Raw genomic sequence first — 72,089 nt, 5'->3', positions numbered from 1 at the left:
CACTGACTGCTAAGCCCGAGCTCCTTCCACTGAGCCACGCCGCTTCTCACTACAAGTCGCTAACTTCATTCCCTTAGATCGGTGGAAAACATCCGCCAGTTCTCTAAAAACATCGCTTCTGCTAGCGGTAGCCGACTTCAATTCTTCCATCTCTCCCCACCCCACCGCCATAGCATTCTATCATATCTAGCTAGAAAATATTCAAAGGCTTTATCTAATTACCAGGTCACAGAGCTGTTCTCTATATAAAATGACCTCCCGCTATCTGATCCGACCTCCCTAGATTCCGGTCGGTATGTAATTATAGTAAGTCACATTTGCCGGAGGACCTTTTCCCCAGAAATCCTCTTTCGACAGAAAGCGATCTCCACGGTCGCCACCATGATTTTTCGAGCTCTCCGCCCTGGCCTTCCCGCCTGCGTCCGGAGCTGAAAGAAGAGAAGGGCGAGAAGGCTTCTGGGTCAGTCAGCAGGGCTCAGTCGGAGAGACGCGAAGCGGCGAGGCTCAGTGGAAAGAGCCCCGGCTTGGGAGTCGGAGGTCGTGGGTTCGAATCCCGGCTCTGCCACCTGTCAGCTGGGTGACCGTGGGCAAGTCACTTCGCTTCTCTGGGCCTCAGTGACCGCATCTGTAGAATGGGGATTAACTGTGAGCCTCACGTGGGACAACCTGATGACCCCGTATCTCCCCCAGCGCTTAGAACAGTGCTCTGCACAGAGTGAGCGCTTAACAAATACCAACGTCATTATTATTATACAAGGGAAGCGGATTAGACACAGTCCCTGTCCCACCTGGGGCTCGCGGTCTTCATTCCCATTTTACAGATGAGGTAAGGGAGGCACAGAGAATTTAAGTGACTTGTCCAAGGCCACACAGTAGTAGCAGAGGCGGGATTAGAACCCAGTTCCTTCTGACGATCAGGCCCGTGCTCAATCCAACAGGCCACACTGCTTCAATAGCGCGAGCTCCGTGTGGACACGGATTGCGTCTGGTCTCTATCGCACTCCCCCGGGTGCTGGGTACGGAGCTTTGCACCGAGTGAGCCGTCGATTAATACGACTGATTGATTGATTGATCGAGTGATTGTTCCGTTATTTTTTTCTCCGGTTCTGAAACTTTCCTATTGCCCTGAGACTTCAAAATCACAGATCAGCCTACCTATCTGCCCTACCGACAAGTAATCTTTTTTGAGATTGCATTACTGAAATTTACCTGGGTCGTGGGGAGTTGATTCTTCCAGAGTCCCGAGAATTTTAAGGACGTAGCTCCGTGTGCCTTTCGACCCGCCCGACTCGAAAGCACAACATTTGTCTGGTGCATAAAAGTCGGCAAGTTCGTTATTCTGATCTTATTTGTAAAAGACACGTGGTAACAACGAGACCCGACCCTGTCGACCCAGCAAAGTGCTCTTCCGGGTGTGTAAAGACATCTCACGGTGTCCCGCATTTGAATAGACTTGACCGTGCAGAAAATAATGCAGGATATACTAGTTTACCGGAATAACAGACAGGTAATTGCAATGATATTCGCATTAACCTTTGTCCTTTCGGAAAACACAAAGAAATAGTATAAATGGTTTGTAGACAAACCCATCCGTAAGACTGTTTGCCTGTGAAAGCTGTTGAACCATTTATTTGATCCATATCACACACTTTGGAGCCTTTGAATCAAAAGCATAATAGACCCTAAGGTGTATGTAATCTGGAGAGAGGCACGATCTTGCATTCAAATGATTTTTTTTTTTAATATATGTTTTGGACCCGTATTTGAAAGGCGTCTTATGAAATTTCAATTTGATTTCGCTATGACATTTTCACTTAGAACTTAGGAAATGCTAACCTGCCTAATGAATATTTAGACTCCTGGAGACAGTTCTGCTTGTGCAGACCTGCATAAAATTGAAACCTCACAACAAGAAAACTATTATTTAAAAACACCTTTCTGCTTTATTTCTCTCTTTATTCCACCCAAATAACGACACTCTAGGAGCTGGCAATTCCGCCCTAACATGAAGACAGTAATGACTAGTAGAAGATGAGGTTAGGAAGTAGTAGCTAGCAGGGCGTTACGGCGTTCCTTCATTCGTTCAAAAGTATTTATTGAGCGCTTACTCTGCGCAGAGCACTGGACCGAGCCCTCGGAATGGACAATTCGGCAACAGATAGAGACCGTCCCCGCGCACCGACGGGCTCACGGTCTAAACGACGGAGAGGTAGCGTGGCCTGGTGGAGAAGGCCCGGGCCTGGGAGTCGGAGGACGTGGGTTCTAATCCCGGCTCTGTCGCTCGCTTGCTGCGTGACCTTGGGCAAGTCACTTCACTGGCCTCAGTTTCCTCATCCGTAAAATGGGGATCAAACACCTACTCTGCCTCCCACTTGGACTCGGAGGCAAAAACTGCACGTGAGCTGCTTGTATTCTATCTATTCCACCGCTAGATGCGATGTTTGGCACATAATAAGCACTTAACAGACACCGCTATTATTATTAATACAGTCATAAACCGTGAGAGTCAAGTCCTATTTCTCTCTCTGCCCTTTCTAGTAATAATGCGCTGGGAGATTTTTTTAAGTAATATAAGCTTGAGATAAAAACTGTAAAGTTCAATTATCTTCTGAGCAATGAAACATTAGGAAGGGAAAATGGATATATTTGAATAAGTGATAAGAGAAAAAATATGACAATATAATGGCACGGCAGTAGCAAAATTAATTTACCTCTGATATAAGAGGGCAACATTTGCAACACTGATTATTACCGAGTTTGGGTTCAGCACAGCGAATAGTAAATCTTCACCGCAGATGTCGGGTAAATTATGGATTCCTATGAGTTATGAAAAATTATTGTCATAATTTTTCAGCTTCTGAGGAAATATGGATTTTTTTCCATCACTTAAGCCATTTTGAATGTTTCTTTGAAATATAGGATGGCTCGCACTTAATATTTAATTTTTACAAAAATATTTTCCAATTGAAATTTGATATGATTTCCGACTTCCACTTGCAGAGAAAAACGACTTTCAAAATAAGCGTGTGCGATGGAGCCAATTTCCGAACAAAGGAAAAATCTGCCCCGGGAGAGGGTTCTAAGGGCGGAGAGAGGGAGGCGATCAGTTATTTCATCAGCTGGGGCAGATAATAATAATGTCGGTATTTGTTAAGCGCTTACTGTGTGCAGAGCACAGTTCTAAGCGTGCTAAGCGTTGTCTTAATCCCCATTTTCCAGATGAGGTCAGTGAGGCACCGAGAAGTGAAGTGACTTGCCCACAGTCACCCAGCTGCCAAGTGGCAGAGCCGGGGATTCGAACGCACGACCTCTGACTCCCGAGCCCGGGCTCTTTCCACTGAGCCCCGCTGTTTCTCCAGATCTTCTTCTTACTCCCTCCCTTCTTCTCCTTCCTTCTCAAGCAAGCCGGGGCCGACATAGGAGCGGGACAGGGGCGAGAATACATCCACAGGGACGAGGAGAGAGTAGGATCGAGCCTCGCCATCGCTCCATCGCTCCGTCCCCGTCGAAAAGCTGGAGATATAGGCCTCAGTCCTGACTTCGGTAAATACAATCGATCGACCGGTGGATTGTTTGAAGGCTGACTCTGCCGCCGGCCTTCCGCGTGGCCTTGGGCAGGTCGGAACCACTCTGGGCTTCAGTTTCCTAGTCGGTAAAATAGGGTTGAAATACCTCTTCTCCCTTCTTCTGAGGCTGCGTCTATAATATATCTCTCTCAATCCCGGGTCCGCCCCTTGTCAGCTGTGTGACTTTGGTCAAGTCACTCAACCTCTCTGGGCCTCAGTGACCTCATCTGTAAAATGGGGATGAAGACCGAGAGCCCCACGTGGGACAATCTGATCGCCTTGTATCTCCCCAAGCGCTTAGAACGGTGCTTGGCACATAGTGAGCGCTTAACAAATACCAACATTATTATTATTATTATTGATAAATACCGCAATAAAACAAGGTACACGAGTCAGCTCATTGCTTTTTAAGCTCTTATTTAGTTAGGTGCAACTATGTCACTGATTTAGTGTTTTATTAACGTAATTGCAAATTATATGCCTACATTATAGAATGTGCTCAACCTTCTATCAGTTATCAATCACAATTTCATTATTATAAATGGATAGGATGCCATGTCCAGGCATTATAAACTTTTTTGCCCATGAAAAGTGTGGATATACATATATATGTATACATATGCATGGCTACACGTAGATAGACATATAGATTACATATATATACATATTTAACATCATATTTTGGAGGGTTGAAAGTAATATATGAAATATATGCAAAATTTCCTTTGAAAACCTAAAAGCTGGCCTGGCCAATGGAAAATGCTTAAAAAAAGATTGCCGTATGCTGAAGAAATGAATCTTTAGGAAAGGAACAAAATGTCAGAAAAGAAATACAATTTGTTAAACCAAGAAACTGGGGTTAGGAGACAGAGAAGATAGGTTAAAAAGGTTGGAATTTTTATACATAGACCAATTTCCTTGAAAATTAATTCCTTTATTAGGATTATGTCATTTGGAAAGAAAAAAGAACATTTTATGATAATGATAATAAAACATGGCGTGCTGTACCTTTTCAGACTAAAAAATGCAAGAAAAGGAGGCACGTTGGAACCTGGAAAAATGATACTGAAAAAAGCAAAAAAAAAAAAAAAAGAAAATTCAGCAATTCGCTACCTCTAAAATGTTAAAAAGAATTAATATTTAAAGTGCTGGTTGAAAAATGTTAATGATGTTTAACGCTCATCCCACTTCTGGGGGCTTGGCAAGGATAGGAATTCCTTGCAAAAAGTTCAATCTCCTATTAGAGCAAATCCAGAAAATCTCTCTGAGATTGGGGTCCCCTGTGGAGGCCCTCAAGTCCTGGACGTCCCTTTGCTTCCCCCTCACCACCCTCCATCCCCCTCAAACACAGAGCACCTAGTCAGTGCTTAACAAACACCATGAAAAAAACAAAACAAAACAGCAGAGTATGATTGAGTCTCCCACCTAGATCAGTGGGAGACAGGAGACAGTTCAACTGAAAACTGGGATAAAAACCGGGATGAAACAGGACAAGTGGCCAGGTTACTCGTGGCCACGTGTACTTAGGCATCTGCCTGAGTGGCAGAGAAGTCTCCAACCCTTCTAGAGATTTGCATCTCCCCATTCCTCATCTGTAAAATGGAGATTTAATGTGATTCTCACATGGGACAACCTGATGACCCTGTATCTATCCTAGCGCTTAGAACAGTGCTCTGCCCATGGTAAGCGCTTAGCAAATACCCACATCATTATCATTATTATCCCTAGAAGCCGGGATTTGGGGTGAAATGATCCACAACTCCACGCTCTATTTCCCAAGGAGCTGTCCTATAACTCCTCTAGACTGTAAGATCGTTGTGGGCGGGGAACGCGTCTGCCAACTCTGTAGTATCATACTCTCCCAAGCGCTTAGTACAATGCTCTGCACATACTAAGTGCTCGGGGAATGTGTCTCTTTTATTGTCATATTGCACTCTCCCCAGCGCTTAGTTCGATGCTCTGCACACAGTAAGTGCTAAAGAAATATGATCGAATGAATGAATGAAGTGCTCAGTAAATACCACTGATGATGACGATATAACCAAAGAGGGATGGAAGAAATATGCCCGAAGCCTATTAACTTGCATCTACCCAGCATTTAGTTTAGTGGCTGGTCCATAGTAAGTCCTTAACAAACCCCATAAGAAAAACAACAACAACCCAAAACCTTTTTTTTAAAATTTTATCCCTGAAACTCCAAACCACTCGAACTTCCTTGAAATTACATAAAAAGTCATGGGCCAATCAAAAAGGAAGTTAATCCTAAAAATCCTAAGCCTAAAAATCAATCACCAATCGATCATTTATTCAGTGGCATTTATTCGGCATTTACTCTGTGTAGAGCACTGCTCGACGAAGTCGGGGAAGTACAGTGGAATTAGGAGACGCGCTCCCCGCTTTCAAGAAGCTGACGATCTAATAGGGGAAGCAAACACTAAAATAAATTTAAGGGAAGGGGAAGCAACATCCTAGTGTTGGGGGGCCTTTATGGTGTTCCTCGTGGAGTTTTTGTTCCACGTTTCTGAGAGCGAATGAACGTTTCTGGCTCAAGAATGAGTATTTCCTCCTGCCGACCATTTCCCAGACTGGTGCTGATCGCCGTGTCAGAGGAGGCCACTAATCTCCTCACCTTAACCAAAGGGAAGATGCTCCGGGACAGACAGCTGTAGAGGAGCGGTGGGCGGAGAGATTCATAAAGGGCAGGAAGGTAATCCGGAGGGGAAGAGGGAGCGTAACCTGCTTGGAGATTCCAAAAGCTCCCCACTATCCACATCACACGAGAACATCCTCACCATCCCAGGGACGGGATTTAGACCGTTTAAGACCCACGCGCAGATGAGGATCTCCACGGGAGACGCTGCCTAATCTCAGAGACGGGCATTTTTACAGTCCTGTGGACGGATGTGCTATTGCGTATCCCACCGTTCCTAACCCAAAGTGGATGATGCTTTAAGAAGCGTCAGAGATGCCGAACGACAGCTCTCGCCAGCTTATCGGCACGAGGAAAGCACTCCTAACTAGCGAGCCACGTTTGGAAAGGTTTTTCTGGCATTACCCGTTACGCGACTCTCGATGCTATTTAAATAATCCTAATTATTTTTCCAATAAAGGTTAATAGCAGAGCCATTAAAGAGGGCTACGCTGGGCTGGAACATATTGAGCACTCTCCAGACCGGAGAATATTCCATTTTTTTATTCGATTCCACAACAGGCTCACGTGTGAAAATATGTCACCTTCTCCGTCGTCATCGCCGTCGCCCTCTCCGTCATTCTCGCAGATCTTCAACAGCTTCTTCTTGGGCTTGTCATCCAAACGTTATCGTCTGGTCAGCTCCTTCCCGTGGAGGATCGTAGAGGAAATGGAGTCTCTGCCCTTCCCGAGATGTATTATTACAGAATCACAGTAGCCTAGACCTCTGAGGGGTCAAACTGTCTGTTTGGTTGTTTTTCCTTAGAGTCTCCCATACCGAAGATTCCACAACATCCTCAGCACCGCGCTTCTAGTCAAGACATTCGTTCTCGTGCCTCACGTCCATTAAATCCCTCTCGTCTGATTCTCTCTGGCTACGGAAAGCAACCTATCAGATTCCTCCTCATAAAAACCCATCCCATATACTTGTAGACAGTTATTAAGTCACCTTTTACTCTTCTCTTCTTCGGGCTAAATAACCCCAAATGCCTTTAACCTTTCCTATTACAGTCTATTTTTCATGGCTTAAATCATTTTTGTGGCTTCGCTCTGACCCTCTCCGGTTTCTTCGCGTCCTTTCTGAAAACGCGGGGACCGAAATGGAACTGAGAAGAAAAGGAGAATGCAGAGTACTGTGTAGGAATTCCTTCCTTGCTTTTACAGGTCGTGCATATATATGTCTCTCCCTCCCGCCTGAAGGAGATGCTGCTCGTCTGGGGACGCCATCCGTGCGTTGGAGGAGAGGTCTGTGGGCACAGAAATCCTGCAGCTTCCATCCTCCAGCCCTTTCCCCTTTCGGGTAAACACCGCACCTCCCCCGTGTGTTATTCAGACACCCTGGGCCTGCCAAAGGACCCCGCCGTCTCTTCTGCCGTCCACTTTCGGGGGACGCCAAGTCAGGGTTGGATGGGGTAGGAGGGAATGGCAGCGCGGTGTGGAGGAAGGACGTCGATCCGGCTCGTCCGAGGTCACGCGGCGGACACGTAATAGAGCCGGGATCAGAAAATCCAGGTCCCCCGGCTCCCAGGCCCGTGCTCTTTCCGCTAGTCCGCGCTGCTCGTTTCTTAGTCGTATTTTCCTAAGAACTTCGGCACTCAATAAATACCAAATACTGTCGACTCAGTAGGTCAGGGGAGAGGAATTGAGAGGAGGCTATCTTTCCGTGACCTCCTTCAGGGCACCCTCACCTGTCAATCCGTGGTATTTATCGAGGACTAACTGTAGGCCGAAGACCATGCTGAGCGCTTAGGGGAGTCCGATAGAGTAGGGAGATACGATGCTACGAGTTCTACTACTATTAGGGATAACAATAATGGTATTTGGGAAGCGTTTACTGTGGGCCGAGCGCTCTAGTAAGCACCGGGGTAGATCGAGGATAATCAGGTTGTCCACGGTCTCTGTCTCCCATGGGGTTCACAGTTCAATTGGGAGATAGCCCAGGTGGGATTACGATGCCTACCGTTCCTACCGCTATCCTTCCGCGACTACTATTTCTTCTACTTCGACTAGTGCTTCTAAACCCGGGACTAACCGCTTCTACGGCTACGACGACTGGCTTCTGTTGGCTTCCAGGCCGTCCGCCGCCTGGCCCCTTCCCACCTCACCTCCCTCCTCTCCATCTCCGGCCCTGCCCGCACACTCCGCTCCTCTGGTGCCGCTCGCCTTCTCACGGGGCCTCGTCGTCGCCCGGCCCGCCGTCGACCCCCGGCCCGCGACCTCCCTCTCTCTGGCCCGGAACGCCCTCCCTCCTCAAGTCCGCCCAACGGTCACTCTCCCCCCCCTTCGCAGCCCTACCGAAGGCTCACCTCCTCCAGGAGGTCTTCTCGTACTGAATCCCCCTTTTCCTCTGCTCCTCCTCCCCTCTCCCTCACCCCGACTCGCTCCCTTCACTCTACTCCCCTCCCCGCGCTACTTGTGCATATATGTACTTATCTATGATTCTATTTATTTATATTCATGATGCGTATATATCTATAATCCTACTTATTTATACTGATGCCCGTTCACTTGTTTTGATGCCTGTCTCCCCCCTCCAGACTGTGAGCCCTCTGTGGACGGGGATTGTCTCTATCTGTTGCCGAACTGTACTTCCCAAGGGCTTAGCACAGTGCTCTGCACACAGTAAGCGCTCAATAAATACGATTGAATGAGTGAACGAGTGATGACTACTACTAAGTCTAGTACTTGATTGAGACTGTGAGCCCCATGTGGGACAGGGACTGTGCCCACCTCGATTTGCTTGTAATAATAACAATAATAATGACGGCATTTGTTAAGCGCTTGCTACGTGCCAAGCACCGTTCAGAGTGCTAGAGCACTGTATCCACCCCATCGCTCAGTACGGTGCCTGGCACAAAGTAAGCACTTAACAAATAGCCTGATTATCATTACTACTACGACTAGTGTGAATATTACTACGACTAGTTACTATAACGACGACTACTATAACTACTATAGTAGCGTGGCTCAGTGGAAAGAGTCCGGGTTCGGGAGTCAGAGATCATGGGTTCGAATCCTGGCTCCGCCACTTGTCAGCTGTGTGACTGTGGGCAAGTCACTTCACTTTTCTGTGCCTCAGTTACCTCATCTGTAAAATGGGGATTAACTGTGAGCCTCACGTGGGACAACCCGATTACCCTGCATCTACCCAAGCGCTTAGAAAAGTGCTCTGCACATAGTAAGCCCTTAACAAATACCAACATTATTATTACTGTTACTTGATTGAGGCTGTGAGCCCCATGTGGGACGGGGACTGTGCCCACCTCGAATTGCTCGTAATAATAATAATGATAATGATGGCATTTGTTAAGCGCTTGCTACGTGCCAAGCACCGTTCAGAGTGCTAGAGCACTGTATCCACCCCATCGCTCAGTACGGTGCCTGGCACACAGTAAGCACTTAACAAATAGCCTGATTATCATTACTACTACGACTAGTGTGAATATTACTACGACTAGAATTACTATAATGACGACTACTATAAATATAACTATATAACTACAACTATTATTTTTACCAAGAGTTTGCTTTTGGGATGGAGCCTCTAAATAGAGTCTCTTGACCAAGCTCTAAAAGGAATCCGACGTGGGGGACGCGACGCGTGTCCTGCAGGAGAGGTGGTCCCCACTCCACGGAACCAACCGGCCGAGCTCGGTTTACTCCCCGATGCCTCAGATTAGTAGACACGGGTTTCCTCCCGCCCGAAAGAGCGAAGGTCCGAGACGGAAAGCCTTAGCGGCGGGACGGTTTGAAATTTCCCAAACATTTCGGGGTTGGTTTTATTCTGCAAATTTTTTTCGTTCTTTAAATAGCTAACTAAATAAATAAAACTAACAGGAAGGGGGAGGCTGGGAAACGGTTCATTTGGCTACCCCGAGCCGTGCCTGGGTTTCTGGGGCCCTCGGGTTCAGCGGCAGCTGAGCCAGGCTGGGCCGACGGCAAGGATCCCGTCCAAGAAGTGGCTGGCTGCGAGAGGCGATTCACGTTCCCTCGTCACCTGAGCCAAGTTGTCGAAGGAAGAGACATTATAGAGGCCCTGTAATTCTTCTCCTCGGGTTTGCCATGGAAGCTGTTTCAACAGTTTTCAGAAGAACAAAGGATAATGAAACTGAGTTAGGAGAAGGGGATGTTTTCTGAGCTCAGCTGTGGAACACTTATTAGCACACACAAATAAGCCCATTCGGGGGAATTCTAGAGACCCCCAGTGTAAGAGGCCTGGAAACCGGGCCTATCTGCCCGTACCTCCGTCCTATCAACGATCGAACGGAAAGGCAGTCTCGCGTCCCACGTGAGGAACCACCGTTCCGGCGGGCCTCTTTCCTCGCACCAGGGGCCGGGGCGGCCCCGGGGGAGGAGGGAGCCGTCCGAACCGATTCACCGAATTCGGCTCCAGTTCCCCCTTCCGGCATGGGCAGAGGGAAGAGGGGATTTCGGTGGAATCCGCTCTGAGGGAGCCCGGGGAGCGGCAGGGAGGAATCGTTACAAGCGGGTTTGGTGGCGCCTGGCTTAGCGGGGTCAGGTCGGTGGAGATTTTGGCAGCCTGGGATTATTTGCGAATAGTCCTTCCAGGAGAGGCTATCTCTTTGGGTTTTACTAAATGACGCCTAACTAAAGAGGCTAGAGTGGTGGAGAAGAACATCTATCAATTCTCGCCGCATCCGGGAGATACTGGCTACTGGTAACCTTGTTTTAATGGAGAAACGCGGCGTGCCCCAAGGTATCGGAGGATCCGGTGGCGGAACGAGGAGCGGCGAAACTCATGTGGTGCTAACTGCTAGGCTAGTGTCCAGGAAGAGTCAAAACAGTTTCCAAAAATGCCTAATTTACTCCTGGGGAGTGACTTAGCCAACTGAAGAAACTGGCATAACGAGTAATTAAATATTGACTTATGCTCTTCCCTGCGGTCGTGTTTAGAACAGCTGCTTGAACTCCTCTTTCCCGATTCTTTCGGGCCGCCGGGTGCCATTTCGACGCACTTATCCTAGTGGCTCGAGAGGGAAAAATAGCTTCCATAGGTGGCTACTTACCGGAGATAATGGTTTTTCTACAGTATGTGGAGTGAGGACTGCGGCAAGTAAACGGATCCTCCCTCGCTCACTTTCACCGGGTTGTCGGAAATAGCCCTGGTCTTTCTCCCCGGCCCACCCTCTCCGGCCCCGTCTCCGAATATGTGACTTCATTCGATTCGTTCACTCACTAGCATTTATTGAGCGCTTGCTATGTGCGGGGCACTCTACTGAGCGCTTGGAATGTACGATTCGGCAACAGATAGAGACGATCCCTGCCCGACGCCGGGCTTACGGAGTATTTATTGAGCGCTTACTATGTGTAGAGCACTGTACTTGGCGCTTGGAAGGTACAGTCCGACACCTCGATCCACCCGTTGGCTCCGCACGTAAGGGGACCGGACTGTGGTTAGAGCAAAATGTAAATTGAGAAAAATGTCTTCGTGACAAGAGCCGAGGAGGTCCGAGCAGTCTTCTGGATAATGTACTCTACCTTTAAAGCGGCTCCACCCGAAGAATCGACATCAACGTCAACGGGATTTATTGAGCACTTACTGCGTGCAGAGCACTGTACTAAGCACTTGGGAGAGTCCGATACATTAGAGGGGTAGCAGACACATTCCCCGCCCACAACGAGCTTAGAATCGAGAGGGGGAGACAAGCACGAATACGATTTAGAGTACATATTTTAAAGCTCCGACTAGAAGCGCTGTGGGATTGAGGGTGGGGCAAATAGCAAATGCTCAAATTTGGTGTCTCGACTGTCCTTTATAAAGAAGTTTTAACCATACTCTATTTGCTCATTTGATCGGCACTCTGACTTCAGGCTTTCCGTCGGGGTTCTTTCTTCTTCTTTTTCTTTCGGCCGTTTCGACCCGGGCGGACGTTCTCGACCCTGGCCTTATCCGTCGGTGGGTCTCCGACAATTCTCGCGCACTTTCCGTACGCCGAGTACCGTGCCGAGCACGCGGGAGAGTACAATGGAGCCGACAGTAAATTACATATTCTATGCCCGTTTTTTCCTGGAACGGAGAAACAAAAGAGGAAATTTCATAATAAATGAGGTGCATAGCCCCATGATTTTTATGACACGCATTAGCCCGAACTAAACGATATCTCCGTACCATCAATTCTCTCGGAAGAGAATTTATAATGAGGAGCCTTGTCACGCCTTAACTAAGGTAGTGCTCTTTCTAAACCGTTAAGCAAACTCTGGCCCATCGAGACGAATACGAGAGGAGCGGAGAGAGTCGCTCTTTCCCCACGGGGGAATCTCCGTCAACTTTCCAAACCGAAAAGGTTGAGAATCGAAAGGATGAGAGGAGATAAAGAAAACAAAAGCCCTCATTCCACCGTCCACGCCGCATTGATTTCCAATTCTGGGCTACCGACCAAAACCCGGCGACGGAGCTCTCCCCAAGTTTGGCGCTGGTTCGGAGGATGTGTCCGCGGTCTCTGCTCCCAGAGGAAGCCTTGCTCCTCATCAGAAAGGCTTGTGAGTGTATGTGTGCTTATCCCTGGGAGTAATAATAATAATGATCATGATGGTATCCGTTAAGCGCTTACTCTGTGCGAAGCACTGTTCTAAGCTCAGGGGTGGATACGAGGTAATTAGGTTGTCCCACGTGGGGCTCACAGTCTTCATCCCCATTTTACAGATGAGGCAACTGAGGCCCAGAGAAGCGAAGTGACTTGCCCAAAGTCACCCAGCCGACAAGCGGCGGAGCCGGGATTGGAACCCGTGACCTCTGACTCCCAAGCCGGGCCTCTTTCCACTGAGCCGCGCTGCTTCTCGAATGAATGATTGAATGAATGAATGGGTGTTTGAGGGAGAAGGTATACTCATTCGTCCATTCGATCGTATTTATTGAGCGCTTACTGTGTGCGGAGCACTGTCCTAAGCGCTTGGGAAAGAACAATTCAACAATGAAGAGTGACCATCCCTGCTCACAGTCCGTGTCTGAGGAAGCGAGTAGGGGTGCGCGCGTGTAGGGATGGTGTGGGTGACCGACCGACTGTGGGCGAGCAGGGGAATGTGTCTGTTCACTGCGTCGTCCCCTCCCACGCGCGGAGGACGGCGCCCCGCACACTGTAAACGGTCAATAAATACGACCGAGTGAAGCTTGGACACTGCGCATTTGTGGGGAGTGTTTATGGGCGAGGTATGTGTGACGGGATTGCGTCTGCGGAAGTCCGTGCGCGTGTCTGTAGCCGCGATCCTGTGCGTTTGTGGGTGAGGTGTGTGGATGTGATATAATAATGATGTTGGTATTTGTTAAGCGCTTACTATGTGCAGAGCACTGTTCTAAGCGCCGGGGTAGACAGAGGGTAATCAGGTCGTCCCACGTGAGGCTCACAGTCAATCCCCATTTTACACATGAGGGAACCGAGGCACAGAGAACTTAAGTGACTCGCCTGCAGTCACCCAGCTGACAAGTTCAGTATCCTCAGAGGAGATCTCCTCCCTCCTCGCAAGCGCCACCCCCTCCACCTGCGCCTCGGACCCCATTCCCTCTCACCTTCTTAAAACCATCGCCCCTGCCCTCCTCCCTTCCTTAACTTCTATTTTTAACCACTCAATCTCCAAGGGCTCCTTCCCCTCTGCCTTCAAACATGCCCACGTCTCCCCCATCCTAAAAAAACCCGCTCTTGACCCCACTTCTCCCTCCAGTTATCGCCCTATCTCCCTACTACCCTTCCTTTCCAAAATCCTAGAACGAGTCGTCTACGGTCGATGCTTAGAATTCCTTAACTCCCATTCTCTCCTGGACCCCCTCCAATCTGGCTTCCGTCCCCTCCACTCTACCGAGACTGCTCTCTCTAAGGTCACCCGTGACCTCCTTCTTGCCAAATCCAATGGCTCCTACTCCATTCTGATCCTCCTTGACCTCTCTGCTGCCTTTGACACCGTCGACCATCCCCTCCTCCTCCATACCTTATCTCACCTTGGCTTCACGGACTCCGTCCTCTCCCGGTTCTCCTCTCACCTCTCTGGCTGGTCATTCTCGGTCTCCTTCGCCGGAGCCTCCTCCCCCTCCCATCCTTTAACTGTTGGAGTTCCTCAAGGGTCAGTTCTCGGCCCTCTTCTGTTCTCCATTTACACTCACTCCCTCAGTGAACTCATCCGCTCTCACGGCTTTGACTACCATCTCTACGCAGATGACACGCAGATCTACATCTCCGCCCCTGTCCTCTCCCCCTCCCTTCGGGCTCGCATCTCCTCCCGCCTCCGGGACGTCTCCGCCTGGATGTCGGCCCGCCACCTAAAACTCGACATGAGCGAGACTGAGCTCCTCATCTTCCCTCCCAAACCCGGTCCTCTCCCAGACTTCTCTATCACTGTTGATGGCACGACCGTCCTTCCCGTCTCTCGGGGCCGCGATCTTGGTGTCATCCTTGACTCGTCTCTCTCGTTCACCCCACACATCCTATCCGTTACCGAGACCTGCCGGTTTCACCTCTACAATATCGCCAAGATCCGCCCTTTCCTCTCCACCCAGACGGCTACGGGCTCTCGGGCTCTCGTTACTGTTACTGTTACGGGCTCTCGTTATATCCCGGCTAGACTACTGTGTCGGCCTTCTCTCTGACCTCCCTTCCTCCTCTCTCGCCCCGCTCCGGTCTGTTCTTCACTCCGCTGCCCGGCTCATCTTCCTGCAGAAACGATCTGGGCATGTCACTCCCCTTCTTAAACAACTCCAGTGGTTGCCTATCGACCTCCGCTCCAAACAAAAACTCCTCACTCTAGGCTTCGAGGCTCTCCATCACCTTGCCCCTTCCTACCTCTCCTCCCTTCTCTCTTTCTACCGCCCACCCCGCACGCTCCGCTCCTCCGCCGCCCACCTCCTCACCGTCCCTCGGTCTCGCCCATCCCGCCGTCGACCCCCGGGTCACGTCCTCCCGCGGTCCCGGAACGCCCTCCCTCCTCACCTCCGCCAAACTGATTCTCTTTCCCTCTGCAAAACCCTACTTAAAACTCACCTCCTCCAAGAGGTGAGACTGAGCTCCTCTTCTCCCTCTACTCCCTCTACCACCCCCCCCTTTACCTCGCCACAGCTAAACCCTTTTTTCCCCCTTTCCCTCTGCTCCTCCCCCTCTCCCTTCCCATCCCCTCAGCACTGTATTCGTCCGCTCAACTGTATATATTTTCGTTACCCTATTTATTTTGTTAATGAATTGTACATCGCCTCGATTCTATTTAGTTGCCATTGTTTTTACGAGATGTTCTTCCCCTCGACTCTATTTATTGCCATCGTTCTTGTCTGTCTGTCTCCCCCGATCAGACCGTAAGCCCGTCAGATGGCAGGGACCGTCTCTATCTGTTGCCGACTTGTTCATCCCAAGCGCTTAGTACAGTGCTCTGCACATAGTAAGCGCTCAATAAATACTACTGAATGAAGTGGCAGAGCCGGGATTCGAATCCATGAACTCTGACTCCCAAGCCCGGATTCTTTCCACTGAGCCACGCTGCTTCTCCGATGGGAGCGTGTTGTCGGTGTCTTTGTCCGGGAGAGGGTACGACTGTGGGTGATGCGTGTGGGCGTGATGGGGGTATGTGGAAGTGAAGTGTCTGGGATAGTGTTTGTGACGAGTGTGTCCATGGAAGTGTGTGTGTGTGTGTATCTGTGTTTGTGGGCAGGGTGTGTGTGTGTGTGTGCGTGTCATGGGAGTGTGTGTGAAAGTGAGAGTGTTCATGTGTGTGTCTGGGAGATTGCATGTGTGTGTGTGTGTGTGTGTGATGGGAGTGTGTCTGTGGAAATGAGGTGTCTGGGTTTGGGATAGTGTGTGTTTGTGAGGGAGGTGTGCGTGTGTGTGATAGGAGTGTGTCTGTGGAAGTAGGTGCGGGCATCTGGGAGAGTGTTCGTGTGGAGGGCGTTTGCGGGTAGGGTGTGTGTGAGATGGGAGTCTGGGGAAGGGATTGTGTGTTTGCGTGCGTTTGTGGGCGAGGGCGTGTGTGTGTGTGTGTGTGTGTGTGATGGGAGTCTGTCTGGGGAAGTGATCCGTTCATTCATCCACTCGCTCGTTCAGTGGTATTTATTGAGCGCTTCCCGTGTGCAGAGCACCGCACCGAGCGCTTGGAAAGTACCATTCGGCCACGGAGACGATCCCTGCCCAACAGCGGGCTCACAGTCTAGCGGGGGAGGTGTGATTGCGAGTGTGCGTGTGTTTCTGGGAATGCCCTCCCACCTCCCCTCTGCCTAACTCTCTTCCGCTCCTCAAAGCCCCACTGAGAGCTCGCCTGCTCGCGGGAGGCCTGCCCACACTGAGCTCCCCCACCCCCCCAGAAGCAGCGTGGCTCAGCGGAAAGAGCCCGGGCTTGGGAGGCAGAGGTCACGGGTCCCAATCCCGGCTCCGCGACTCCGGGCAGGTCACTTAGCTTCTCTGTGCCTCAGTGACCCCGTCCGTAAAATGGGGAATTAAATCGGGAGCCCCACGTGGGACAATCCGATCACCTCGTATCCCCCCCGCGCTCGGAACGGCGCTCGGCGCGTAGTAAGCGCTTAACGATATCACCGTTATTATTATTATCATCTCCCTCGGCACTGTGCTCATCTGTATATCTTATCACCCTATTCATTTTGTTAACGAGGCGTACGTCCCCCCGATTCTATTTTCATCTCGACGAGGTCCTCTTGTCTCTGTTTCGTTCTCTTTGGCTCCGCTGTCCTTCTCCCCCGTTTAGACGGCGAGCCCGTCCTCGGGCAGGGAGGGTCTCGGCCTGTCGCCCGAGTGTCCATCGCGAGCGCTCGGTCCGGCGCCCCGCACGTAGCGAGCGCTCCGTGAATACCGTCGAACGAATGAACGAGTGGGAGAGCGCTCGGTTGCGGGGTGTGTTTGAGGGCAAGGGGGGGTGTGTGTGTGATTGGAGGGGGCGTGCGTGTGCGTGTCTGTGCGTGTCTGTACGTGCGTGTGGGACTGTGCGGGGACGGGGGAAAGGGGAGGCCGTTCGGCGGGGCAGGCTCGAGGCGCGAGGGGCGAGGGGCAGGCGTGGAGGGCCCACCCACTCATCCGTTCATCCGTCGATAGTATCTGTCGAGCGCCGACTCTGTGCAGGGCACCGTACCAGGCGCTTGGAAAGTACAATTCGGCAACAGACGATCCCTCACCCGGCGACGGGCTCACGGTCTCATCGGGGGAGACGGCCGGCCGGAGACGGGACCACGTAATCGCCACGGATAGAACGAAGGGGACGGACGCCTCGTTCACAAAATAAACGGGGTCATAAAAATATACGCGAACTCACTCCACAGTATCTAGCGAGCGCCGACGACGGGCGGAGCGCCGGACCGAGCGCTCGGAACCGACGGTCCGGCGACGGAGAGGGACCGTCCCCGCCCGGCGCCGGGCCGGCGGTCTCATCGGGGGAGAGGGACGGACACGAGGGAGACGGGGGTCATCGCGACGAACGGGACGGAGGGGACGGACACGTTCGCAAGGTAAGGGGGGGTCATGAAAATACGTCCAAATGAGCAGAGCGCCCAGGGGACGGAGAGGGGGAGGGGCAGGGGGAGAGGGGGCTCGGCAGAGGGGAGGCGGAGGGGGCGCAGAGGGAGAAGGGGAGGTCGGTGTGGGCGGGCCTCCCGGAGGAGGCGACCTCTCGCTAGGGCTTCGAAGAGGGAAAGGGAGGGAATTTGGCGGAGGCGAGGAGGCGGGGCGTTGCGGGGCGTTGCGGGCCGGCCGGAGGGCGCGGGCCGGGGGCCGGCGGCCGGCCGGGCGGGAACGGGGGCCGGCGAGGAGGGGAGCGGGGCCGGGGGACGGAAGGGGCGAGCCGGGCGGGAGAAAGGGAGAAGGGAGGACAGGGAGGAGCGGGCGAGGGCCCGCACGGCCTCGAAGCCCAAGGTGAGAAGTGGCACGTGGGGCTGTGGGAGCGGGGACGAGGGAGGGAGGGAGGGACGGAGGGAGGGAGGGAGGACACCGGGAGACGGCAGGGAGAAGGAAGGAAGGCAGCAAGGCATCCGGGGATGGAGCCAGCTCTGGATTTCTGAACGCAGGAGGGAAGAGAGAGAAGAGGGGCGGGCCGGCGGTGGGACGCGCGGCCTGCCCGGAGAACCCAGAGCGGCCATGGCGGACGGTTTACCACTTGGCAGACGCCCGGGCCGCCGCCCCGCCCGGCCCCGGGGTAAGTGGCGGGAGGCCGGGAGGCCGGGCGGGCCGGCCGGCCATCGGGAGGGGCCGAGGGATGCGGGCTGAGGGGGTCGTGGCGGCCGGAGGGGCCCGCCGCCCGCCCCCCGCCTCCCGCGGCCCGGCCCCGCCCCCCGCCCCCCGCCGCTTTGGCCTCCCGACTCTGCACCGAGGGGGAGCGGCGGGCCGAGGTGGCGGGGGGGGGGGGGGGGGTCTCCTCTCCCCTTCCTCCTCCTCTTCCTCTCCCCTTCCTTTCCTCCTCCACTTCCTCTCCCTTTCCCCCTCCACCTTTCCTCCTCCCCCTCCTCTCCTCCTCCTCCTCTCCCTTTCCTCCTCCACCTTTCCTCCTTCTCTTCCACCTTTCCTACTCCTCCTTCTCTCCCTTTCCTCCTCCCCCACCTATGCTCCTCCTCCTCCTCCTCTCCCTCTCCTCCTTTCCTCCTCCTCCCCCTCTCCCCTTCCTCCTTCTCCTTCTCCTCCTCTTCCTCTCCCTTTCACTCCCCTTCACCTTTCCTCCTCCCCCCCCCCCGTCCTCCTCTTCCTCCTCCTCCTCCCCCTCCTCCTCTCCCTTTCACTCTCCTCCAGCTTTCCTCTTCCACCTGCTCCTCCACCTTTCCTCCTCCTGCTCCTCCTCCTCCTCCACTTGTCCTTCTCCTGTCCCTTTCCTCCTCCTCCTCTCCCTTTCACTCTCCTCCACCTCTCCTCCTCCTCTCCCTTTCACTCTCCTCCACCTCTCCTCCTCCTCCTCCTCCTCCTCCTCCTCCTCCTCCTGTACCCTTCCTTCTCCTCCTCCTCCCCTTCCTCCTCCTGTACCCTTCCTCCCTCTGCCTCCCTTTCCTCCTCCTCCTCTGCCCCCCTCCCCCCGTCCTCCTTTCCCTCTCCTCCGCCCCTGGAGGGGGGGAGCGCCTGTGGAGCACCTCCCCCTCCCCCCACCGCCGTGCGGCCCGGGCACCCTCCCCGCCCGCTCTGCGCCGCGGGCATCGTGCTCCCCTGGGCCCGCTCCGACTCCGAGCTCCCGAGGCCCCGGCCGCACGGCTCCCCGGGGACCTCGCGACCCGGGCGTGGACCGGGGTGTCCGTCCCACGGACGAGGGACGGCGGGGAGGTGTGGGCTGATCCGTTGGCGTGAGTTTCGGAGCCTCCCCCGGCCCCGCTCCCCGGCTTGCCCGTGCCCTTCCTTCCTTCCTTCCCTCCCCGGGGGGGGCTTGGGCAGTGGAAGGGGAAGGGCCTGGGGACGATCCTGACGGTATCAGCCCTCTCGGCCCTTGGGGTGGTGGAGGGAGATTCGGTGGGACCGAGGCCCGGTGAGCCCCGCGTCGGAGGCGCGGTACGGCTGCTCCCCGAAACCTGCTCGAGCTGAGGCGGGATGCTCCCAGGTAGGATAAACCCTCAGCTCGTCGGGGGCGGGGACCGTGTCTGCCGACTCTGTTGTCTTGTACTCTCCCAAGCGCTTTCTCCAGCGCTCCGCACGCGGCGGGTGCTCGATAGCTACCGCTGATTGATTGCCAGGCCCGGGGGTTCGGGTGGAGACGGGGACGCGGCTCGGGCCGCCCGTTTCCGTCCCGCGAGCGGACGGGCCGTCGACGAGACGGGCGGCGGATCCTCCTGGCCCCTTCCGTTCTTCCGTTGGCCTCGCGCGCTCATTTCCAGCTGCCTCCGTGCCCTCGACTCCGGAGTGCCCGGAAACGCCAGCGAAACTCGGTCACGGACGCTTTCCCTTTTCCCTCCGTCCGGTTCTTCCTTTCGCCGTTTCCGGTTCGGTCCCCGAGTGGAGGCTGATCCGTTTCCTTTCGGCCTCCCCTTCCTCCAGCCCCGGATTTACGGAGAGGTGAGAGCCGCCCGAGATCCGAGCGGCGTGGCCAAGTGGATAGGCCCGGGAGTCAGGAGGTCGTGGGTTCTGATAGCGGCTTCTCCACTCGTCCGCTGTCACCCTGGGCGGGTCGCTTCACTTCTCTGTGCCTCGGTCACCTCATCCGTAAGAAGAGGATTAAGACCGTCGGCCCTGTTTGGGACAGAGAACGTATCCAACCCGATCGACCCGTCCCGTGCTCAGTGCTGCGCCTGGCACGTAGCGAGCGCCTGACGAGTACTATTTCCAAAAAAAGTCAGTCGTCTGAGGTCGCAGAGGCCGGTGGACAGAGCCGGTAGTAGAATTCACGTTGCCCGGGACCCAGGCCCTCACACGCAGGGGTGGATTTGCAACTCAGTCAATTTCGATTGTCATCCTGGCTGGAGGCGGGAGGCCAGACTCCCTGAACTCTTGAAATTCTTTCCGATTTCCGCTATTCGGTGATGCAGATCGGAAGGAACTGAGCAGTTAAATTGTTAGGAAGACCAAAATTTGACCCCGCTGGGTGCATTATTATGAGATTGAAGATTCTTCAGTAACAGAAGTCAGCGACGAGGTTCACGTTTCAAGGTTCAGACGCTTCGGGAAGCCTGACTCGGGCAGGTTCGCTGCCGAGAGTCCGCGACGATTGAAAACGGGATGAGTCGAGCGAATCGTATCCCGTATCACTTCAGCCACTTCCTACGTCATCGAGCGTTAAAGACCTTAATCGGGACGAGAGCCGTCTCGTTTCCCCCTGTCGTAACCTCCGTCCTAGGAAGTTCCTGGCTGCTGGACTTAGTTTCTTAAGGAGACCTAGAAGAGTCTCCACTTTAGAGATCTTCAAAACCGCTCCCGGGTCCGAGCGCCTTTTAGTCGAAAGTATTCCTTCGTGTAGCGTAGCTCTCGTTTTCTCAGCACCTGTTGCCTGGGGGGGGGGCTGTCTACCCCAAGATCCGCAGAGAAAGCGACCCAAACAGCAGGCAAGGCGAAGCCTTTAAAGTCAGTAGAGGAATCTCTTCCTCACGTGCTTCTTCCTGATGGATCGCGCCCTGGCAGTCTTGCTTGCTCTGATAGCCTCCTCCACACGCTGACTCTGAAGTACCCAGGCTTAGAACTGTGTGTGTCTCAGAGAAGTTTGCTTGTGTGTTTATTGAGGCCCACGTATTCGGTACCGTGTCGCTTGGTCTAGCTTTACCCCCTTCTCTCCCTGGGTATTGGACAGAACCTCCGCCGGAGTGTTTGAGAAATATCTAGACGCACCGCGACTTTTTCTCTGGTTCCTCCATCCCTAACCCTGGTAGATCAGCTTTCCCTGAGGGCCATGTAAATCGTGGTTTTTTTGGACGCGGGACTCAAGGTACGTACTTCTGTTCATTCATTCAAGATTATTTGTTGACCGCTTACTATGTGCACGGCACTGTACTAAGCGCTTGGAATGGACAATGCGGCAACAGATACTTCTGTTACTTCTGTAACAAAGAGTGGCAGCTACACGATCCAGACATCCATGAAGGTGAATGTGACTGTGGCCTCTGTCTCCACTAGCGTGGAATTGGAGGTTAAAGTAGAAATTCCTCTTGGAAAATTCATTTAGAATCTAATCTATCCCAGTTCCTAGCGCAGTTACCCCCGTTTGGGACATTTTAACCGTTGTGTTTTCTATTGACGATTTTCCGATTTTTTAATTAACGATGGGGCTTGTTAAATGCTTACCGTGTGCCAAGCACGGGCTTTGGAGTCAGAGGTCATGAGTTCGAATCCCGGCTCGGCCACTTGCCAGCTGTGTGACTGTGGGCGAGTCACTTCACTTCTCGGTGCCTGTTACCTCATCTGTAAAATGGGGATGAAGACTGTGAGCCCCACGTGGGACAACCTAATAATAATAATAATAATAATGATGGTATTTGTTAAGCGCTTACTATGTGCCGAGCACTGTTCTAAGCGCTGGGGTAGACACAGGGGAATCAGGTTGTCCCACGTGGGGCTCACAGTCTTCATCCCCATTTTACAGATGAGGTAACTGAGGCACAGAGAAGTTAAGTGACTTGCCCACAGTCACACAGCTGACAAGTGGCAGACCTGGGATTCGAACTCATGACCTCTGACTCCAAAGCCCGTGCTCTTTCCACTGAGCCACGCTGCTTCTCAACCTGATTCCCCTGTGTCTACCCCAGCGCTTAGAACAGTGCTCGGCACATAGTAAGCGCTTAACAAATACAAATACCGACACTGTACTGAGGGCTGGGGTAGATACAAGATTATCAGGTTCCACCTGGGATTCACAGTCTAAGTAGCGCGGAGAGCAGGTATTGAACCCCCATTTTCCAGATGAGGGAACTGAGGCACAGGGAAGTTAACTGACTTGTCCAAAGTCACCAGAGGGCAAGTGACGGAGCTGGAATTAGGACCCAGGTCCCCTGAGTCCCGGCCCCCTGCTCTTTCTTCTAGGCCATGCTCCTTCTCTAATTCTCATCGGTTGCCTCAGCAGTTTATGAAATGTGCCGGGCCCGATCGATTATCATCTACCTATCAGATGATCGATTTTGGATATCGAGTGCTCAGTCTTGGCTGAACACTGAACCAAGAACCTGGGAGAGTCCGGTGGAGAATGTGGTGTTCCCTGCCCACTTCAGTCACTAATGCCGGGACTCGTTCGTCCTTTCCCAGTTTGCAGAGTCGGACAGAATCACGGCAGAGTGGTGTACTCGTTAAATTCAAACGAATATGTGTGAGACGAGTTTTTGGTAGTGGCTAATTTCCAACCGCAAGAATAGGTTTTCCAGCACACCGGCATAGCTTCGACTTCAGATAGGATCCAGGACTGTATACATTTGTATTTGTATATAGTTGTTCTTCCTTTTCGGTCAATCAGTGGTATTTATTGAGTGCTACATTTTACATCCGTTTCACCCTTTGTGTGTGTGCCCCGTATGTCTATTACGGCATACCGTTACGCGTGATTCACATAACCGAGCACAAGCACGCACATACACGCGCGCTATTTTTGCAACGCTTCTTATGGCCAGTGAAATGGTCTTGCGGTTCCGTTGTCTATCCCGAGCGCTCAATTGTTGGGTAGGGATGGTCTCTATCTGCTGCCGAATTGTACTTTCCAAGCGCTTAGTACAGAGCTCTGCACACAGTAAGCGCGCCATAAAGATGACTGAATGAATGAATGAATGCATTTCATTTATTAGGCACTCAATAAACGCCATTACTACCGTTAGTAGAGACAGCTACCGAAACACTCTGCGTCTTTAGGCCAAACGCAGTATTGGGTTCTTTGCGAGTTTTGTGTAGGCTTTGTTTTGGCAGTGAAAACCGGTCTCGGCTGTGTAAAACAGTATGTAGAAGATCGGGAAAATCATTCGAGTTAATAGTAACAAAAACACCCTATTGATCAAGTCTTTATGATGTAGTAAGCACTCCGATAAACACTGGGGTAGATACAAAAAAAATAATCCCACCTGCCCCTCTTCCACCAAGGGTTCGCAATCAGAGAGGGATGGAGAGTAGGTCTCTTATGCCTACTATACAGATGAGGAACCTGAGGTTCAGAGAGGTTAAGTGGCTTGCCTAATGTCACCCAGAAGGCCAAGCGCCGAGCTGGGCCTAGAACCCAGGTCTCCTGACTCCCAGCCCGAGGCTCTGTCTACTGGCCGAGTTGGATCCCGTGTCAATTTTAAAATGAATCCACGGGAGTTTATTTCTTACCTTGGGATCTGTCTGTTGCCAATCTTAGTCCATAGAATACCACAGAAAGCTCAAAACTTTCTCCTTGATATTTTGAATTGGGAAAGAATTTTTAAAAGCACCATCCTCAGACAGCACAGCAGCCTAGTATACAAGAACCCAGGATACAAATGTATTCACAGTATATACGGACCCCTGATACGTGAACCTGGGTGGTTTCGGGTCTTTGGTCTGTCGGATTTCCCGACAGAGTCAGAGGCAAACAGTCGTCCTTTTCGTTTCCACTAGGGCACGGTGAGAATCTCACTACACTTCCTCAGGGTAGAATGAAAGGCCCCTCTGATCACCGGTTCCCAACCGACACCCCCATATCGCAATCTTTTTCATTAAGCTCCAACAGAATGAGGATTTAACGCACGGGCGGTACCGTCTTTCCCCCGAGGTTCTGCAGCCCGTAATCGCAACTTGAAAATGGCTTCGAATTAATTGTGGCAGCAAAGTGGACACGGAGGTTTGAGGCTCGGCAAGACTTCTTAACAAATAACTTACCCGTAACTTTGTTTTACAATTTAAATTGACCTGACAGTTTCCAGCTCATGCACCTCTAACCATCGGGAGCCCAGTTTGGAAGCAGCGATGGGCTGGGGAGTGAAGGGTGGAAGGGGAGGGGTGTTGGTGTCTAAAGTTATTTGGTAAAATGTTCAGTGTTTTCCACCTCCTCCAAGGGATTGCTACTCCGGGGAAAATTCCTGGTCGGGGAAGTCCCTGAGAATGAGAAAAAACACCAAAAAAATACACAGTAAAACAGGCAGAGGAGAAGAGGATTGAAATTTTCAGCTCCTTCCTGGCTGGCCTTAGGGTACGAGACCCGAGATCGCGAGAGGAGGGGGGGTGTTCCTTGAGCCAGCGAATCCATCTGTTCTCTATCCCCCTCTCGGCTGTTCTTTCTCCACCACTTTTTGCCCTTCCCATCCAGGGTGAATCCAGGTCACGCTCTTTCACTATTGCTTTCCCTTTCCCGCATCTCCAAGCTCTGAGCTCCTTGTGGGCAGGGAACATGTCTACCAACTCCCCCAAGTGCTTGGTATAGTGCTCCGCACACAGTAATTGCCCAGTAAATCCCATCGATGGAAGGATCGATGCCAATGCCGTGTCGAATGTTGGAAAAATCCATTTTTGACCAGAAGGCAAACAGGGCAGAGCTGGAATCAGCAGCTGACTGTTAAACAGTTCTGCTGATCTGTATGATTGCTCCAAAAGGAACTAGTTGCAAATGCCTTTCGGTGGTTGAGATGCAAGGCTGCTTCTGGGTGTCATTAAGGGATATGTGTGTTTGTGAGCGTTTGCCTTTCACGCGGGCGTCGGTTTTGCTCCCGTGCCCCATTGGTTTTGTCTCTGCCTTGGGTGGGTAACAGCCGATATCACACCTTAACTAAAATCATGTAAATCAGAGCGTTCTCCCCGCTATCTCTGTTACCACTCTCAAAGCACCTCTGTGACCTAAATTCTGCCCGTATCCTGTAGTTGTAAAAATTGGGATTTCACACATAGGTGAACCCACCTCCCGGAATTCCACCTCTCACCGAAGCAGCCCTCTGTCGTTTCAGGCAAATCTCTCCTCTTTGCAGTTTTGGCACAGTTGGAAACCCTGGCCAACAAAGAGACAGCACGAACAACATGCCGGCCTGGAATTTTTCGCTGTTTTTATTACAGGTTCTAGGTTTCAGATGAACGGGAGCCTCCCATGGCTTTTATGGCAGGATATTAAATTCCAGCCCCTGGCAGGCGACGCCCGCTCTCTTCCCGGCACTCTCGAGTCAGCGGTCGGCCGAGGGGGACTCTAATGCGATGCACGTATTGGGCTTCTCTCTCCGTGAGGATGAAACATTTGGGAACCCACTCGCTCCTTGAAGGTATTCCACCTACGGCGTCTTGTCTCGACAGTAGCTTAGCGTTAGTAAATGCAGCGAGACCTCCGACGTTGCGGCATCTCGGCTAAGCTCTGGGAGTCAGTTGCCACAGAGAGACCGGCGTGGGGCCCTGCGGTCAAGAACGGAACGGCTCTTTTTGAGCGGGATCTTCGGATAGATGGAGACGGGGAGGCAAAAACAAAAATGCCACGGGCTCCTGGAGATAAGAAATATGACCTCGCGCTTGGAAAGAGCCCGGCATTGGAAGTCGGGAAACCTGGGTTCCAGTCTGAGGTTAGCCACTAGCCTGCTCTCTCAACTTGGGCAAGTCCTTTAACCTCTATTTCCGCGTTTGTAAAATGGGGATAAGATATCTATTCTCTCGTCCTCTAAGGTGGTGATCCCGATGTGGAACAGAGACTGATTATCTTTTTTTTTTGTAACCGCAGCCCTGGTTCAGTGGATAGAGCACGGGCCTGGGAGTCAGAAGGACCTGGGTTCCAATCCCATCTCGGCCACATGTCTGCCGTATGACCTCGGGCAGGTCACAACTCAGGAGATTAAGGGTGGGAGCCCCACGTGGGACAGGGACTGTGTCCAACCTGATTATCTCGTATCTTAGATCAGCGCTTGGCACATAGTGAGTGCCTGACAAGTACCGTGATTATTCAATGTTATTATTAGTAAGTGCTTAATGAATGCCATCATCGTTATTGATTACAGCATATCCTCCCGGAGAGAAAGAAAACTCCCCGGAATGACACTCGTTAAAAGAACAGAAAATGCGCAGGAGGAGGAGATACTTGATTCCGTCCTAACTTATCCACCCATCCTATCCTGCCCCTATCTTTGAACTGGTTTCAGAGGGCGTGGCAATATAGGCCCGTCTTTTAAACCCAATTCGGAGCCCTGTGTCCGAGGTAGACAAAATGTTCTCCTTCCCCCCGGCCGCCCTTTTGCAGAGAACTCACCGTCTCGCGTCCCTGGCTTGCGAACACTTGCTGCACCTGGCAAGCGGGATTTTCCAAAGAGTCACCGCCCCGTATCGGGCAACTGATCCTGGGGCGAAAAGTCTCCACGCCAGCTTGCGGAAGCACGATCGAATAAATGATCCCCATTTTTAAAAAATCCACGATTACGTATGGATGTGATAATCTGTAGCAGCACCATCAGATAAATAATACATATTTAAAAAATTTCTGTAATTACATGTTTACCCGATAGGCCAGAACAGCTCTGTCCCAAGGAGCTGTTACAGACTGAGTAAATAATACATGTTTTAAAGTCCATAATTACATATGTAAACGATAGACTATCGAGTAAATAATGCACATTTTAAAAAGTCCATAATTACATATTTACATGATAGTCTGTAAATTCTGTAATTACTTATTTACACAATAGACCATAACAGCTGTTACAGTCTATTATGTTAACTCTCATAGAATTATATTATGGATTTAAAAAAATACCATAAAGAACTTTAGGAAATGAAATGATGGAAAACTATGGACAGAATAAAACTTCCGGTTTAGCAGCAAACCCTAAAGCAGAGCTATTTGGGGATCCAATAAGACTCCCGTCTCTGTTCTCACTGGCACCTCCCAAGTTCATTAATCGATCAGGGGTGTTTATTGAGTGTTTCCCGCAGAGCGCTGTACTGAGCGCTTGGGAGAGTACAAGAGAGTTGCTTAGGCGCGTTCCCGTCCTGTAACGAGCTCACGGTCTTCGGCGGGCGTTGTGGGGTCCACAGGGTGGTGAGATGTGAACCGGTTTGGTTGCATTTTCTTTGAAATAGCTTATTCTCGAAGGGCTATAGAAAGCATCTACTGTCGACTTGTCAAGCCTTTTGGGGTTTAGCATAATGCAATCATGTGGTAGCCCAACTAAGATTTAGAAAATAAGTCCCGTTTGGCGCGTCGTCTTCATTTATTCTTTTCTTTCCAGAGAAATCCCTGCCAGTTGAGCTTAATGATGAAGCACAGAGATATTTATCACCGTGAATACTGTGATTGCTTCCTTGATCTCTGAAAGAGGGTCATGGATCGAGGATCCGTGCAGGGCATCCTGGGGGCCGGCTGGGGAATTTATACCCAAGTTAAATGCAGGATCAGTGCAACTACATGAGACTTCTGTCCGTAATTGCTATTAAATAGCAAGGCTAAATCGAGCAAGGGAGAATCTGTCATTTAGCGACGTTGGTCCGTATATTTTCAGTAACAAAACGGTGCGAGACGAACCTCTGATCCTATTTGTTAGGTACCATTCTGCTAAGACATGTGACAGCGGGAAATAATGGAGAGCTTTTGCTCCTCAGAGAGTAGATCTGTGTAGATATTGCATGATTTTTGGTGACCTTTCATTGTTTTTTGCAGTTGAGTCGTGGGCTCGAGGCGTTTCTCAGTAGTGCCCATTTTACTGATTATTTAGAGGAGATCTCGCTCAATAGCTGGGGTTTGGGGATGGGAAAGTTCTTCTGCCAGACTACTTCTGCACCATCTGAGAAAAGGTGACCGATGAGATTTTCACTCACGGCTCTGTGGCGGGTTAATGGATTCCTAGATTTCCATTCACCTGTTAGTTCATTCGATCATTTTTCTTGAGCACTCACTGTGTGCAGAGCACCGTAAAGAGCGGTCGGGAGACTACAGTACGACAATAGACACACTCCCTGCCCACGGCGAGCTCACGGAACCATCCGAATACTTCTCGATTCACGTGCCCGACGTTTGAAGTCCTTCTTTTTCTTCAAGACGAATGATTTCCCCAACACTGGATTGCAAGCTCCTTGAGCTCGATCGCTCTGCTGACCTTCCGCCTCTATTGTACTCTCCCAAGTGTTGAGTAGAGAAGCAGCGTGGCTCAGTGGAAAGAGCCCGGGCTTGGGCGTCAGGGGTCATGGGTTCGAATCCCTCCTCGGCCACTTGCCAGCTGTGTGACTGTGGGCAAGTCACTTAACTTCTCTGTGCCTCAGTTACCTCATCTGTAAATGGAACTGTGAGCCTCACGTGGGACAACCTGATTACCCTGTATCTTCCCCAGCGCTTAGAACAGTGCTCTGCACGTAGTAAGTGCTTAACAAATACCAACATTGTTATTATTATTATTATTATTAGAGTGCTCTGCATTCCTTAGATGCTCAGGACGTACTGAGTACCGATTGGTTTACTGGCTGATGACATAAATAAAGAAGTAACTTTGAGCACGTGGTTACCTTTCATACTTGGCGACGATTCCAATGTTGGTGACATTTGTGGGTTCTTGTGTGGCTGAAGGGGTTTCATCATGTTGTGGACACACTAAAGTTGTCCTTTGTTTTACGGTCACATTTGTTGTCTGCAGTCCCCGGCAACTATTTCGCTTAGTACAGTGCTCTGCACATAGTAAGCACTCAATAAATACTGCTGAATGAATGAACGAACTATTTTTGCTTCTCTCTGTCCCTTGTTTCTCTCGGTTCTTCTGCTCAAAAAGAGTCACTTCTTTCCCAACTTCAGTGCTCAGTATCAGTCTTCCTGCTGGAGTTTTCTACGAGTTTTCAGCTGGGCTGTCGCCCGGCCCATGGTCTTGCTTGAAATATTTCCTCCGTCCCCTTGTTTCTGGTAACTTCTTCTCTCATATTCCACCCGGGGAAATTGTGGTGAGGTGGAAAGATTGTGTTTGTGATCCTGGCCCGACGCTCGGTTGCTTCATCTGGAATGTGGGGATCGATACTGTGAGCCCCGAGGGGGACGGTGACTGCATCCAGCCCGATTGGCTTGTATCCACCCCAGCGCTTAGTACGGAGCCTGGTTCATCGTAAGTGCCTTACAGATACCACAATTATTATTATTTGATGTTGAGCGTGGCCCATAAATGACCCCGTCCAAGAAGACAGAAGGGTTGGTTTGGGAGGCTGTGTGTGTGGAGCTGGGGGGGGGGGGGGGGGGCGGTGAAGACGATCAACCATAGAGCAAGTTATTCTAAACACTACCGCTTTGGAAACTTTCGGTTTAGTTCTGATTCACCACCTTTTGTACTTTATGTATCTCTTCATATCTATCTTCAGCACTTGCCTATATGTGTATATTTAACCGAACGTTCAGTTTATTTCCCTTGATTCCACTGATTTGTCCGTCTGCTTCTCCCATTAGAGTGTAAGCGCCTATGTTTTTGTGTGGAAAGAGCCCGGACTTGGGAGTCCAAGATCCCGGGTTCTAATCCCACCTCCGCCACTTGTCTGCTGTGTGACTTTGGGCAAGTCACTACATTGCTCTGTGCCTCAGTGGCCTCATCCATAAAATGGGGATTAAAAGTGTGAGCCCCGTGTAGGACAACATGATTACCCTGTATCTACCCCAGTGTTTAGAACGGTGCTTGACACATAGTAAGCGCTTAACAAATACCAAAATTATTATTATTATTATTGTACTTTCCCAAGTGCTTAGTGCAATGCATCGCTTCAGCAGACGCTCAGTAAGTAGCATTGCTACCACTAAAAATCCAGTAAAAAATGGTATTTATTGAGAGCTGACTATGTGTGGAGAACTGTACTGAGCACTTGGGAGAGTACAATAGGGAGAGTCCACAGGGAGCTTAAGGAATCTGCTGTTATTATTCTAAAAGAGCCCAAGAGAGAGGAATGTTCTTCCGAGTCTAGGCAAAGGTGTGTCTGCTCAATTCCAAGGAAGAACACATGCATATAGGAGCGTTCCTTTCATAATGCTCGACTCTGTGAGCTCGTTGTGGGCAGGGAATGTCACTGTTTATTGTTATATTGTACTTTTCCAAGTGCTAAGAACGCACTCGGCACACAGTAAGCGTTTAATAAATACGATTGAATGGACGAATGAAATGAATAATACGATGCTCTCAGTGACTTGTAATCTGTTGACTTGACTAAAGCCACCAACTATATTCCAGGTGCCTAAATAAGATCTGTAGCATCTGAGGCTTTTATGCCCGACAACCTCTTTTCTTCCCCGAATACAAGAAAGGAGGACGGTGTAAGGGAAGAATCCTGGGCGACATAGAATAATCAATCAGTAAAAGACATAGAATGAACCCTCAATCACTGAATTCAGAAATCGTGACATTATCCACTATGATTCCCCAGCTCCAAGCTCATTATCTGTGAACTGTTCCACTATCACCTTGTCATTGTCTACTTAATAATTGTGGTGTTTGCTAAGCGCTTACTATATTCTAAGCACTGAACTAACCGCTGGGGTAGATACAAGATAATCAGATCCCTCATGGGGCTCACCGTCTAAGTGGGCGGGAGAACAGGTATGAATCCCCATTTTGCAGATGAGGGAACCGAGAGACAAAGACGTCAAAGTGACTTGTCCAAGGTCACGCAACGGGCGTGTGGCCGAACCGGCGTTAGAACCCAGGCCTGGGCTCTTTCCGGTAGGCCGCACTGCTTCACTGCTTTTCTCTTTCTAGTGTTTTTATATCGTGAGGATAAGGTCTCCATTATAGGTTGCGTCTTGGCGCTTAAAGTGGATGTCACCCTTTTGAACTGCATCCTTTTCACGTGATCAGTAAATAGCCCCTTTGCTAACGTTCAGCAGCCGAGATTGAGCAACTGGTTTCTAAAGCGTCGTGCTGAAGTTTCCCAAGTTTGTGATTTAATAGCAAACAATCCCCGCCCTTGACAGCTGCGGTGTCAAATATGTTTTTGTCAGAAAAGTTATTTATTTTATATGCATTTGTTAGTTTTCTTTTATTGTTTTTTATTATAATGGAAGTTGAAGACAGAGATAGATTTCTTCCCTGCAGTGTTAACTACAGTAAGGGTTAGCATTATAGAATGTCATCTACTGCTCCTTATAATGATAAATACTTCTGTGGCTAAACATAATGTGAACCTGTATGCACTGGAAATTCTTCTCCCTTTTGGCTCTGGCAATACCTCAAGGAGAAAGCAAGAAAAATGCAGTATATTATTTCTGGAAACTTGTCGGCAATTAAATAAACATTTCGTTGGCAGTGGACACTCCGCCTTGCAACTCCATCCTCATCTACACATTCAGTATGGCTAATAATAATAATTATTATGGTATTTGTTAAGCTTTTACTATGTGCCGAGCACTCTTCTAAGGGCCGGGATAGATACAAGGTCATCAGGTTGTCCCACGTGGGGCTCACAGTCTTCATCCCCATTTTACAGATGAAGTAACAGAGGCTCAGAGAAGTTAGGTGACTTGCCCAAGGTCAAACATCAGACGAGTGTGGGGTTGGGATTTGAACTCGTGTCCCCTGACTCCCAAGCCCGTGCTCTGGTAAACTAAGGGTTTAGTTCAGGAGTGACTGTTTAGTAGGTGCTCAGGAATTGATATTGATCGTTTGTGATGCTAATCCCAATTGTAACTGTATTTCAACCCCCAATTAATTAAATTAATATCAGTACTAAGCCTCATCCCATCCTACTCCTGATCTTAACCTTAACCTAAAGGCGGGCCCACACTTCAATGATCAGAAATCAAATTTTAGAGTTTGACACTGCAGTTTAAACCAGACTGGAGAAGCAGCAGGGTGTAGTGGATAGAACCCGAGCCTGGGAGTCAGAAGAGCCTCTGCTCTAATCCCGGCTCTGCCACTTGTCTGCTGTGAGACCTTGGGCAAGTCACTTCACTTCTCTGGGCCTCAGTCATATCATCTGCAAAATGGGGATTAAGATTGTGAGTCCTCTGTAGAAGAGAGATTGCATTCAACCTGTTTAACTTGTAATAATAGTAATGATGATGGCATTTGTTAAGCGCTTCCGATGTGCGAAGCACTGTTCTAAGCACTGGGGGGAGATACAAGGTGATCAGGTTGTCCCACATTGGGCTCACAGTCTTAATCCCCATTTTACAGATGAGGAAGCTGAGGCACAGAGAAGTTAAGTGACTTGCCCACAGCTGACAAGTGGCGGAGCCGGGATTAGAACCCATGACCTCTGACTCCAAAGCCCGGGCTCTTTCCACTGAGCCGTGCTGATTCTGTACCCCCGCAGGGCTTAGTCCAGTGCCTGGCACATAGGAAGCGCTTAATAATTATCATTAAAAAAAACAACGACGATAAAAAAACCTGATTTGTTTGTAAGAGCCCTCTTTGGGTCCTATCTTTTGCTTCTCTGAAGTGTTGCCTAAATTCGTAGTGGAAGGCTTTGTACACATTATGGGCAGGGCTATGTGGAAGGAGGCCGGGCTTAGGAGTCAGGGGTCGTGGGTTCTAATCTCGGCTCTGCCACTTGTCAGCTGTGTGACTTTGGGAAAGTCACTTAACTTCTCTGGGCCTCAGTTCACTCAGTGTAAAATGGGGATGAAGACTGTGAGCCCCACGTGGGACAATGTGATGACCTTGTATCCCCCCCCAGCGCTTAGAACAGTGTTTGGCACACAGTAAACACTTAACAAACACTAAAAAAAAAAAACCAAAACAAACAAAAAAACCCCAACAACATATCTAGCAACTCTGTTATATCATACTCTTCCAAGTGCTTAGTAGAGTGCTCTGTAGCCGGTAGGCACCCATTAAATAAATATGATCAGTTGATTATTAAGTGATTAAATGATCACATTTATTTATTTATCTCTGGGGACTGCTCTCTTCAACAAACCCCCGCCCCTGCCAAAACATCCACTGCCACAGAAATAGCGATTCTGTCACTTTCCACCTACACCCACCAAGAGGTAGATTTGAAGGAAGCACCAGATTCTGCAAATAGCCAACCCAGTCAGGTGGGGCGTCCATAGCATGGAATAAGTCATCGATCCAACGTCAGCCCCTGTAGCCTCGCCTGAACACAGTGGTTAAAATCGCCCTCTCGGAAGTACCTTCTTCTGATTTAGACGATGGATAGAAATGTATATCCCGTGCATCTATATATAGACACGCGTGCTCACGAAATCACCTCCGTGGCCTGCCGTTCTCAAGGCTGATTTGCATTTAATTAAATGTGTGTCTGAACTGATGTCGAAAAGAAATAGCTAGTAGGGTATCGGAACCTGGATTTCTGTGGAAAATATTCAATACAAATGGAATATCGCGAAATTGCGTTCGGTGGTTCATAGGGAGTCTCTTATTTTGGCCCGGGTGTGAATTCGGACCTTGGGGATTATGCAACGCAGAGGAGGTAAACACGACGTCATCACCACCGCGTTCCGTTTATTACGCTCGTACCCACTGACTACTTTGGGTATATATTTACGTACCTTCAAAGTACAGGAGAACCGAGCTTCCAGAGGAAATTTAAATCGCAGGGCCAGAATACGTTTAGCTTTCCTTCATTGCTTAGCTAAATTGTTCAAAATGAGGTTTTCAGCCCAGTGCCAAACAAGGAACTCTCTGAAGTTCAATAACAATGCTAGTGAAGGCCACGTTAAAAATTCAATAGCCAAGCACTACAGCAATGACGTGGAACAGAATTTAATTCTAAGAGATGCTCTTCTAAATGCATCAAGTAAGAGAGCACTCTACAAATTAGTGGTAGAAAAGTGTCCTCTTTCCTATTTCTCATTTTTCTTCCCCGTTGCCTCTGTATTCCCTTTTAGAATTAGTCCCCTACTCCCCCCCGGACACGGTCAACTCGTGTATCAGATGAAACACTGTGGTCTAGTGCACGGGCCGCGGAGTCAGAGGACCTGGGTTCAAATCCTGGCTCCACCACTTGTCTGCTGGGTGACTTTGGGCAAGTCACATAACCTCTCTCTGCCTCATTTACCTCATTTACTGTTAAATGGGCCTCAAGATTGTGAGCCCCACGTGGGACAGGGACTGTGTCCAACCTGACTATCTTCTATCTACCCCAGCGCTTCGTACAGTGAGTGACTATCACCTGTCACATAGTAAGTGCAAAACAGATGCCATTAAAAAAAAATAAAAAGTGGTCTGACATCTCAATAATCTGTAACTAAATTTGAGGCTCAATCACAGCGCAGTTGTTAGGGGGATTAGGGTCATAAAGTTCCGGACACATTTATGCACCCTACTCCAGTTACCCCTCCCTCTTTCTACTTTTTTCCGTATCAGTAAGAGGAAGGGAACAACTAAGAAAAGATGTACTCAGAGTGTTTTTCCTCTCCCTTCTCTTTCCAGTCGAATCATAATTCCCCGCAAGACAGCGCGTCTAAGAAAGAAAAGCCCGTTTTCAATTTCTTTCAGGATTCCCACTCATTCACATTTGGTTTGCCTGGGCCGAATGTGGTTTCAGCCGGGGAAACTCAGGTTTATTATTTTGAATTAGTCCTAATTTCCCATTATACGGAGATTTAGTCCTGATAATTTTATTCTGGATACAGATCTCAGATCTCGATACGGATACGATTGCACATTCCAAGCGAGCCGTACATTCCAGGCAGTTGGTACAGTGTTCTGCACATAGTAAATGCTCAGTAAATACGATTGAACGAATCTCAAAAGGTCTCTGGACTTCCTTTATAGCAGCGTGTATATGTCTGGGGGTTGACAGGAGCGGTCACCCATCGAGCAACGGTACAGCCGTCTTGGGACCTGGACCATTGAGTGGAAGGTAGATCTGCAGGACATATCCATCCACCCCATACGGCAGTCGATCGATCGTATTTCTTGAGTGCTTCCTGCCTGCAGAGCGCTGTACTAAACACTTGGGAAAGTGCAATGCAACAGAAATGGTTGACGCGAGCGCTAGCCCCAAGTGGCTTAGGGCCTACGGGAGGAGACAGACGTTGAAATAGATCACCAAGCGGGGAAATAGTAGATAATGATCAAGGTCTTAAGGGAGGGGAAGGGATGAAGTCCTCCTCATCCAAAACACGCTGCTCAGTTTGTTTGTTTTTTAACGGGGAGACCAGCGATGGGGGGAGGGAGTATCGGGGTTGGAAAACTGTTCCTCATAAACGTAATCATTTGTGGCTTCTCCAGGAAAGAGCGAGGAGTGAAACACGGACTCTTTTGTGTGAATGGACAGTTAGGACACCTTTCTTTTGCTTCGGTGGTACTTATCCCAGGAATTATTTTAGCGCACGGCAGTCAGTGGGCCTTCAATAAATGCTACTGCTCCTGCTACGTCTCCAACTACTAGTATTAACTGTATTTGGTGAGCGCTTACAATGTGCCAAGCACTGTTCTAAGTGCCGGAGTAGATACAAGGTGATGGGGTTGGACACAGTTCCTGTCATTCATTCATTTTAGAGAAGCAGCGTGGCTCAGTGGAAAGAGCCCGGGCTTGGGAGTCAGAGGTCATGGGTTCTAATCCCGGCTCTGCCACTTGTCAGCTGTGTGACTTTGGGCGAGTCACTTCACTTCTCGGTGCCTCAGTGACCTCATCTGTAAAAGGGGGTTTAAGACCGTGAGCCTCAGGTGGGACAACCTGATTCCCTTGTATCTACCCCAGCGCTTAGTATGGTGCATGGCACATAGTAAGCGCTTAACAAATACCAACATTATTATTATTATTTATTAATTTATTCAGTCGTAGTTGTTGAGCGCTTATTGTGTGCGAAGCACAGTCTACAGTGAGCCACGTAGGGCTCACAGCCTTAATGCCTGTTTTCCAGCAGAGGTGACTGAGGCACAGAGAAGTGAAGTGACTTCCCCAAGGTCACACAGCAGATGGCTGGCGGAGCTGGAATTAGAACTCACGTCGTCTGATTCCCATGCCCACTCTCTTTCCACTAGACAGAAATACTACCACTGGAGAAGCAGAGTGGCTTAGTGGAAAGAGCCCGGGCTTGGGAGTCAGAGGTCATGGGTTCTAATCCTGGCTCCGCCACTTGTCTGCTGTGTGACCTTGGGCAAGACACTTAAATTCTCTGTGCCTCAGTTACCTCAGCGGTAAAAATGGGGATTAAAAAATGTGAGCCCCATGTGGGACAATCTGATTCCCCTGTATCTACCCCAGCACTTTGAACAGTGCTCAGCACATAGTTAGCGCTTAACAAATACCATAATTATTATGGCGACTCCTCCTCCTCTTTCTCCTCCACTTACTGTTTGCAGAGCACTGTCCTAAGCGCTTGGGAGAGTACAGCACAGTGGATTTGCTACACATGAGGAGCGCAACGGCTGAACTCCAGCCTGGTTTACTCTGCTCCAGAGCCTTCAAGACTTCAACTGAGCCATCGTATATGATCCAAAATACCGTAGAAAGGAGAATATGTTCGATGCAAACTAATGGAAACAAGAATTACTTGCCATTCTGTCAACCTATGGAGATGTTCGGGAATGTGAATCGAAGCAACTGTGTCTGACCCGTTTGATGCCTTTGCCAATAGTACCTGTTTTTCCTTTTTATTTTCATGTCATACACAGGATCGCGGTTTTTAAAAGAGTGGTTTTTATTAAAGATATTAAATTCATCGAATATTTCCAGTCATAGATTTTAATTTTAACTGCATCCAGTTGCAAAAATTTCCGACTCGTTCCTCTAGCCAAGAATCTGTTGTGAGGCGTCCTGGTTTCATAAATTTTTATACATTTTTCATCATAGTTATTTAATTCTTATTAATGGCTGTTCTTGGACGTCTTCTATTTTTAGGAAGTGGAAATAATTTACCATTAGCTAATTTTAGCCTTCCTTTTAACCTGGGAAAATTTTTTAAACCTTCTCATAACCATATTAATCTCATTTTTATTTAAATGGACATGCTAATATAGCACTTGTAGGTAATCTTGTCGTATATATCATCTGAAGTCTAATTTCTTTCAAAGATTGATTTCTATTAAAAAGTTAAATAATTTTGCAGTGCCTTCTTCCTAATAGTAATAACGACGATCATGATGATACTGATGATAACAATAATAATGACGGTATTTATTAAGCCCTTACAATGTGCCAGAGCATTGTGGTAGATAATAGATTACCAGAAGAGATACGGTTTATGCCTCACCCAAGGCTCACTATCTAAGGAGTCGGAAAACAAGTTTTAAAGAGCTATATTTTTCTAAAGTGCTTTCTGTTCTCTCCTTTTGTTTCCCCAACACCTCTAAGGCGGGGGAGGGATAGGTATTAATATCCCATTTTACAGGTGAGGAAATTAAGACCCGAAGAGATTGCCCAAGGTGACACAGCAGGATAATTGCAGAACCGGGACTAGAACCTGTCCTCTCGATTCCCAGTTCCGTGTTCATTCTCTTAGGCCGTGCTGCCTCCAAAGTTAGAATTCCCCGGTAAACGGAATCAATCTCTTTCAGAAATAACAATGGGGTAAAGCACGAGTCCTCTTATTTATAGACTGAGCCGTATCCTCCAGGAAAGACAGTGTATAGGCCTAACACAAGACCGGATGCCGTCTATCCCTCCCTGGCCTTGGGGCACGATCTTCAAAAATATGAGTAGCAGTAATATTTTTCAAGTACTTCCCGGGTACAGGATACTGCATTCAGTGCTTCGAGAAAATATTAAAGCAGTAAGTGACATGGTCCTTGAACTGAAGGAGTTTAAAATCGAATGGGGATGACGGGAGTCATAGATCGATAACTAGGTCATACGGAGAATGAAAGACGAGATGTGAGCAGTTGGCCTAATGAACAAGTAAACGCTTAGGGAGACGCTCGCTCCTTGTGGGCAGGGAACGGGTCTGCCGACTCTGCTGGATTGTAATTATGATGATAATAGTGGTATTTGTTAAGCGCTTACTGAGTGCCAGGCGCTGTATTAAACGCTGGGGCGGATGCAAGCAAGTCGGGTTGGACACAGTCCCTGTCCCACGTGGGGCTCGCCGTCTTAATCCCCACTTTACGGATGAGGTAACTGAGGCCCAGAGAAATGAGGTAACTGAGGCCAAGGTCAAACAGCAGACAATCGGTGGAGCCGGAAGTAGAACCCGTGACCCTCTGACTGCCAGGCCCTTGCCCTGTCCACTAGGCCATGCTGCTTCCGCTCAGTACAGTGCTCTGCACATAGTAAGCCCTCAGCGAACACCATTGATTGATTAATCGAGAGCAATACATGAGAGCTGAGGTAGTCGATGGAGTGGCTTTAAGGCGGTCAGTCAACTCTCTTCCCACCACTTATCCTTGCTCATCTCCCACTACACCCCGGCTTGCCTGATTTGCTCTTCTCAAGCCCCCCTCCCAACTTCGCCGTGTTTTCATTCCTTTTCATGCATTCATTCAATCGTATTCATTGAGCACCTACTCTATGCAGAGCATTGTACTGGGCATTTGGGAGAGTGCCATACAACAATAAACAGACACATTCCCTGTCCACAAAGAGCTTACGGTCTAGACGGGGGAGAGACAGACATTAATAGAAATACATTAATGACAGATGTGGACATCAGTGCTCTGGGGCTCTCACCTCCTACCTCTGGCTCACACCCTGCCTTCTGCCTGGCACTCTCTCCCTCTTTACGACTGGCGGATTACTGCTCTTCCTATTTCAAAGCTCTTCTGAGATCCCATCTCCTTCATGAGACCTTCCCTGGTTAATCATTCATTTCTCCACCCTACTTCCCCCCATACTTCCACCTCGGCATATGTGCGTTTCCTGAGCATTTGAGTACTCCCACCCCCTTCCTTATCCCCTTCCCCCTTTTCTCTTCCGCCCCTCCCCTCAACCGAGGTAGGACTTAGGTACGTATCTTTAAATTTTCTTGCTTTTCCCTACTTGTAATTTATTGTAGCGTCGGTCTCCCCCCTTGGATTATAAGCTCCTGAAGGGCAAGGATGGTACTTAATACCTCTATTGCACTCTCCCAAGTACTCAGTTGGGTGCTCTAAGCGGAGCAGGAGCTCGATAACTACTACCTGTTGATTGATCGATCGAATGATTGGGGGTGGGATGGCCAGGAAGATGGAAACAATCACCATAAGCCTCTTAGAAGAGTTGACTTCTCGGAAGGGATTTGAAAGCGTGGAGTCATCATTGCAGTTTCATCACACTTAACGAAAGAGTTCATGTGGTTGAGGAGCAGCGTGGCCTAGTTGATAGAACACGGGCCTGGGAGTCGGAAGGACCCGGGTTCTAATCCCGACTCCACCACTAGCCTTCTGTGTGGCCTTGGACGAGTCACTTCACCTCTCTGGTCCTCTGTTTCCTCATCTGTCAAATGGGGATGAAGACTGTGTGGGACAGGGATTGTGTCCCACCTGATTTGCTTGTATCTGCCCCAGCGCTTAGTACTGTGCCTGGCCCGTAGCATGTGCTTTATAAATAACGCGGTTATTATTCTGTGGTTCTCCTGGGCCTGTCCTTCAACAAAGTAAGGGCTTAGACAATGGGAAAAGTCGAGAATACGTTTTGGCAAGTTTTTCACAATACATTTTTGATAACGTATGCGTTTGAAATTCATTTTCACTCGAATGAATGGAGAATTCAAGGAATTTTACATATATAGTTTTCTAAATGCATGTACTCAAGGTACTTATTTGAATTTCCAGTTGTGCCGGCTCTGAAGAGGTACTTATTTGAACGGGTGCACAAACCTCTTCTTTTTTCTTTTATTTTTAGCATCTGAGGAAATAAAAAACACCACAAAACCACGTTAATATAATACTGTGCTCTGCCTCAGGTTTTAAAGGCACAAAAGTCAGTATAATAAAAGTGACGATCCTTGAGCCAGTGTGTGTCAGCCACATTCCACATATATATTAAAGTATAAAAGTTAACACCATATGTACAAAATACTACACGGGCCAATTTGTGTCACCACTGATGAATGCCCAACTCCTTCAGGAGCCCTGAGCTCATGTAACAAGGCAGATTTTTGTCCCAGAGATGCAAAAGGCTTAGTCACAGGTGTGAGAGTAGTAACTTTGCATTTCCTTTCTTTTGGAAATGGAGCTCTTTCAACCAGAAGATCAGAAGTTCCTTTTATGGAATCAATTTAAAACTCGTCTAATATCTCTGGTTATGGCTATTGATTTCACGATGCTGGGGAAGAGAGGCTGTTAAGCTTTCACCACCGACTGACTGATTGGACAAATCATTGGCTCGGTTTTGTCTTCTGTACGGTGAGTTAAGAATAACTCAGAAAGGCTAGGCCCCGTGGTGAAAAGCTCTAAAGGAAACCACAGAGAGATCAACACACAGACAGATGAGCTCCTAGGACAAAGCATCGTGTAAATGAAAATAAGGCGCTATTCTGTTGCCTTATTGTCATTTTCTGACGCTAATATCTATTTCTCTATAGGTCCAAAATACGTAGTTGTCACTTTTTCAACTGGAATCATCCTTGAGTCATTAGCTCTATGTGAATGCAGAGCTGCCGAAGTGGCGCGATGTCGGAAACCCCAAAGTTTGCCCCCCAGTTTTTGGGAGGTCGCCATCCAGGAAGTTATTGCACGTGCAGTTGAGCTCGGGTCCCTGTTCACCTAAGAACAGTGATATCCGCTGTGGCAGTGCCTAGAATGGGGGTTTGGGAGCGTCTCTGTGACATTCAAGATGGTGGCACCATTCTTCTGGGTGCCACCTGAGAGTCAGTGGTCTAGTAGGACAAGTACTAAGTGGAATTCAGGAGATCTGAATCATCGTGTCTCTATGATTCCAGTTGTGCCGTCTCTGAAGAGGTACTCATTTGAACGTGTGCACAGACCTGTTTTTTTTTGTGCACAGGTCTGCACAAAAGACCTGGTTTTTTTCGTTTGGGAAATTCACTTGGACTTTCTTTCCGCATCTGTAAAATAGTGATAATAATATTCATTCATTCAATTGTGTTTATTGAGTGCTTACTGTATGTAGAGCGCTATCCTAAGTGCTTGGGAGAGTTCATTACAAGAATAAACAGATACATTCGCTGTCCACAACAAGTTTACAGTCTAGAGGCGGGGAGACAGACGTTAGAAGCAGCGTGGCTCAGTGGAAAGAGCATGGGCTTTGGAGTCAGAGGTCATGGGTTCGAATCCCAGCTCTGCCACTTGTCAGCTGTGTGACTGTGGGCAAGTCACTTCACTTCTCTGTGCCTCAGTTCCCTCATCTGTAAAATGAGGATGAAGACTGTGAGCCCCACGTGGGACAACCTGATTCCCCTGTGTGTACCCCAGCGCTTAGAACAGTGCTCTGCACATAGTAAGCGCTTAACAAATACCAACATTATTATTAATATAAATAAATGAATCGCAGATACGTACATAAATGCTGTGGGGCTGGGAGGGGAGATGAATAAAGGGAGCCAGTCAGGGCGACAGAGAAAGGAGAGGGAGAGGAAGAAAGGGAGAGTTAGGGAAGACCTCATGGAGGAGAGGTGCCCTCTTTGACTGGGGGATAGTGTCTGTCAGATTTGAGGAGGGAGGGGGTTACAGGCTGGAGGGAGGACGTGGGCGAGGAGTTGGCGATGAAGTAGGCGAGATGGAGGTACAGTGAGAAGGTGAGCATTAGAGGAGCAAAGTGTGCCGGCTGGGTTGTGGTGGGAGAGTAGTAAGGTGAGGTAGGAGAGGGCAAGGCGGTGGACTGCTTTAAAGCCAGTGGGGAGGAGTTTTTGTTTGATGCGGAGGTGGATGGGCAGCCACTGGAGTTTCTCGAGGAGTGGGGAAACGTGTCCTGAGCATTTCTGTGGAAAAATGATCTGGGAGGCAGAGTGAAATGTGGACTGGAGTGGGAAGAGACGGAGGCTGGGAGGTCGGCAAGGAGGACGATGCACTAATCCAGGTGGGTTAGGATGAGCGATTGTATTAACGTGGTAGCAGATTGGATGGAGAGGAAAGGGTGGATTTTAGCCTATGTTTTTGTGCCAGTTTCTGGTCGCTTTGTTTTTCCCCCTCCTACCTCACCTCACTACTCTACTACTGGAACGCAGCCCACACACTTCGCTCCTTTAAGGCTAACCTTCTCACTGCGCCTCCATCTCCTCTGACTGACCTCCAACCCCTCGACCACGGCCTGCCTCCGGCCTGACACCTGGCTGGTTTCCTGTAGAAACGATCTGGGCCTGTCACTCCCCTTCTTAAACAACTCCAGTGGTTGCCTATCGACCTCCGCTCCAAACAAAAACTCCTCACTCAAGGCTTCGAGGCTCTCCATCACCTTGCCCCTTCCTACCTCTCCTCCCTTCTCTCTTTCTACCGCCCACCCCGCACGCTCCGCTCCTCTGCCGCCCACCTCCTCGCCGTCCCTCGGTCTCGCCCATCCCGCCGTCGACCCCCGGGTCACGTCCTCCCGCGGTCCCGGAACGCCCTCCCTCCTCACCTCCGCCAAACTGATTCTCTTTCCCTCTGCAAAACCCTACTTAAAACTCACCTCCTCCAAGAGGCGTTCCCAGACTGAGCTCCTCTTCTCCCTCTACTCCCTCTGCCATCCCCCCTTTACCTCTCCGCAGCTTAACCCTCTTTTTCCCCTTTTCCCTCTGCTCCTCCACCTCTCCCTTCCCATCCCCACAGCACTGTACTCGTCCGCTCAACTGTATATATTTTCGTTACCCTATTTATTTTGTTAATGAATCGTACATCGCCTCGATTCTATTTAGTTGCCATCGGTTTTTACGAGATGCTCTTCCCCTCGACTCTATTTATTGCCATTGTTCTCGTCTGTCCATCTCCCCTGATCAGACCGTAAGCCCGTCAAACGGCAGGGACTGTCTCTATCTGTTGCCGACTTGTTCATCCCAAGCACTTAGTACAGTGCTCTGCACATAGTAAGCGCTCAATAAATACTATTGAATGAATGAATGAATGAATGGAACGCCCTCCCTCCTCAAATCCGACAGACAGCACGTAATGGAGTATTACGTCATGTCAGGTCGCTGTGGACAGGGAACGTTTCTGCCGTTTCTCTTATAGTCTACTCTCTCAAGCACTCAGTACAGCGCTCGGCACACAATAAGCACTCAATAAATGCCAGTGATTGATTGATGCAGATTTACGTCACTCCTTCGCTTACATCCCCATTTTCCTCCTATTTCCTCCTCTGGCTAATTATTAATAATAATAATAATAATAATGTTGGTATTTGTTAAGCGCTTACTATGTGCCGAGCACTGTTCTAAGCGCTGGGGTAGACACAAGGGAATCAGGTTGTCCCCACGTGGGGCTCACAGTCTTAATCCCCATTTTACAGATGAGGTAACTGAGGCACCGAGAAGTTAAGTGACTTGCCCAAAGTCACACAGCTGACAGATGGCCGAGTCGGGATTTGAACCCATGACCTCCGACTCCAAAGCCCTTGCTCTTTCCACTGAGCCACGCTGCTTCTCTTATTCTGTGCTTGTCTCCAGAGTTCGTGGAAGCAAGGATCATGGACTCTGTTCTTTTTTCACAAGTGCTAAGTATGGTGCTGTGCACCGAATAGTTGCTCGACAGATACTACCGATTGAACAATCGACTGTTTCCTTCTCTTCCTCTCCACTTCCAAACCCTCTCTTTCTCTCTCCCCGTCTCCTGTTTCTGCTCGCTCCCGATCCGGATTTATACTCTCTACATCTACTTTTTCTTGCTTTGCTTCATCCATCCTCTGTGTCACAGGGGAATAGAATAGAGAATAAAATAGACTTTAAAATATGTTAAGATTACATATGCCATGTGGTAGAGGGCTAAGGGACCATAAAAGATTTCAAAGACACTTTTATGGGCATTCAGAATTCTGCAGGTGCAAACAGGAGTGTGAAATTATGGTAAACACATTTGGAGGTCTAGGGCTAGGCACATCCATTTAATAACTCAAATCAATGCACACGTTCTCTGTAGGAAACGTGATCAATTTTGATTGTTTGATCCGTCCACCTTCGTGTCCTCGGTTTATATATTCTCTGGGAATTAAATGATGTTGGAAAGGACGGGAGGAACTCAATTTTACCCCGTTCACAACCTACTGAGGGCAGCCTAAACGGCAGCTGTGAAAATATCTGTCCAATTACGTGAGAAGGTCTTCAGCTAAAACCTGTGGGAAGCATTTTGAAGACTCTACCTTCACCTCTTTTAGAGCTCAACATTCCCCACCGGGCTTATGGGAGTCGGTTTAAGTGTCCGTGTGTATAAATGGACGTGTCAGGCAAGCGTGGGATGAGACGACGAGTCTTCCGCAAGAGCCGTGCGGATCTCTGTGGCTCCGACTGAGCTCTCTCAGTCTAACCTTTCCAACTTTTCCTTTTCCATCAGGTGGGCCGGCTAGGAGGTTTGTCACCGACCCTCTCTTGACGCGTCTCGTCTCTCTCCGTTGATCGGCCGACCCCGCCCCAAATTCTGCGGCGGTGGTGTCTGACGACTTTGAGGACGCTTGAAAAATTTGCTTCCCATTTCAGGCTCTTTTGGCCTCTTCTGTTCTTCCTGGTTCCTTCTCCTGATTGTTTCATTGATCATTTTGAACTTCCGTAGTGGTCTTTTCCTGACCGGGTTGTGGATGATCCTGCAAGCCAGTTCCTCTGGATGCATATATCGCCTGGCTGCAGTTTACAAGTTTACAGCTTCACAGGCTGGTTTCCTCCAAATGGGATTGCTACTAGAGGTGGACCAGCAAATTTGACATTACTTGCACACAGGAGACTCTGATCTCTTCTTTCATTTCTTCAGGGTCTGCTTTCCTGCTCATCTTCTTTCCTGAGATGGATGTTTTTATAGTCCAACCATCCTCTGCCATCTCATCCGTTAAGCAGCATGGCTTAGTGGAAAGTTCACGGACCTGGGGAATCAGAGGTCCTGTGTTCGAGCCCCAGCTTTGCCTCTTGCACTCTGTGTCACCTTGGGTGAGTCACTTAACTTCTTTTAAGTTAGGGAGTTTCCATACCTCCCCTTTCAGCTGTGAGTCTCGTGGGGACTGAATCTGACCGAGTATCTTATATCTCCCCCATGACGTGTGTGTGCATAAGCGTGTGGGTGTGTATTTTGTTTTGTAGGTCACGCTACAGTGCGTCTAAATATTTGCAGCGTGTGGTAGCAGAAACAATTTAGGAAGCAGGATGTCCATTTTCTCCTTAACATTTTCCAACCCCCGATCACCGTAGCAATTTACAAGCGGGTTCTAACCTTTCAGGCAAACGAACAGTGAGAAAATAGAATATCTGCTCAATTGGTAAATCACACGTTCACCCCACAGAAACGATTGAGACCTCTTTTACGCGCTTTGAGCGGTATCAGAAAATCATATTGGATTTTACATACACTTCTAAATTCTGATTCATAATGGGGGTGGTAATTTAATAGGAAATTAAATTTTGTTAGAGGACACACTAAATATTTGATAGATGTCCTGAAGACAAATGTTGTGTAGTAAAAAGTGAGTCACAGTTTAGCAGAGATTAAGACAGAACTGTGTCCCCTGTCTATTAGCCGGGTGCCGAGCAGATTACGGAGGTGTAGAGGCCCCTTCGGGGAAGTGGAACCACTAGGATGTAATTTGCTTTGGATTTTCAATATCTTTCGGTTACTTCGTCTCCCGAAAGGATACGTCGGAGAGGAAAATGCAGGGTGGGCCACATTAGATCTTTGGGACGAAGAATTAGAAAAAAAGATCAATGTCCATCGTAGTGTACGTTTTTCTAAATCACTAGACGATAGCTACCACGAGGTGATTTATTTGCATAAAAACCTGGTCGAGCATCAATAAAACGCTTCTAAAATGCCTTGTAGCCGAAAGTATTCAGGAGCCGTAATTCGGAAAGAGAGTGTCAGTGGTTTGGGGGTGGGGTACGTATTTGAATCCTCTAAGGATTTATCGCACAGGTTGCCGGCTATATATCTGTGTTCGTGTAGACGTACGATCGGTAGATGGTAGATACATTCTTTCATAACGTGTGGCAAATTCCGCTGCTGGGACAGAGACCTGACTGGCCCTCGCACTCATTTCCGGTTCTACCACTTACCTGCTGTGTGACCTTGAACAAGTCACTTCACTTTGTGCCTCAGTTCCCTCATCTGCAGAATGGGGCTTCAATCCCTGATCTCCCTCCTGCTTAGACTCTGAGTCCCACGTTGAGCCTGATTATCTCATATCTACCCCAGCGCTTACTACAGTTATTGGCACGTAGTTAGTGCTCAACGAATACCACAGATATTATTATTATTATTATTATTTTCTAACCTCAAATGGGACGGGGTAAGTCTTGGAGGAGAAGGCCCATCAGCTTCCTCGGCCCTCAGCATCTCCCTGTCCCCACCCCATCTCAGCCGTAATCTTTCAAGCCGCGACCCTTCCTTCTCATGGGTGACGGTTCTATGATGTTAACAAAGCAACATAGTTCAGTGGAAAGAGCCTGGGCTTAGGAGTCAGAGGTCATGGGTTCTAATCCTGACTCTGCCACTTGTCAGCTGTGTGACTGTGGGCAGGTCACTTAACTTCTCTGTACCCCAGGGACCTCACCTGTAAAATGGGGATTAAGACTGTGAGCCCCACAAGGGACAACCTGATTACCCTGTATCTACCCCAGCGCTTAGAACAGTGCTCTCTACATAGTAAGCGCTTAACAAATACCAACATTATTATTATTATTATCTATCACTGAAGCGGACAGAGACCACACATTCATTTTGCAGAGCAAACTGAACAGACACCCGGCAGAAACTCATTTTTCTCAATCCCGATGTGGGGGAGAGTTAAACTTGCAGTCCAGAAGGGAAAAGTGAATTCCGTCTCTCAGTTCTCACGTTTTTGAGGAATTTTCTCCAAGCTGAGTTGGTTCTTGAACTCGACTTCTTTGCCTGAAATTATTTTGTGCCCTGGAACAGTTTTCTGTTTTATTGTTGCTATCGACCCATTGATTCAGTAGAAGAAGCGAGATCCATTAGTTGAACATTACTTTCTCCATATAGTCCTTTCAAAACATCACTACATTAGGCTCCAAACAGAGAAGTTTTTCTGTGTGTGTGACTTGAAGGTTTTTCAGTATAAAATACTATAATCCAAGTGAAAAAGTTCTTCAACACGCAGACCCTACGGTATGAGCCAGTGCTTTTTAGCATCCTTATAGATTTAATTTAAATACTGTCGTGTCTCCCTACTGTTATATTGTTGTATCGTACTCTCCAAAGCACTTAGTACAGCGCTCTGCACTCTTTAAGTGCTCAAGAATCACGATTGACTGATTGATCATTCTAGCGCTAAATAATTTAAAAAGGGAAAACGTGGGATTTAGTCTTTGGACTTGGAAAAAGTTTGGGGAAAATACTTATATAGAGAAGCAGCATGGCTTAGTGGAAACAGCCCAGTCTTGGGAGTAAGAGGTACTAATCCTCGTTAGTTGTCTAACTTTGGGCAGGTCATTTAACTTCTATGTGCCTCAGCTACCTCATCTGTAAAATGGGGATGAAGACAGTGAGCCCCACGTGGGTCAACCTGATAATTGTGTCTACCCCAGCGCTGAGAACAGTGCTTGGCACATAGTAAGCCCTTAACAAATGCCATCATTATTAATTGATGTCCCTGACAATGCTTCATTGAAATGTCTACACAAGCCAAGCAATGTGGAATTGATAGTAAAAAAAAATCCAGTAGACAACTAGGTAAAATACTTTTTTATTAATTGGGGTAAGTAAATTCATTCGTGTTAAAAAAAAATACTGAGGAAAAGAAGGAATCTTTGGCCCAGATTCTCCACGTGACTGCCTTTATTGATCCTAACCTTCAACTCTTCACTTGTTTTGCCCGTGTAGACCTAGCTTAACCATAAGTATATCGATTGAATTTTAAATATGGGGGAGAAAAATACATGAAATTAAAGTCCTCCAATATGCCCAGAAGGCAGTCGACTGAGAGAACGAAAAATTTGCAGAGGAACCAAACCTGGAACGGAAACTGCACTACGGTGCCTGTAGCCCTTTAATGGTGCGATCCATGGCACAAAACCATTTGATTGCAGTAAAGTCATCTCGTTAAAATCGGGGTCGTAGTCTTACAAAGAGTTTCAGCCTCCGTTCCCGAAAACGGTCTACTCCACGATTCCTTGACACGTAATAGCACAACTACCTGTGGTAGTTTTTGTCCTTCCGAACTTCGCTCTACAGTACTAATGACGGGCACTTAAATACTTTACAAATTGAATTGCGCTTGTGTTAGAAACTGGATTGATAAAATAAATTACTATATCTTGTAGGTTAAGATTTGGGTTCTGCCACTGTAGCTGTTACGAATTACCCGAAAACCTTTTTATATTGCATTTCACATGGCTATATTTTACGACGACTCTAATAAAAAATTCTATACAAAAATTGTTTGATATTAATAGCGATCATTAACAACTTGATAGATTCTTGTTAAGTATATTTGCAATACATTTAATCTTATTAAACTCAGCCCTGAGTTGTTTCTTCCAAATATTATAGGTCTTTATGAAGCTAGCAATATAAAGAAGAGATTTCACCCATTTTCGGCCAAGAATTAGGTTTAGCTTAATGGATCAATTTTTTTCTTATTAAACTGAGTCTGACCAGTGCCAAGTAATACATTCAGCATTGATCTTTGTCTCACCCTGCTGTCGCTTGCGTTCTTTTTATGTACATGAAAAATAAGGTGCCAGGAACGAAAACAATGCCTGTATAATACAAATATAGAATTTTTCTCAGGCTTCCATTCTGTTTATCATTTCGGTTTGTTATTAATGCCCCGCTCACTGCTTTTCAGAAATGTGTTTTTAAAAAGCACATTTATTTCCATAAAGAATGCTTTCTTCTGGTGTAATTATAAAGAACATACACCCTACTGGAGTTCATCAATTGTTCCAGGGACTTAGACAGAATGGATCAGGCCTCTTCGCCTCTGCAGACCACCTTTTCTCCGTGCGGAGCCCTCCGGGGACGGGCCGCATTAGAGCTGCTGGTCTGAAGGGAGGGCGAGGGTTACAGCTGGAACTCTGGGGCCAAGTTTTGTTTGGCTTCCCGTAAAAACCGAGAGATGAATAAAAATGGAGCCATTTGAAAATAATCCCCTCTACCACAGCCCTTGGAAGTTCAGGTGCTTTGAGGATTTTCACTCCACAGACCCACTTGTCCGTTTGCAAGGGTTATTTTCCGGTGGCCTGTGCCTGGCTCGACAACTGAAACCACCTGAAAGTGAGGACCTCTCCTTAAGTATCCGGGTCTTTCGACTTCAAAGGTTATTTTCCCGAAACGTTGGGTTATTTGCTAGTGTAGCCCCTGTGGAGACCCTCCGTGCCGACCTCGGTTAACCGTGTGGATGGATTGTGTGGCCGTCTGCCTCCGTCGCGGACGTGTAGTTTAGCTAATATTCCAGTGCAGGGGGTGCAGTTGTTACAAGACGGGGCTCAGGAAGAAAGACAGAGCGCGGGCCTGGGAATCAGAAGGTCATGCGTTCTAATCCCGGCTCCGCCGCGTGTCTGCTGTGTGACCTTGGGCAAGTCACTTCACTTCTCTGGGCCTCAGTTACCTCATCTGTAAAATGGGGAGTAAGAGTGTGAGCCCCTTGTGGGATGGGGACTGTGCCACACCTGATCAAAGCATATCTACCCCAGTGCTTAGAACAGTGCCTGGCACAAGTATGCGCTTAACAAGTACCTTATTTAATGATTACCATGAGGTGGGCGGGCAGTAAGCAAGTGGCAAGTGGCAGTGGCCAAGGAGAGCGAGGCATTCGGAGCCCCGAATGGGCGGGTATTCCAAGACCCTTGATTGGGTCCCTTCCTCAGGTGCTGGGTAATCCGGGGACAGCCTCTTCACCTCTGTCTTGATATGGTCACTTGGGACCTGGGCATAGGAGAATTTATGCCAGATAATGTCAGTAATGCACCTGTGGACTGGGAATAGGAATATTTACTCCGGATACGTCAATGGAGCAAGAGGGCTACGTAACTCAAGTGTGACAATTTCGCACTGGGGTTGGAAGGTCCTGACTCCTCTTTCTGTGCCCTGTTCGATGCAGAGGGAATCTTATTCCAGGGACACTCAGGTGTCTGTGGTGGACAGGTGACCTGAGTAGCTGCCAGTCAGTCGATACTATTTATTGAGAAGTGGCGTGGCTCAGTGGAAAGAGCCCGGGCTTGGGAGTCAGAGGTCCTGGGTTCTAATCCCGGTTCCGCCACTTGTCGGCTGTGTGACTTTGGGCAAGTCACTTCACTTCTCTGGGCCTCAGTTGTCTCATCTGTAAAATGGGGATTAAGACTGTGAGCCCCATATGGGAGAACCTGATAACCATGTATCTATCCCAGTGCTTAGAACAGTGCCCGGCACATAGTAAGTGCTTAAATACCGTTATTATTATTGTCATCACTGAGCACTATTAGGTATGGAGCACTGCACTTAAGTGCTTGAGAGAGCTACAGCAGACTCTTCAATAACTCCCATTCGTGAGGCTGATTCGATGTCTAGATCGATTAGCGGGAAAATGATTCATTTTTAAAAACATCTAAATGGATTTTTGTGTGACAGGCTGTATCCGGTCCAGAGGAGTCAGTGAAGTGTTCCAGGTGAAGAGTACAAAGCGGAACTTCCCGAAATGTGGATTTACAGGATAGGATCATCTGAAGGTGCTTCCGTTCCTGGAGTAAGTAAGACCCATTTTTTTTGAGATCACCTCAGTATATATTTACGTGAAAGTGTGTAATCGTTCTCAGACCCATTGTGCTCTACATTATACCACTTCTCCTTTTCAGCACTTCAGCTGCAAGGAATTGTTTGTGTGGGTACTGAACCTGGGTTTCCTAAATTAGAGAAACATTTGAAAAGGTTAAAATGTTATCATTAGATTCATATTTCTAAAAATGGCCATTTTGGCTCTTACCTTGTGTTAAAGTCAGAGGAAATGCTTTTTTTTTTTTTAGGTCAACATGTGTGGCATTCAATAACATTGTATGTTCTTTTGGATATTTTCCCCTGAATTAAAACAAAAAAAATAGGGAATTTGGTTCCAGTGAATATCTCATCTCCATGGTGCATTTTGTGGTAAAAGGGTCCAATCTCCCTGAATGGCGCAGAACCAAGCCAGGTTATTCAGTACCATGGGGTCTTGAAGCATCTGGGTATTTGTGCTGCTAACCCACTTCTCTCACACACGGAAGCCATTTCCGTGGCTCTGTAAGTCATTCAGTCGTATTGATTGAGCGCTTGGAAAGTACAATACAGCAATAAAGAGAGACAATCCCTGCCCACAACGGGCTCACCATTCACTCATTCATTCGTTCATTCATTCAAGCCGATCGGGAAATAAACGCTATGCGGGGCTACGGGATTTAGTGGTGTCTTGCTCTACTTACCCCTTTCCCCGTAGTTTCTGCCGGTGGCCCTAACGTCTACTGCCAGGCGGGTGATAATTCTGGAGGGTTTTCTGGGGCGCCGATGTTAAGATGGCCATTCTTCTGGGTTTATACCGGACAGTCCGGTACTGACAGTCCGATAGAGTCCCGGGAATTTTATTTCCAGACACCCAGCTGCTTGGACTCTTGCTCAATCCAGTGAAACAAGCGTATGTTGGGGGAGAGATGCCCACCTGGGGATTTTGTCTAAATTCTGCTTATTTCCACAAAGAGAAGTCACGTGGCCTAGTTGATAGAGCCCGGACCTGAGGGTCAGAAGATCTGGATTCTAATCGCAGCTCCACCACTTCTCTGCTGTGTGAACTCGGGCAATTCACTTAATTTCTCTGTGCTTCAGTTCCCTCATCTGTAAAATGGGGATTATCGCTGTGAGCCCCATGTGGGACGGAGGCTGTGTCCAACCCGATATGCGTGTATCCACCCCAGTGCTCAGTACAGTGCCCGGCACATACTAAGCACTTAACAGGTACCACATAGAACATCTTCCTATGTCCTTGGTGTGACGTCGTTACGTGATGTTACGAAGCCCATGTGATGCACATAACATGATGTACGCTTCTTCCTGAAGTGGTGACAAAGGGGAGTCCAGTATTCTCTAGAATTGTCAGTGGCCACCGAAGTAGGTTTCGAGTTGCGTTTTTTTCCGTGGTATTTATTAAGCACTGTGTGACCGTGGGCAGACCCTGTCCTTAACTTCCCTGAAATTTGGTTTCTTCATCTATAAGATGAAAATAAGACCCCTGTTCTCTGCACCTCTCCGACTGTGAACAAGGGGTTGTGTGAAAAAGGTGTTGTGTCTGATCTGATGATCTTTTATCTACCTCAGTGCTTAGCACAGTGCTTTGACCCTTAGAAAGTGCTTCAAAAACACCATTATTATTTTAATTCAACATTGTTTTGGTCTAGTTATTAATTAAGCTACCAGTGAATTGGATGAGGGTTTCCTTAGCAGATGGGCTTTTCATAATTGTGTTTTTCTGAGCATAAACTCTTCATTGTCATGCTGTTCCCTGCCCTCCTAATCACAAAGATTAACAAAATAAGGGCCTTTGAGTCGAACAGTTTTTGAATCTCTTTGCTTTTCTTTATTAGATCCTGAAGAATATTCTGGGAGACCTTTTTTCTGTGGAGAAAATCGATTTCCATAGATTTCTGCTGCTTCTTACGAAAAGTTCTCTTGAAGTCACTATTATTTCCATGATTTTCTTTTGCTCTTTTGTGTTTGTGCCAGTCCAAAAAAAAATACAAAATAGACCAAAACAAAGAGGCTGTTTAGTGAAAGTTGACATGCACAGGTATTGGATAAAAATAATTTAAGATAGACTAAAGGCCCAATATTCCATGGAAATTATGCCTTTAGGGTAAGCATGGGATCAGGCTCAGAGCCCATCTTTGATTCTCTTTGTTGCACTTATAGTTTTATTTGACTAGTCATAAACAATATTTCTTGTGGTGAAATGTAGCATCAGAATTTAAGTAGATGGAGAGCATGGGTCAGTCCAGCTCGGACGATTCTATTATTTGATGAGCTCCGTCGAAAAAGCGGACACTTAACCATTTGACTGACTCTCTTAATGTTACAGTGTAATAGTAAAACAGTATTCTTTGAAAACAGAAGAAGAAATATTTCCTGCAGACCGACGCAAGCCTTTGAATTGATTTAATTTTCCCCTCACTCTTCCCTCTCTTTGCCTCCCCTGCCTCCTCCTTCCCTTCCCATGTTCCTGATCTGCTCCTGTCACCCACCCCCCACCCCCAGTCTCTGCACGGGGCAGATTTGGTTATCCGGGCTGGCCTGGCAGACTTACAGCGGCATAAATTGATATTTTTTAAAAAGGTGGGTGATAGAAGGGGGAAGACGTCCAAAGAAAGTTGGCTGAAAAATGAGACATTCCATAAAGTACGCGCCACAGCTTCTTCCCCACTTCAGCATTTTCCTCGGCAAATGCATGGAGAGGGCAGAATAACTGTGAGAGCTGTCATGGGGAAAAGAGAATTTGGTATTTTCTATATCTGCTATCACTGTCCAGTTCCTTTTTAGTTTCTCTCTCCTTCTTGACTCTCTGGGGTTGGCCACGAGCTTAGCCGAAGTTGATCCGAGGTCATCGCGTGCATAATTGTATAGCGAATGGCGTTGCCTTTCAGAAACCTTTTCCCAAGGTTTTGTTTTCTGGGAAGGAAACCGCTGATATCTTCTGATGTGTCCATTGGCTGTGGGACAATTTTACAGATTGTTCTTCTGAAATAATGACTTTGGTCTAGTCCTTCTAGTTGAGCAACAGGTCCACAAATAGAAAAATGAAGATCTGCTGGGAAAGTTACCCATATCAATTGAGCCCATAGTGACATGTCTGTGTGTGTGTGTGTGTGTGTGTGTGTGTGTGAGTATATTTTAGTTTTTGGCTAGTCCAAGCACCTGGATTCTGTAGAAAAATGCGTCACACTTAAACCAGCCTACAACCCAAAGAGGTATTATCCCTATAGGTATTTTCAATTAGAAACCCCAATTTTACCCATGGTTTTCTTCAGGGCTAGACTGGCACCAGGCACTACGCTCCACCAGATTTGGGGCTGGGTAGATGCAGCTGCATCACTCAGCTCACCTCTGTGTCTGCCCCAGGAGCTCAGACGTCATAATTTTGTTCTGACTGACAGAGCAGTTCAGAGTTTTCCATCACCCCAAAGCTTCTGAATGGTTCTCAGAGCCCACAAGGAAAGTAGAAAAATGTGAGACTCTGAAAAGCGGAAGGCTGTTCGCACATTTTGACTCCCCCGAACCCTTTGGGATCAGCTGTCAATCATGCATCCAACCCCAACCTGGATAGATCGTGTCCAAGGAAGCATTGACCGACTGTGTGGTGATTACAAGCGAAATCTGCTTAATTTCAAGAAAAAGGATAGCAGCTCCCAATACCCCCTTTCATTTTTTAATTGCAAATATTGTCAAAGGTACTTGCTAAGCTCTTACTATTTACTAAGCCCTGAGGTAGAGATAAAAAAATCAAGTTGGTCACAGGCCTTCTCTCTCATAGGGCTCAGAGTCGAAGTACGAGAGAGTAGGATTTAATCCCCTTTGTACAAATGAGGCACAGAGAAGTTAGGTGATTAGTCTGGGCCAGGAAGGGAACAATTTTATTTTTTTATGACAATTATTATGCATGTACAATGTGCCAGACACTGCAGTAAGCACTGGGGTAGATACAAGCTAATCAGGTTGGATGCAGTCCCTGTCCCACACGGGGCTCACGATCTTAATCCTCTTTTTTACAGATGAGGTAACTGAGGCACAGAGGAAGTGAAATGACTTGCCCGAGGTCAACCAGAAGACAATCGGCAGAGCCGGGACTAGAACCCAGGTCCTCTGACTCCCAGGTCCATGGGACTCTAAACTGAATATACTTTGACCAGTTAAAGACTCGATGGTAACTGGCCAAACAACTTCCACGTCACTTCTCTCCCGGATTGATGATCTTACCATCAATTATTTCTGCCTAGAATGGATTTTAGCATATTTCCTAGATTATCTGAAGAAAATCGCATTGATGGAGGCAGAACAAAACATTTTTGGTATCTTTCAGAGTAAAAAGATGATCAAGACTGCAATTTTTGGATAAGTGAGACAAAGTAGTGGTGGTGATGGGGGGTTGGCGGTTCTTAATTGCCCAGTAATTTTTTAGTGTTTACCTGGCCAAAGATCACCTAGAACAAAGAAGTAAGTTGAGCCTTGTTTCTTAAGGCAGATCACCAGCAGCCCCATACTGGAAAAAAAACCTGCACCGGGTTCTGAAGTCCTAAATATCTGAGGTTAAAGCACATCTATGCCATTCATCACCGTCTTTGAAGCCCCTAATATTAAACCAGCAAGTGGTTGTCTGTAGCCCTACAATAGAACAGCCAATCAATAGGAGATGAATGGTTGGGAAGATTTCACTTGTTCTCCAACCCACCTTCAGTTCATCGCGTAGGGTGCATCAAGGTCAAGAATTCCTCTCCCTGCAAGTCATTTGAGTTGAAGAGAGCCGGCTACTCTGGCTTTGGCTCCTGTCTGGGAAATTCATTACTGATCCCATGCTTACCCTAAAGGCATAATTTCCATAGAATATTGGGCCTTTAGTCTTTCTTAAATTATTTTTATCCAATACCCGTGCATGTCAACTCTCACTAAACAGCCGGTTATTGTCTATTTTGTATTTTTTTTTTTCAGACCGGCACAAACACAAAGTTCACTGGTTGGGATCCCAGGTTAGAAACATTTGGGCATCTGAGGCTCCGAATTCACTCCTGGCCTAGTTGTGTTTCCAGGGTGTGGGTTCCAGGAGGTAGGCTACTAAGCAAGGGTGAGATTATCTGGAACTGGCACAAGAAGGCCAGGATAGCTACCAGGGACCCCATTGTGTATATGTGTGTGTTTGTGAAGGTGTTTTCCTTACCCAGAGACACTGATTTTCAGGGACTTCCAGTTGGGAGCTGTTCGGAAGTAAGAACTCTAAACCAGACACCAATCATTCCGTCCTATTGATTGTGCTCTTATTGTGTGCGGGACTCTCTACTGAACGTTGGGGAGAGTAAAAAGTAAGAGAGTCGGTCATGTTCGCTGCCCACTTGAGCTTAGAGTCTAGACAGGGAGGCACACGTGAACAGAAATAAGTGACGTTATGTGCGTAAGTGCTGTGGGGCCGAGGACAGGGAGCCAATCCAAGCGCAAGGGGGATATTGTTATATCTCGTCTCCCCCATTCAGGTGAAGAGCTCCAAGTGGGGAAATGTGTCTCGTATACCGTTGTACTTTCCCAAGTGCTTAACTCTGCTGCCCACATAATTTTTCTACAAAACCGCAGCCCATGTTTTCCCACTCGTCAAGAACCTCCAGTAGTTGCCCATCCATCTCCGCATCAAACAGAAAGTACTTAACATTGGCTTTTAAGCACTCAATCACCTCACCCCCTCCTGCTACTACCGGGCCCCACACACATAGCTCCTCTGATTCTCCCTGTACCTTGCGCTCATCTGGTTCAGCTCTGACCCATTGCCCACGACCTGCGTCTGGCCCGGAGCACCTTCCCTCTTCATATCTGACAGACCATCACTCTCCCCACCTTCAAAGCCTTATTAGCTTTGAAGGACATCTCCTCCAAGAGGTCTTTCCTGACCTAGCCCTCCTTTCCTCTTCTCCCATTCCCTTCAGCAGCATTCCGGCACTTGGACTTCCTCTTGACTCACCCCTCAGCCCCAGAGCACTCAGTTACATATCTGCGATTTATTTATAATGATGTCTTTCTCCACTCTAGACTGTAAGCTCGCTGTGGCCAGGGAATATTTCTACTAACTATGTTATACTGTACTCTCCCAAGAGCTTAGTACAGTGCTCTGCACAAGCACGCATTCAATAAATATGAATATACAATATAAACAATTCTGATCCCTGGGTTCTAATCCCGGCTCTGCCACTTGCTTGCTGTGTGACCTTGGGCAAGTCACTTAGCTTCTCCGTGCCCCAGTTTCCTCACCTGTAAAGTGGGGATGAAAGCCCCATTCTCCCTCACTCTTAGACAATGAGTCCCATGTGGGACGGGGACCGTGTTCGACCGGATTGTCTTGCACCTACCTCAGGTTTTTGTACAGTGCTTGCCGCATAGCAAGGGCTGAACAGATACTAGATTTTTTTATTATTTCCCCTACTGTAGAAGGGGGTGAAGAGATGGCGTGTGCAATGTAAAGGAATACTGGCCAAAAAAAGTCTTCCAAACATCCCTGAGTTTGGGGACCGAGGACAGTCGGAGAGTCACAGATCATCAAAACCACCCATTTGAGACCCAGTTAACATTTCTACACTAACCCAAGGCAGCCACTCGTCCATAAATACGTTCACTGAAAATTAGTCGATATCGGGAACTATTAGAAGGATGATGTGCGATGAAACTAATTGTATCGTGGTACTGTTTATCTGGTTGTTTTCCATAGCCAGCCATAATCTGTCAACAAAATTGGTAACTGTCCCTTGACTCATAACAAATAACTCGTTTAAAAAGTCTCATAAATCTACCAGAGCGTGCCTGGCGTTCTGATTGGTAGAAAATTGGTTCGAAACCACCAGGGAGCGGACGATCTCCTAATTCTGCTACTTGAGTAAGTTGAAAAAAAAGAGATAATCGTTACCCGGAGTTGATAGTCTAACTGATCATGATCAATTTCCAAGGGCTTATTGCTTAAGTAAATGACCTTTGGGGTGATTTCATTAGCTTCACATACTGCAAAAGGTTATATCTGAATTCAATTTGAAGACTGAGGCTATGTATATAAAGCCTCAGGATGGCATGAAATAACGTGCAAACTGCAGAGCCGAGTCGAAGTTTGGCTACCATTCAGGTTATCCGGTATCTGAGGGGCTTAGTACGGTATTCTACACGCAGTTGATGCTCAATAAATAGTATAGACAGAAGGCTGAGAGACTAGCAGGCTGATTTCTTTTTTTATATTTTTTAAGCGCTTATTACGTGCCAGGCACTGTACTGAGCGCTGGGGTAGATACAAGCTAATCAGGTCAGATACAATCCATGTCCCTCCCACATGGGGCTCTCGGTCTTCATCCCCATTTTCCAGCTGAGGTCGCTGAGGCACAGACAAGTGAATTGACTCGCCCAAGGTGGCACAGCAGACCAGTGGCGGAGCTGGGATTAGAACCCAGGTCCCTCGGATGCCCAGGCCTGTGCTCTATCCATTAAACTATGCAGCTTCTCTGAATAGCAATAATAAAATAGTGATAGGTGTGACAAGAGGCTGCATTGCCTAGTGGACAGAACACGGGCCTGGGAGTCAGAAGGATCGGGGTTCGAATCCCAGCTCTGCCACTTCTCTGCTGGGTGACCTTAGGCAAGTCACTTCACTTCTCTCCGCCTCAGTCACCTCATCTATAAAACGGGAATTAAAACTCTGAGCCCCATGTGGAACAGGGACTGTGCCTCACCTAATTTGCTTGTATCCACCCCAGCACTTAGTACAGTACCTGGTAGATAGTAAGCGCTTAACAAATACCCCAATTTGTATTATTATTATTATTAGCAATTGCATCAGTACAGAAAAAGGGATATGCCACATGTGAATAATGGTAGTATTTGTTAAGCGCTTACTATGTGCCAAGCACTGTTCTATAGCATTTCCCCCCTGTGTCAACAGAATGCCCCGTTGCCAAGATAATAATAGTAATAATAATGATGATATTTGTTAAGCACTTACTATGTGCCAAGCACTGTTCTAAGCGCTAGGGTAAATGCAAAGTAATTGGGTTGTCCCACATGGGGTTCGCAGTCTTAATCCCCATTTTACAGATGAAGTAAATGAGCCACAGAGACGTGAAATGACTTGCCCAAAGTCACCCAGCTGACAAGCGATAGAGCCGGGATTGGAACCCACGGCCTCTGACTCCCAAGCCCGGGCTCTTTCCAGTGAGTCACGCTGCTTCTCCTTGTGAACGTGATGTGGCATCAATTTTAAGGGACTACATGCACCTTTTCACAAAAACGCTCCTCACAGAAAGAGAATCCCCTCGCGGTAGAATCTCGGCATAGGATGTAGACCTCTGAAACTCAGTCTTGCCATAGTCGCTGCATCCACCGCCTCGTCGTGCGTAATTTGCAAGATGAAGTCGTAGCATTCGGTCATCCTGCCAGCGCTGAGGAGACACCGCTTTTTGGATGGGGCACGTCGAGAGAATGGATTACCCCAACTCTCACTCTCTATGACTAAAGCGAAGTGTAGATGGAGAGTCTATTATAAATGCAGAGAAGCTTCACAGCAAAAGGGTCGAATAGTTAAGGGCTTTTGGGAGACGGGAAGGGTAGACTGACCACCCTGGTGCGTGGAAGTCGGAGAAGGGGATGCGATTTTTTCAGAGTAGAGGTAGTGGGAGGATTGCTGTTGCGTGCGGGGAACGTGTCTACCGACTCTGTTTGTCGCGGCCCTCCCGGGCATTTTAGCGCGATGCTCTGCACACTGCGAGAGCTCAACAGATACAAAGGATCGGTCGATCGAAAGACTCTGAAAGCCAGAACCTGCCCGGAAAACAATGCAGATCTTGCTAGTGTTAGCAGCCCAGCAAAATCCATCCTTTTGTGGGCACTTTGTGAACAGGGCAGCCAGTCATTTTTTCAGTTTTTTCAGCCCCACTGGCGTACACGTGGACCCGATCTCACCAGGGGTAGCGTTACCCGGTTATTGGCGGGGATGAAGGACAAATAGATGTCTACACTGCGTAAATAAATGGCTTTTTGATCGGCAACTGTGGGGATGATGCCGATGGTGCCTGCGCTGTTGATCCAGTCAGTCCTTTTTCGCGTGCGTATGCGGCAATCCCGCCCGGATCCCAGTCGCTTAGATATTTAAGTGGGATCGCAGACGGATCAGCTACCTAATTACCTCATGGGCATGTTATAAGGATTAATTGAGATCACGTCTATGGGGTGCAGTGACTCCTTGGAAGAAAGGTGAGGCGGAAATTGAAAGTATTATTATTCTCGGATACGATGTTGAGGAGCAAAATTTTGACGAGAAGGGAGGAAGAAAGCAGATTGAATGTTTTGCTTAACTATTTTAGAAACTGAATTTCATAGGAGATGTCTCTGCATTTCCTTTGCTTGATCCACTGGGGCTTTTAGCAACATTTCTGTTCCTCAGAAAGTTGTTTTGCAACGTGCAACATATCCGTAAGTATAGAGCGAAGTGGGCAAAACAGCTAAATTCACAGTCTGGGACTCAATTTTGATGCGGATTTTTGGCACCCCTTAAACAAGATTGGTTTAAGATACACCAGCCAGGCTTATTGGAGAGAACACGGGCCTGGGAGTCAGAGGTCGTGGGTTCTAATCCCAACCCCGCCATTTAGGTTAGGAAGCAGCATGGCTCAGTGGAAAAAGCACGGGCTTGGGAGTCAGAGATCATGGGTTCAAATCCTGGCTCTACCACTTGTCAGCTGTGTAACTGTGGACAAGTCACTTCACTTCTCTGTGCCTCTGTTCCCTCATCTGTAAAATGGGGATGAAGACTGTGAGCCTCACGTGGGACAACCTGATGACCCTGTATCTACCCCAGCGCTTAGAACAGTACTCTGCACATAGTAAGCGCTTAACAAATGCCAACATTATTATTATTATTATCATTATCAGCTGTGAGACTTTGGGTGAGTCACAACTTCTCTGTGCCTCAGTTACCTCATCTGTAAAAATGGGGATTAAGACTGTGAGCTCCACATGGGACAACCTGATTCCCCTCTAACTACCCCGGTGCTTAGAACAGTGCTTGGCACATAGTAAGCACTTAACAGATGCCGTAGTTATTATTCTTATTATTACTCTGGTCTGTGAATTAAGAGGTGAAAGTTTTAAGAAGCCCTGGAAGCACTAACCTATATTCTTATCCCTTCTTTCCAAGGCAGAGTCCAGAGAGAATTGAGGTCTGACCGTGATACCTGGTTAAATGGTTAAGTCCAGGACTCAGATTCTCCTCTTGCCTCGCCCTTGAAGACCTGCACCTCGGGAGCATCGTGTTTGACTCGAGGGAGCAGAATTAGCATCTGGCCTGAAATCCTAAAGTCAGTCTTGTGCCAAGGGGAAATCAATGCAGAGTGGGAAGCAGAGCTTAAGTAGGATGCCATTATTTCTTTTTCCCAAAAGAGAAGTAGGTCAGCTGTTTCTGCTGTGCCAGAAACACAAAATAATAGCGGTCATAGTAGGAGTAATATTTTTCAAATGCCTAATGGGTGCGGAGCACTGTTCTAAGCCCTGAGAGAGAATATAGAGGTGGGGATTAAACACCATCCCTATCCCTTTTGGGGCTCACGATAACAACTACGTTTTAACAAAAACTTTTGCCCGTTATGGTAAAACACAGGCATCAACTTTTATGTTTGTTAAGGTATTTGTTAAGCGCTTACTATGTGCCAGGCACTGTTCTAAGCGCTGAGGTGGATACAGGCAAATCGGGTTGGACACAGTCCCTGTCCCACGTGGCCATCACAGTTTAAATCCCCATTTTAGAGTCGGAGGTCATGGGTTCGAATCCTGGCTCTGCCACTTGTCAGCTGTGCGACTGTGGGCAAGTCACTTCACTTCTCTGGGCCTCAGTTCCCTCATCTGTAAAATGGGGATTAACTGTGAGCCTCACGTGGGACAGCCTGATTATCCTGTATCTCCCCCAGCGCTTAGAACAGTGCTCTGCACAAAGTAAGCGCTTAACAAATACCAACGTTATTTCCTGTGCCTCAGATCCCTCATCTGCAAAATGCAGATTCAATCCCTGTTCTCCCTCCTACATAGACAGTGAGGCCTGTACGGGACCAGATCATCTTTGATCTAGCCCAGTGCTTTGATCTAGCCCAGTGCCTAGTAAGTGCGTAATAAATATCACAATAATCAATCAATCAATTCTATTTATTGAGGGCTTAATGTGTTCGAGCACTGTACTAAGCTCTTGAGAGAATACAACAGAACAGACACATGCCCTGTCCCCAGCATGCTTACAGTTTAGAGGGGGGAACAGACATTAATATAGAGAAATAATTGACAGACAGGTACAGAAGTGCTGTGGGGCTGAGATGGGGAGCAGGTCAGGGCGACGCAGAAGGGAGTGAAAGAAAAGGAAAAAAGGGCTTAGCGAAGGAAGAACCCTTGAAGGAGCTGTGCCTTCAATAAGGCTTTGAAAGTGGGGAGAGGAATTGTAAAATTTGAAGGGGGAGGGCGTTCCAGGCCAGAGGGCAGGACATGGGGGAGAGGTCAGCGGTGAGATAGAGGAGATCGAAGTACGGCGAGTAGGTTGGCATTAGGAGCGATGTGTGTGGGCTGGGTTGCGGTAGGAGAGCATCAAGGTGAGGTAGGAGAGGGTAAGGGGCTTTAAAGCCGATGGTGAGGAGTATCTCTTTGATATGGAGGTGGATGAGCAACCACTGGTTCGTGAGGAGTGGGGAAACATGGACTGAACATTTTTGTAGGAACATGTTCTGGGCAGTGGAGCGAAGTACGGACTGGAGCGGGGAGAGCCAGGAGGCGGGGAGGTCAGCAAGGAGGCTGATGCGGTAATCAAGGCGGGATAGGATAAATACTTGGATTAGCATGGCAACAGTTTGGATGGAGAGGAAAGGGAGGATTTTACCGATGCCTTGGAGGTTGAACTGACAGGATTTAGTGAGAGACCTTGTGAGTTGAATGAGAGAGGGGAGTCAGGGATGATGCCAAGGTTACGGGTTAGTGAGACGGAAGGAAGATGGTGCTGTCTACAGGGATGGGAAAGTCAGGAAGCGCAGGTTTAGGGTGGGAAGATAAAGAGTTCGGAGTTTGACCTAAAGTTTGAGGTGATGGCAGGACATCTTGAAGGCAGGAGGAGATGCGAAACTGCAGGAAGGGAGAGAGGCCCGGGCTGGAGATTTGGGAATCATCTGCATAGAGCTGGGAGTGGAAGCAATGTGAGCAAGTGAGTTCTCCAAGGGAGTGGGTGGAAGTGGCGAATACAAGGAGACCCAGAACCGAGCCCACACTTAGCACAGTGCTTGGCACAGTGTGTTTAACAAACAGGGAACGTGTCTACCATCTGTGTCAGGAGGTAGTCTCCCTAGGTCTTAGTACAGTGCTCTGCACACAGTAAGCATTTGACAAATATGATTCGTTATTACTACTGTTATCATATGCAGAACATGGTATTAAGCGTCGAGTGCTTTAATAAATGCCCCAGTTATCATTACTCTGTGCAAAGCACTGTCCTGAGGGAAATTACAATAGAGTTGGAAGTCATACGGTCCTTATCCTCAAGGCACCTATGATCCAGTGGATAAGAGAGCCTCCATTTCTCTGACATCAGAGAAATCAGATTAGAAGAAATAGGTGGAAGTAATATAAAGAATGTTGGAAGAGAAGGTCACAATCTTAAATCGACATTTTAACAAGGTAGGAGAAAATCTCCTTTCACAAATCACGCTCTTAGAAAGAAGGTTGTATAAACAACTTGTTTTTTGAAAACTGGAAAGAATTCCAGACACAAGGAAAGCGGAGGATGGTATCACATGACCTGAGTCTTCGTGCTGTGATATCTGGTCTCCGCCACCTGGAATATGAGTAATTTATCCTACGGCGTAACTTTTAGACTTTGTAGCTTCTCCTGATCTTTCTCCCCAATCAGATGTTCAAATAGCTATAAATAAGGGGGCGAGGAGAGCAGGGAAAGGTGAAATCCACAGATAATTCTAAAACCAAACGTTTTTCCAGACTTAGCGCTCTTCTCTTGATGAACTTTGTTTTTGAAAAGGTCAGCGTCTCTGCTCTCTAGAACATTAATCAGTTCTTTGGACTGAAATCAAGTAAAGAAATAAATGTTAATAGCGATAATTCTTTGTGTTGGTGTCATGCCTCTAATCCAGGATTTTCAAAGCGAGTGGTTAAAGTATGATGCATCTTTCGCTGAATCACATGTCTTACCTGGAATGGGAATTAATTTGGCGTTCTTGCATGACTCTTTTGGGGTCTGGAAAAGACAGAGAAGAGGACATTTTCAATGAACTTTGCAGATGTGTCTCTTCAGGAGTAGCTCTTTTCTAAAGATTGCCTTTTCAGTGTGGTATTGGCCAGTGAATTTCACACAGATTTATATCAACAAGCATTTTTCTATTTAAGTTCTTTCTTGTGCCATGCGGCAGATTTGAATTCAGGGTATATCTGCAGGGAATTTCTAAAAAAAGTCATTTCCTAGAGCCGTTATTATGAAGGGCTACAGTTTTTGTAACCCACACTCACACGGTTTGATTAAAAACATGATTTTGATTCTTAAATTATTACCACTGGAGAGAGGGGAAGGCAATACTTTAATAAGTGCACATATACAATGATTACACATCGCAGCCTTCGATATCCCATTTCCTTTCACCTATTAAAAATCAAAGGAGGAATCAACAATTTGCATTTATCAAAAATTACTTATAAATTGGAGATTTAACAACGCTACAGCTGCAAAGATGCCATTAAAGTAAGTTCAACAATTTAAAAACAATTACGAATCACTTAGAATAGTCATATAACATATTCTTTAGAGCAAATAGAGATGGTTTATTTTTCAAATAGATGGAAAGACTTTTCATCCACTGGGGGCCGGGAAAGCAAATGACTCATTGTTTTCTCCAGCATTAATCTAAGGGTCGGCAAATAGTGAAAGAAAAATCACCAGACCTTGAATGATATCAGAATGTAATTGGAGTAAAATCGTTCCAAAAATAGTTCAGCCCCACTATGAGTGGAATTTTTATGGAGAGGAACTATCAATAAGTCTCTCCATTTCATGGATTTTGGAGATTTAACTATGTAAATGGCACCTGGATCTCAGCACGAGCGAGACATTGCCAGTTAAAAGGGCTTTGTGGGTTTTCTCCATAAAACTTTATGCGGCACGGGTGCTGTTCAGATGATGCTTTATTCAAAACCTCTCAGGATTCCTGAGAAAGTAAGTTCTTCTTGAAGTGGAGGAGGGTGTGCGTGTGGGGGCTCTCTGGCTTTGAAACATAAATCCAGCCGGAGCGATTACAAGGAATGGTCCGATACCACTGGTGAGAGTTTGCATTGGGAAAAAACCTCTTTGAGGAGGGGTGTATTATCCCGTGGAATGAATAATCCAGGATGAAAATTTGCACCTGGTGAAGTAAAGGTCTGTTGATTCAAAGCAAAAAAAAAAAAAAGAAGCACATTACACTCTGTCAGCAAATGCTTGGCGTTCAAAATGCAAAATATACATGGGCTCCATGTGAATCGGCCTGGGAGATTTTTTTTTTTCTTTTGGGTCGTGTAGTGAAAGCGTCAACGTATGTACACTGTAGTGGAACCAGCTAGTCAACAGAGATACTTCTTGTGTTCGTAGGAGCCAGAAATGATTTCCAAACCATTGTACACATTTGCTTGTGCTGTGATGCCGTTTTTCTTGACGAGGCTAATGATTAATAAGAAGTGTCACCTTTATAATTGGTTTCAAAAGACCATTAAAAAACTCCCCTTAATTTCTAATGTGGGATACGGAGGGGCAAGGGGGTGGTGGGCGGGGGGAGGCTTGGGGGGGGGAGGAGAAGGAGTTCAAGCAGCACAGCTCCAGTTAGCGTCAAAGAGCGTCGCGCAGTTAAATCCACACTCGTTTTTGAGAACTTAAGGGTGGGTGGCTTTAAATTAAATATGAACATTTAAAAAATGAGGTCTGGCCTGATTGTCACCGCACAGAGGAGATGAAAATTGGGTTGCGACATTGAGACTCCCCAGCGGCACTGCGGGAGGTGACGACCCGATTGCGGTGGTGATGGGGTTTGCCTTCGGAGGGGGTAGGGTTGCAACTTCATTTTCCTCTGACATCTCTTGTTGGCTGATTAATAGGCTGACACTAATTTAGGTCTCCGAAGGCAAGCGAGTGCCGGAGCAGGAGAGAGGGAAGGAAAGGGGAGAATCGGGGGGGGGGGGAGGAAAATGGGGGGAGAGATCTGTCGCCTGGCGCGTCTCCAGATTGGGGAATCCTGCCCCGTCTCCCGGACGTCCTACCCGCTGGCAGAATGAGAACGGAAGAGCAAAGACCCGAAACGGTTCGTCTTCACAGCGGCCCGGCCCGAGTGGTCCCTCTCACGTACTTCGGTGTTGACCTGTTTAGACGATTTCCCCCGTCCTCGGGAGAGTGGTTTTGGTGGAGCGTGTTTAAGTTAGCTAATTAATATCAAAAGCAGTGTGGAATTGACTAACAGGTAATTTAATCAAGAGATAATTAAAACTATTGAAATTTATAAGTTATTATTTAATTAATATTAGTTAATATTATAATTTTCAGCATCTGAATAACTCTGATTAAGGGGCTCTCTCATAAATACCAGGGAAAATTAATTACAAATTAATATAAGCTGACAAAACATCCTCTTAATGGACTTCCAGCTATCCTCGACTTTTGCGATAAATAAACATCAGGCCGCAAACCGCATTTGTACGTCCCCGGAAGGGAAACGTCGAAGCCTAGAAAGCGGCCTTCTGTACACGGAAGGAATCTGTAAGAACGTTTACAGATTTAACAGGAAAGTGCTTGGTCTGGGTGGGGAGGAAGGGGGACAGAAAGAAAGCTCAAAAGCCGGGCTTCCGTTCGGTGCCGTAGTTTGGTTAGATCTAATCCATCCCTAATCTGCTTTACTGAAGCTCCCAGAAAACGCCGAAAGGGGGAGAGGAGTGTGTGTGTGTCCGTGTGTGTGTTTGCGAACTCACAAGCACGGAGGCAGGAGAGAGAGGAAGGTTTTGATACGGAATGTTGCCCTAGGCCTTCTGTTCTCTCTGCTCCGTGGTACAGTCTCTGGCCCGTATATGGATTATAGTGACGATGTGAAAGGATTCGACGGAATATGTCCGGGGAGCCGTATGAAGTCGGTTGCATTAGGTTAGCAGATGACTGTAGGATCCTGTCAAGTCACTCCAGTGGTCTATAATAAGCTAGAGCGTCCTTTCAGAGTCCAGGAATAGAAAGGAGAAAGAAAAAAAGGCAGACTGGGATCTTTATGTTTCTTTCCCAAAGAAAAGGGAAAAAGGGAACGGGAAACTTCCGTGGGCAGTTGTATCCATCTTCCGTTCGAGGGAAGTAGCGGCGTTTCCCGATGGTGGCAGAAGATGCAGGCAGTAGCCCAGAGGATTTAAGAAACAGGTTGTCGGGGCCGGGCCTTCCTCACTTAGCGTCTCCCAAAGGAAAGGTTTAGAGGAGGAAAGGGGTAGCCAGGTCAAACCAGGATTCCGATCCCCCCATAATAATAATCTCCCCATAATAATCCCCCCATGGGAAGCAGCGTGGCTCAGTGGAAAAAGCATGGGCTTTGGAGTCAGGGCTCATGAGTTCGAATCCCAGCTCTGCCACTTGTCGGCTGTGTGACTGTGGGCAAGTCACTTAACTTCTCTGTGCCTCAGTTCCCTCATCTGTAAAATGGGGATGAAGACCGTGAGCCCCACGTGGGACAACCTGATTCCCCTATGTCTACCCCAGTGCTTAGAACAGTGCTTGGCACATAGTAAGTGCTTAACAAATACCAACATTATTATTATTATTATTATAATAATGGTAGTATTTGTTAAACACTTACTATGTGCCAAGCAGTGTTCTAAGCGCTGGGGGGATACAAGGTGATCAGGTTGTCCCATGTGGGGCTCACAGTCTTAATCCCCATTTTACAGATGAGGGAACTGAGGCCCAAGTTAGGTGACTTGCCCAAAGTCACACAGCTGGCAAGTGGCGGAGCTGGGATTAGAACCCACGATCTCTGACTCCCAAGCCCGGGCTCTTTCCATTGAACCACATTCCTCCTCAAGCCCGTAAGCTCATCGTGGGCAGGGAATGTGTCTCCTTACTGTGGTATTGTACTCTTCCAAGTCCTCAGGACAGTGCTCAGCACATAATAAAAGCTCAATAAATACGATTGAATGAACACCGCCCAAACACTGACTTTCTTCCATATCCTTTTAACCTTCTCTTGCCCTCTTAGCTCCTGGGATGTGGGGATGAGATTTTGGAATGCTTTGTATGACATCTGGCCATTTAGATTATCCCAATAGCATGGACTATGAATAACGATCCAAATTTAGGACAGATGAATGCCAAATGGACCCATCGCACCACTCAACCATCTCATCTAAGATCACTGGCGGAAGTCTCTATGAAACAAAGGGTAAATTTACAGCCACCTTGAGTTTCACTCTGAATTTCCACAATTTATGTCACCTTAAGGTGTTGATGTTAACTCTCCGTGGACAGAGACGACTTCCGGATTCACTCTAGGATCTTTCTAGGGCCGTAATAATGTTCCTTTGGCGAATGTTGGCTTTGGGTCACGCTGGCCTCAACAGGTTGCCTGGTGGACGATGGCAGTTCTCGGGCGTCGATCTATCAATCGATTGATTTCCTCCAAGGGGCGTTCCCTGATTAATCATTAATCTCCCCAAGTTATCTTCCCTCCAACTGTCACTTCAGCCTTTCGGGACCACCTAAACACTCATGTACTCACCCACCCCATCGTACTAATTATAATAATGATTATGGTATTTGTTAAGCATTTACTATGTGCCAAGCACTGTTCTAAGCACTGGGGTAGATCCAAAGTAATCAGGTTGCCCCACGTGGGGTTCATAGTCTTAATCCCCATTTTCCAGATGAGAGATAACTGAGGCACAGGGAAGTTAAATGACTTGCCCAAGTTCACTATTGGACATATCACTAGACTCTGAGCTTGTTTTGGGCAGGGAATGTGCCTGTTTGCTGTTGTATTGTTCTCTCCCAAGCGCTTAGTACAGTGTTTTGCACACAGTAAGTGCTCAATAAATACAAATGAATGAATGAATGAATGAATATATTACAAAAATCCTATTATTTAAGCATTATCGAATAAGCATGCCTTTCTCCTTGCTCCTCCTGTTTGTGAATTATTTTCATGTTTGCCTCCCCACTGTATTGTAAACATCTTGAGGGCAGGGATCACGCCTTTTGACCCTAATGATAATAATAATTGCAGTATTTGCTAGGCGCTTACTCTGTGCCAAGCACTGTTCTAGCTCCGGTTGCACTCTCCCAAGAGTCTAACGTAGCGATCTGTGTACACGCGGTGCTCAGCAGATAGTACTGACTGCCTGACTGATGTGTTTTTCATTTCATTTTTAATATTTGCTGGCTATTATCAAGTCTGCTTTTTTTAATTGCAGCAGTTCTGGAAAACTAATGAGGGAAAATCTTGTTTCTGAAAAATTGAATCACAGCTGTAGTAGTAGATAAGACTGACATATTCACTTCTTAGAAAGAAGCAATCAATGTTGAATGCATCAGGTGAGTTCATTTCTCTCGCTCTGCTTTAATAGCTTATAAAGAAGATTGATTAAGTTCTTGTCTGATAGATCAATAATGGAATGAAACTGAGCTTCCCTCCTTCTCTCTTTAAGCTGTGGATTCCCCATATACTTGGAAATATTGAAAAAGCAGAAAGAATTTCAGAGTATTTTGAGATTGTTATTAAAAAGAGCTGCGGAACAGAGGTACTTCGTTTGTGATTTCCAGTTTTAAAAACAGCCTATAGGGTTCAAAATTGGGGAAGATCTGTAGAAATCCCTTCCTGTATTTTCATGAAACAAAGGTCGAGGTAAGGCATAAGAATGATCTTTGTCGTCTTTGTCAATGGCATTTATTGAGTGCTTACTGTGTGGAGAACACTGTACTAAGTGCTCGTGTGACTTCAGTGCGGTGATAATTATGAAACTTCTTAATCACTTGTTCTATGTCAAACACTGTCTCCCCAATTCTCAAGAACCTCCATCCACAAGTGATCCAGAAACTCCTTAATGTCAGCTTCAAGGCCCCTAATCAATTCACCCCATCCTACCTCACCTCACTGATTTCCTACTGTAGCCCAGCCCGTATGTTCCACTCCTCTAGTGCCAGCTTACTCACTGTCCCCTGATCTCGTCTGTCTGGCCACCAACCACTTTCCCACATCTTCCCCCTGGCCCGGAACCACTTATGCTAGACCATAACTCTCCCCACCTTCAAAATATTGTTCAGGTCACGTCTCCTCCAAGAGGTCTTCTCCAATTGAGCCCATTTTTTCCCTGGCTCCCTCTCCCTTCTGTGTTATCTGTGCACTTGTATCTGTGACTTTTGGACATTTGAAATTCACCCCACTCCCAACCCAACAACACATATGCATGTGTATTTAAATTATACATTATAAATTATTTATTTATACTAATGTCTGCCTCCCCCTCTAGACTGTAAGTCTGCCGTGGACAGTGAAAATGTCCACTAATGCTGTTGTATTGTACACTCCCAAGCGCTTAGCGGAGTCTCTGCTTATAGTATGTGCTCAATAAATACCCCTGATAGATTGTTCTAAGCATGGTGGTGGATGCAAGATGCAACAGGCCCTGTCCCACACTGGGCTCACATTCTAAGAAAAAGGTAGTAGGATTTAATCGACATTATACAGATAAGGAAACTGAGATGCAGGGAAGTTAAATGACTTGCCCTAGGTTACACAGCAGACCAGTGGCAAATCTGGTATTAGAACTCAGGTCCTCTGATTCCCAAGGTGGGTGCTCTTTCCACTAGCCTATCCTTCTTCTAGCAGCTTACAGTCTAGAGGGCGAGACAGGTGTATACCATAAATTATGGCTAGGTACATAAACTCTGTGGGCATAAGGAAGGGGTGAATTTGAAGTGCTTAAAAGGTAATAATAATAATGTGTGGTATTTGTTAAGTGCTTACCATATGTGAGGCACTGTACCGGGGTACAGTTCCAAGTCTGTAGAAGATGCAGAAAGGAAAGGGAATGGAGAATAAGAATTAGGGAATTGTCATGAAATTGAATTTCTGGGATTTCCAAACTACCCACCCGGAGACTGAAACCCATAACTGGGACTGGTTGGTGAATTTAGCTGTTTTTTTAATGAAAAAACAAAACAAACAAAAAATGACCCTGATGCATGGCAGTGGTCATATCTGCCTATAGAAAATTCCATAGTACCTATGGCAAATTCTAGGTGGGACTAAATAAGGGGCCACTGGCATTTGGTTCGATAGCCAGTTAATACAGGGGGGTTATCTGCCAATTTTTTTTTTTTAAATTCAGATGGCAGGGAAAGAAGATGTTGGGGTCATGGAAAGAGGAAGGGTGGGCTCACGGTTACACCGGATTGAGGGTTGCTTGAGGCAGCAGTAGGATCAGGGGACCGACAGTGGATTTGAGGAGGTAGAGGTAGGAATGGTATTATTTCCCAACTGCCTCCTGAGGGAAATGCACTGGATTCAGTCCTGGAGAGAGACAACAGAAGCACGCTGCATGTCCTCTGCTCAGTAGCAACTTCCACTCCAAAGAGGAGGTGGGAAAGTCAGAAGAGCCATCTCGGGTCGACCAACTGATGGCGGATTCCAGGATTCGGCTCGGAGGAGGTCTGTTGGTGCATCGGCCGAGAGTTGGCATGGAATTATCTGCCCGGATGTTAGGTGGGTGTGTGACATTTAGCTTGCCCAAAGCTTATTTGGGCCGGTGCAGTCTTCTTCCGAGAAATTCTCCTCAGAATCATGCCCTGGGCAGCTCTAGTCTATGTCGAATCTATTTTGTATCCTATTCTGTATGAACTCGATGAAAGGTTTGGGAACAAGATTTACATTTGTGAACTCCGGCCAAAACGCTGGGG

At 47.7% G+C, this 72,089-nt stretch overlaps 1 long non-coding RNA gene across 1 annotated transcript; it reads left to right on the top strand.

Annotated features, from left to right (window-relative positions):
• The first annotated feature begins 19,366 nt into the window (after nucleotides 1–19,366).
• Nucleotides 19,367–55,202, top strand: LOC114814183. Its single transcript, XR_003761934.1, has 3 exons — nucleotides 19,367–19,758; nucleotides 51,008–51,122; nucleotides 55,162–55,202. It is a non-coding gene; the product is annotated as an uncharacterized LOC114814183 (long non-coding RNA).
• The last annotated feature ends 16,887 nt before the right edge of the window (nucleotides 55,203–72,089 follow it).

Source organism: Ornithorhynchus anatinus, chromosome 9 (genome assembly GCF_004115215.2).
Source record: "Ornithorhynchus anatinus isolate Pmale09 chromosome 9, mOrnAna1.pri.v4, whole genome shotgun sequence".
NCBI lineage: Eukaryota > Metazoa > Chordata > Mammalia > Monotremata > Ornithorhynchidae > Ornithorhynchus > Ornithorhynchus anatinus.
Note: the sequence above shows the minus strand (reverse complement) of the source record. Positions and strands in the feature narration are given on the sequence as shown.